General features: G+C 58.1%; 4 protein-coding genes and 1 pseudogene across 4 annotated transcripts; all 5 read right to left on the reverse strand.

The window, feature by feature from the left end:
- Nucleotides 1-987: 987 nt before the first annotated feature.
- Nucleotides 988-6951, reverse strand: LOC148053651 (SUN domain-containing protein 5-like). Its single transcript, XM_087772926.1, has 11 exons — nt 6669-6951; nt 6334-6418; nt 5499-5566; nt 4828-4889; nt 4586-4626; nt 4239-4332; nt 3580-3655; nt 2879-2991; nt 2101-2268; nt 1651-1740; nt 988-1119 (listed from the first exon to the last, which is right to left on the reverse strand). The coding sequence occupies exons 1-11, from the start codon at nt 6949-6951 to the stop codon at nt 988-990; spliced, it is 1212 nt and encodes a 403-aa protein (XP_087629052.1).
- Nucleotides 6952-11355: 4404 nt separating this feature from the next.
- LOC148053652 (SUN domain-containing protein 5-like) lies at nt 11356-17315 on the reverse strand. The gene is made up of 11 exons (XM_087773125.1): nt 17033-17315; nt 16698-16782; nt 15863-15930; nt 15192-15253; nt 14950-14990; nt 14603-14696; nt 13944-14019; nt 13243-13355; nt 12469-12636; nt 12019-12108; nt 11356-11487 (listed from the first exon to the last, which is right to left on the reverse strand). Exons 1-11 carry the CDS (start codon nt 17313-17315, stop codon nt 11356-11358), a joined length of 1212 nt encoding a protein of 403 aa, XP_087629251.1.
- A 4403-nt stretch (nt 17316-21718) lies between these two features.
- Nucleotides 21719-27677, reverse strand: LOC148053653 (SUN domain-containing protein 5-like). The gene is made up of 11 exons (XM_087773123.1): nt 27395-27677; nt 27060-27144; nt 26225-26292; nt 25554-25615; nt 25312-25352; nt 24965-25058; nt 24306-24381; nt 23605-23717; nt 22832-22999; nt 22382-22471; nt 21719-21850 (listed from the first exon to the last, which is right to left on the reverse strand). Exons 1-11 carry the CDS (start codon nt 27675-27677, stop codon nt 21719-21721), a joined length of 1212 nt encoding a protein of 403 aa, XP_087629249.1.
- A 4402-nt stretch (nt 27678-32079) lies between these two features.
- On the reverse strand, nt 32080-38039 carry LOC148053654 (SUN domain-containing protein 5-like). The gene is made up of 11 exons (XM_087773126.1): nt 37757-38039; nt 37422-37506; nt 36587-36654; nt 35916-35977; nt 35674-35714; nt 35327-35420; nt 34668-34743; nt 33967-34079; nt 33193-33360; nt 32743-32832; nt 32080-32211 (listed from the first exon to the last, which is right to left on the reverse strand). Exons 1-11 carry the CDS (start codon nt 38037-38039, stop codon nt 32080-32082), a joined length of 1212 nt encoding a protein of 403 aa, XP_087629252.1.
- A 1983-nt stretch (nt 38040-40022) lies between these two features.
- Nucleotides 40023-48168, reverse strand: LOC148053655 (uncharacterized; annotated as a pseudogene).
- Nucleotides 48169-66729: the final 18561 nt, after the last annotated feature.

A 66729-nucleotide genomic window follows, 5' to 3' on the forward strand; every position in this document is an offset into this window, starting at 1 on the left:
ATGACGGGAACAGCGCAAGGGCTGCAGAACCGCACAGCCTTTCTGGGAAGCCCAGAGACGGTGGTCCGTCAAGAGGAAAGACGGGTCGGGGTCGTCCCAATGCCAAGGGGAGAATAACCAGGGGCCAAACGCTGGAAAATTCCCCGTCGACACTAATCAATGGGACACAAAAGGAGCCCCGACAGAGAGCAGCGAGCTCTAGAGCGGGGACGTTGATGGGCCGAGGAACGGGGGGGTTTCCCACAGGCCACTCAGACAGGCTCCCCACACCCCTTTCACAGAAACCGGGGGGTAACCGACAAACCGACAGCCGGGATGCTGGGAAGGTGCGAGGCCAAACGGTTCCGTCTGCTCCTGCGGCCCCGCCGTTGGGAAAGTAAGGGAGGAGCTCCCAGCCCCCGGCCCTGGCAGCCCCGAAGAGCTGTCCCAAGGCTCCTTGCTGGGCCCGCAGGCCGTGCCTGCAGTCAGCCCTGTTGCCATGGCAGCGGGGCAGAGGGGGCGGGGCCAGAAAAGGGCGCTGCACTGGCTGGTGGCGGGCCCTGCCTGTCACTGCCTGTCGGGTGCCATTGGCTGAGAGGCCAGGAAGAGGGTGGGCGGGCTCCGGGGAGAGCTCCTGCAGAGCCCGCTCGGGGGCGGGTGGCCGGCTCCCTGTGGTAAACTGCAGCCGGGCCCCTCTGCCTGCCCTGGGCTGGTGCCACTTGCGGAGCCTCCCGGGGTGGCGGGAGAAGGAGCGGTGCCAGGCTGGGCCTCTCCTCTCTGGAGTAAACCTTAGGAGTGCTTACTGCCTTCCTCAGGTTGAAGAAAAAATTCAGGAGAAGTCCTAACGCTTCCCACACGCTCCCGCCCTCCCCCCAAAGGGCCTTCTTGCGCACCCCGCTTTGGAGACAGATCTGCTGCACCAATCTGAAGTGCCACATCTTTTTTATTTTTTTCTTCCTTCCCCTTCTGCTGCTCTCTTCTCTATGCCCTTCTCTTTTTCCTCTGGTTTCAGGCGAGGCTTTCGGGTTTTGCCATCTTCCCGTGAACCTGCACTCGATAAATGCAGGTGTACGCTGGGTTTCCCCAGTTGCTCTTCACCAGAAGTTTGACACGGGCAAAGGCTCTGGGAAGCGGCGCGTTCTGGCAAGAAAAGCGGGAAAAGGAAGCGGGGGTGTTTGTTAGGAGCGACAATGCAATGAAGGTGTCTCCCCCTGCCAGCCCTGCTCCTGCTCAGGAACGAGCTCCTGAAAGTGGGTGGGAGCGGCTGCGGAAAGCCGAGGCTCGCTGCTGGTACCGGGGCTGCTGGGGAGGCTGGGGAGACGGGAAGGGGGAAGGCAGCTGGCAGCCTCTGCATGCCGGCCCTGCTGGGGCTCAGCCTCCCTGCCCTCTGCCCGTTCCCTCTGCTGCTTGCTCTGTGCTGGCAGAGAGGCCGGGGAGGTGCTCCTGCGCGTGGGGCGGCTGCTGTGCAACCCCACCAAGCTCCCGCTGTCTGCTCTGCCTGCTTTCCTCCTGGCAGGCGTGAGAGCACGGGGAGAGAAGGGGCACGCTGTGCTGGGAGGAGAGGACACTGTCCCTCGGCCCAGGGAGAAAGCCTTCACGCTCTTCCTGCCATGGACTTGCAGGCAAACCTGGTTTGCTCCCCGGCACCTTGCCCCTGCGCGTGGACCGTACCTTCAGAGGGAAGGTCTGCATGGGCTCCTTTGCCACGTTGTACGTGAACGTCCCAAGGAGAGTTTCCTCTTCTCCGTCCGCATCCACTCCCTCAGGGGCAAAGCAGAAGGAGAGCAGCTCAGACTCGTCCCCACAAAGAGGGGACGGAGGTGCGGGATCAGCCCTGCTATCTCCCCACCCTCTCCTGGGGCTCTAGCAGTAGGCTAGCACTCGCTATGGTGGAGCTCAGTCTCGGCCTTGACTTCTGCTCAGGAACCCTGAGGTGCTTGTCCCGAACAAGTCCCAAGAGGGATGAAACCCCTAGAGCCCTTGAAGTGTCCCGCTAGGGCCGTGCAGTGCTCAGGAGAGAGCAGGATGCAAAGCTCAGAGGACACACAAAAGCAAGCAAGACCCTGCCATGGCTTTCCCCCAGGGCCAGATCCCCGCCAGAAGCGCCCAGCAGAGACTCACAAAGACAGCGACGTCTCTGGGGGCGCTGGTGACGGTCCCAGATGGAGAGACTTCTTTGGGGATGTGCTGCACAGTGACGGCAGTCAGATGGACGCGTGCTGGCAACCTGATGACCACCTGGCCCTGATCCCCTTGTAGAGGCCAGCAGTTTCCTGGGGAAACATCCGGCTGCAAGCAGAACGCGAGAGCAAGGAAGAGTGAGAGAGTGTTGGGGCCAACACAACGGCGCGCGTAGCTTGAAGCGTAGGCGCCGTTGTGTCCGTGGGGTCTATTTTGGCTTGCAAAGGGGGCGCGTGGGAGGAAATGGACAGAAGCAGGAGGCCTTCGTCCCTGCCTGACTGAAAGGCGGCCCTCAGGATTATGGATGGGGCAGAGGAGAACAGCGGTTCTGAAAGCGTCCCAGTCAGGGCCTAGCAGAAACACCTCTCTGCCCAGTGGCTCTGCAGGGCACCCCCCACCTCCCGCCTGCCAGCCCCAAAAAGGCGCTCTTAGGGATGGGCGTGGAAACGGGGTCACCAGGGAGAAAGTCTTTCACCCAGCTGGGGCAGAGCACTGTGGGCGAGATGCAGCAGTTTGGCTCCGTTCAGCTCCATTCCCCTCCTGAGGGGAAGCGCTGATTGCTAGCAAGCCCAGCCCTGTGTTCGAGCTTTGCTTTCGGGAACCTGAGCAACACTGTGGGCTTGAGCAGTGCCACTGGAGCGAGGGGAGAGCCCCTGCGGTCGGTCCTCAACTTCAGAGGGAGGCAGGAAACCTTCCCTGAGGAGTTCTGCTAGGATACCTGCAAAATAGTGTCGGGAGGGTTGGCAGCGCACAAGAGCCACAAAAGCCTGCAGCCCCAGTTCTCTTTGCAGATGTAGGTCTCGGAAGTTCTCTGCATGTCGATGGTGGCACCTGGAAGGGAGGGAGAGCAGGTGACTACTGGAAGAGGCCACATTCTAGGAGCACTCGGTGCTCAGACAGTATTTCTGATGCTGCCGGCCAGCTCCACGTCTGTCAGTCCTCTCCTCCTCCCCACGCTGCTGGGGGTGCCCAGCTGCACAGGGGAATGACGGCAGCCACGTGCCTGGTGGTGACTGCGTCTCTCACAGCGCCACGAGGAGAAGGTCTGCGGGTTCTGGGAGACGGCGGGCGCCCACGTGAATGACAGCAGACCAAAACTGAGGGCTTGCGGCATGGGCAGCAAAGGATGGCCCAGCCATTCCCTCTTCGAATGCAGTGGAGAGGAAGAGAGCCCTTCCACGAGCACGGGAACACGTGCGGGGGCAGCGGCGGAGGCACCCGTGCGGAGGCCCCTGTGCGGAGGCCGAGGGCAGGACTGGGAGGGAGTCTGAGAGAGCCACTGTGCCACAGCCTTGCTCTTGGAGCCCAGGAAGCACTGAAGCTCCCCCACTTTGGAGAGCAGCGCCCGGAGCACAGGCTTCTTTGGGGCGTGCTACAGGCAAGCGCAGGGCAAGGAGACTGGGCTGCTTGTGTCCGTACCAGAGCTTTTCAGGGCCCAGTCAGACATCTCGACGGAGACTTCCGAAGCCATCTGGGACGCTGCCTGGTTCACTTCCTGGGAACGCCATAAACGAACACAGAAAAGGACCACATCAGCGGGCAGTTCAGCGTGGCTGCTAGCGCCGGCAGAGGCAAAGGGTCAGTGTCAGAAAGGCAAGGCAAGCCTTGTCCACAGAGCTGCAAGACTCTCTGCTGCTGACGTGAGCCACGAGGAGTGAGGAAGAGAATCTGTGTCCGCGGCCACGGCCATGGCCGCCAGGTGGGTTGACGAGGGTCCCCACGCCCTCGTCCCCACCCTCCACGCTCTGCCGGTCAGCGGGGAGATGGGCTCGGGCCCTGCAAGCGACGGCTGGCCCCGTGAGCGTGCCTGGGTCTCATCCCTGCCTCAGGAGCCCAGCCAGAGGAGCCAGAGTGCCGGCGTGCCAAGGGAAGGCTGTCGGGAGTCCTCTGCTGCCTGAAGCAGCCTGCTGAAAGTGGGCCTGGAGAAGGGCCTGTGCAGCGCAGCAGCTCACCCAGCAAGCCCCTGGGGCAAAGGCTGGGTTGCTGCAGTCAGCAGTCCGACCCCACCAACAAGCCCAAGGAGTGCTTTCTCGGGGGTTCTGCCCAGCCAAGCCTCTTTCCCCAAAACGCAGCATCACCTTTGCCCTGCTGATCTCTGCCCTCAGTTGAGCCACCTCCTCCGTCAGAAGCTGCATCTTCTGGCTATGCTCCGCCAAGGAAACGCGAAAGTTCCTGCATGACAGGAAAGCAGATCTTGTCAGAGAGCGGCCCGTCCCCTCTGGGGAGCGTCTCAGCTCGGCAAGAAGGAGAGACACGTGTGCTTTCCCTGCTTTGCGCGTGCTTCCCTTCCACACCAGTTTGAGCAGAAGGCAAAGGCAGGTAGGAGGTATGGGAGCCCTGGCTGTTAGCAAAAGGAGTGCAGGTAGCACGAGGGCGGCTGACGCTTCTGCACAGAACCAATTCCAGCTCAGGAAACGTCTCTTACCGCAGGGTCTTCAGGTCTTCTGCAGACACAAGTGCCAGCTCCTGAAAGGGAAAAACGCTCGGTTCGAGCATCCGCTACCAGAGCCGCCGGGGCTTCCCAGGAGAGGCTTCCCTAGGAAGACTCGGCACAAGCTGCTGCTTCTTTGGGTCACCCTGCGTGGCAGCAGGAGAGCCCGTGATTTCTCCAGCCGCTCTGAGCAATGCTCTGTTGCAGGAGGTGCCTGTGGCACAGGAGTCACCGACCTCTAGCAGTGCCTTTGTCCGCATTGTCCACCCTGGCAGTGAGGTCCCGCAGTAAACACCAGCTGCAATTCACATCATCAAGAGAGAGTTATTTGACTGGGGTCGCTAGCGATGCCTGCAGTGGCGTTGTCTCCTGCCTGTTGCCTTAGGGGTGGGGCAGCAGGTGAGCTGAGGAGGTGGGGAACGTGGGGTGCGGAGAGAGGACGCGCCTCTGGCCGGAAGCCATCGGCCCAGGCTTGAGGGGACTGCGCAGCCGTGAGCCTCAGGTGTGCTCAGTGCCCCAGAGCTATTCCCCGCTTCCCCTCGCTGCTTCGGGGAGCCCCGAGACCAGGCTGCATGGGCTAGGAGAGGTACCTCCCCATGGGTCCCCCTGCACGGCCCCTCCCCTCTGGGAATCCCCAGGTCAGGCTTGGAAGTAGCTACGCCCTTCTCTCGCGGACTTGCAGACTAAGCAAGCCATGTGGTCCAGTGGCCAGAGCAGCAGCATGGCTGGGAGGCTCCCAGTCTTACTGGCAGTCCAAAAGGCAGTCCCAGTGCAGGCCGTAGTCGGGAAGCGCTTGGGCCATGGGCGTTTCCGCCCAGAGCGGCCCAAAAGGAAAGCTGGCCAGCTGAAAGCTGGCATGCAGCACAGCCTGGCTGTCGCTCTCAGGTGTCTGCTCATGCAAACTCACCAAGAGCCACGGGGAGCCACAAGAAGACGACTTGGAAGATCCTCTTCTTCTGCAGGGCCATCTTTTGCCTGAAAAAGAGGAGGGAGTCCTGTGGCTGCCAATGCTCCAAGTCTTGGGCAAAGCCCTCCCCGGGTGGAGTTCCCTTTTCAGGCCGGAAAGCCAGCCTTTTGGAAGCCTCCTGCTGCCAGGGAGCTGCCAGAGCAGCGCCCAGGAGGAAGACGATTTCTGTCCACACCGTTCAACACTGCCGGCAGATCTCCCCCAGGGGAAGGGCTCCAGAAGCACTATCCCAAAGGGACTGAAAATTATGCAGGGAAGTAAAGAGGCCGAGCAAATGAAGACTGCTTTTCAGCAGTCTTTCTGGTGGGGACCTTGCTCTCTCTTGGGCTGAGAAAGCAGGCCTGTTCTCACTTGCGATCACACAGCTCTCTCTTAGGGGTGTTTTTCCGCAGAGCTGGGAAGCGCAGGAGCCTTGTCTGCCTTTCCTGCCAGAGCCCTCCCAGACCTGCGCGGTCACTTGCCAGAGCTGGGGAAAAGCCTTCCCCTGCGGAGGCTTGGCTCTGCACCCGAGCGTCTGGCTACGCGGCAGTTTGCCCTACCGCAGCCAAAGTGTGGGGCTCTGGCAAATGCGTGGGAGTGAGACTGCCGAGGGGCTTTGCTCTTGCCTCTCCCTGAGAACGGCCACAGCACGAGCAGCGCCCCAGCTTGGGCGCCCGACTGGGAGCCCTGGGCTGCTGCCTGGGGAACACCCTCTGCTCTCCCCTTGGCTTGCACCGGCCCTCAGACATCCCCTTTCTCTCCCCCGTCCACAGCAGAAACGTGATGTAATACGTACGTGGCGGAGATGCACATCCTCAGCAGACGTCTCCGCGGGGAGACAAGGGCGCCTGCCGGATGGCAAGTAAGGCTGAAGGCTGTCCCTGCGCAAGGAAAGCAGAGAAAAGTTAGGCCTGTCTCTTGAGGTCTCTTCTCTAGGATGCCCAGCCCCGCGTGTCGCAGCGGCCTGCGGGGAGGCGGGCACCGTGTCCTCCACACTCCCTCCCTGGGGCAAAGAGCAGGGCAGCCTGCACTTCTCCTGCCGCCTGTGACGTTTGGCCAGAGCTCCAGCGCAGCGCAGCCCTCCAAGTTCAGCCCCGAGGAGGTCACGGCAAGCAGCAGTGCTAAGCTTACTTGCAATTTCTGTGGCCTTGTCGCGCCACTTGGCAGGCCCTTGAGTGGCTGAGCCGGGAGCTGACGTGGAAGAGAGTATCCCCAGCTCCACCTCCGTGCGGAGGTTCCTGTCGGAGGAAAAAGACAAGTGCCCGTTGCCCACCGTCCCCACGCCGCGGGAGCCGAGGCGGGCAGGAGTAGCCTGAGCGGCGGCCCTTGCCAGAGGACGGGCCGTCCCAGCAGCAGCGAGAGAGGCCAGCACAGCTGGGCTGCTCCCAGCGGGCCCCCCCTCTCCTTTCCCCATCCTTTGCTTTACAGGCCTGCAGTGGGAGCAAGCTGGCAGCAGCAGACCCGCGCCTCGGGAAGCCCACCCGGCAGCACAGCGCGATTCTCAGCCCGTCCCTCCCTGCTCCCTGGCCCCTGGCCCCAACCTGCCCCGCGGCAGACACCTCCCAGTGGCCGTTCGCGTAGGGGGCACGGGCTGCTGTCCCACGCCACGGCCCCCCCCACCTCTTCCCTGGGCACTCCCAGGTCTCCCGACCCCTCTCTGCCCCGCACAGCTGCTCCCATCAGCCAGGCAGGATCGCGCCTCAACGTCCCGAGGGGGCCAGTCTCAGGCCCCAGGGGCTTGGCCTCCCCGTGCACCAAAAGCGCCCCGTGCAGCAGGGCTGGGCTCCGACCCTGCAGCACGAGGCTACCGCCTCCCCAAAAGCCCCTGCTGCACACTGCCTTTTGGCTGGGAGAGTGAGCCAGGCTTTCCGCCGAGACCCGTCCCCACAGAAGGGGGGCTTCGCAAGCCACGGGGCTCTTCTTCAGAAAACTTCTGTCGGCTTCCCCAGGCTGCTCCGCACCCCGCTGACCGTGCTAGGCCACGTCCCTGCTACCAGCCCAACCTGATGCCCCGGGCAGATGCCAGGCTTCGTACCTACTCGTCTGGCAGCGGCTCAGCCCCGCTGCCTCCCCTGCCGGCTGTTGGCCAGCCTCGTTCCCCAAGGAGCCTTGGGAGGGCCCCTGGCGTCTTCTCTCGGGGGCCTTTCTCCTCGCCATCTCTGGGCAAAGGCAGGCTCCCCGCTCTGCTCTTCCGCCTCAGCCCCAGCAGTGTGGCCTGCCCAGGCAAAAACAGCTCCGGCAGCAGCCCCACGCTGCCCCACAGCAGGAGCGCGCCTGCCCAGGGCAAGAGCCACACGGCAGCTGTGGGCTCCTTGCCCGCGCGCCACAGGGCTGTGCAGGCGGCCAGCTCTGACCTCACAGTGGTGGCTCTGACGTCACACTGGGGCTCCCCAGGGCGCAGCAGGGCGGGGAGACCCGGTGGGCTCCCCTGGGGCAGCACGGCTCTCCTGGGTGGTGGGAGCCCATGCCTGTGGGCCCCCCGAACCCTGCCACGCTCCCGTGCCGGGCGGCTGCCTGGCCTGTGCTGCCGGGCAGGCTTCCAGCTCTCCTGGGCATCCCCGGGAAACCAGAAAGGCTGCTGGAACGGGGGCTTTGCTCTCAACCCACGGGGCAGCTGCTTCTGCCAGCGTTTCTCCTTTCGGAACCGTTTTGTACGCCAAGAAGAAAAACCCAGGAAGAGGCAAGACGGGCTTGTACGAAAGGAGCTGATTTTCCCCTTCCCCTGCTTCTTCCCGGTAACCCCTTCCTGTGCCTCCCGTTTCTCTGTCGGTTCCTCCAGGAGGCCCTGTTAAAGCAGCAATCCATCTCCCCTCTCTTAGGTGTTCCCTTCGAACCTGTTGTGCCTCTTTTTCCTTCTCTCTATTATGAAAAGCCATCCACACTACCTCTAACATCTTTCCCTAATCCCTTGGGTCTGCCCCTTTGAAGTTTTGGAGTTTCTTTCTTATAGCTGGGGCCTATTGTCTCATAAAGACAGAAGCCAACTGAACAGCCTCTTCTGGTTTTTCAGCGTCTAGATTCGTGTATTTCCTGGCAGTGACTTTTAACCGCACCAGGAAGGCAGACGGGGATTCCTTTGGTTCTTGCTTAACCTCATAGCATTTGCACCAATTGATCGCTTTTGCCATAGCGTGCCTTATGCCAAATAGTACCCGAAAGCCCCTGGGGTCCCGGCTGCTTAGGATCCCCCCCTGTGTCTGCGGCAGGAAAATTTGGATCTGTCGTTCCATGCAGGTCCCCATTACCCTATGCCGCTTCGACCTCTTTCCGAACAGTGTTTCATACCACCTTCTTCTCAGTACCGTCTAACAATGTCTCTAATATTACCTGTACATCGTTCCAATCAGGGGCTTGGGTCCTGATTATAGTTTCCAAAACTTTAGCCTCCCTTTCTGGCTCTTCCCTATCAATACCCGCCGTTTCCTTCCAGGACCTCAAATCCGTTCTTGGGAATGGCACTTTAACGCTTACTGGCCTGTTATATCCGTCCGCTTGTCGGAGAGAAGCTTGTAAAACCTCTCCTGCTTCCCCTTGTCGTCCCCTCGTTCTTCCTGCCATCACATTAAATCCTTCTGCTCCACCAAATCGCCCATAGCCAGGTCCATAGCCACTTCCTCCCGCGCTACCAGCCTCACCAGCTCGCCTATGGCTGCTTTCTCTTACCCTGCTCACATGACTAATAGCATCATCGGCGTCAGGATTCTCTCCCAACCTCTGCCGGGGAGCAGCCACTAACTCTAGGTCATCTTCTTCCTCCCGTCAGCATTTCCAACATCTCTTCCCCATACTACAAGCAGAACACCATCGTTTTAAATTCCTACCCCTCCCCTCCTTTTCTAGAGCCAAGATCAGAGGATCCTGTGGGATTATTCCGCATTCCTTCTGCCATTCCGGGTGGTTTCTTAGTGTGAAAAATAAATGCACGTATGGTACTTCATCCCATTTACCCTCCCGCCTGCAAAGTACCATCAGTTGTACTACAGTAGTATATCTTAGAGTTCCATTCTTTGGCCATTTTTCCTGATCTTCGAGACTATTCATTGGCCACCAATTGTCACCATATTCTAGAAGCTGTTTTCGAGTGAGAGGCTCCCCTCCCAATTTCCTCCAATGTTTCAAGATACGTCCTAGGGGAGATCTTTTCCGAATGCCCCCTTCCGCAGAGGGCTTAGTACCCGCCATCAAAGATACGGCAACACCAAACAGAGAAACCATCACTTTGCACAAACTAGTCAGAGGCATTGCGCAGAAGGGGACTCGAGCCCCTAGATTACCGTCAGTGGGACTCCAACCCACCCCTTTGGCCAAAGGTTTCCAGACACAGCTGTCCTAGGGACTTTGGCCCGATAGGATCCAATCCTTCCCTTAGGTACCTTTACAGGCCAACCCTGCGAGGCCTTCGCCGCGCCTGACGGGCAGGCAACCGCCCTTTCAATCCGAAAAGGAATGCCTTTACCTTGCCGGGGTCCTGCTCAGAGCTCTTCGGTCCGCGCTTCGGAGGTTCTTCCCGAGAATCCCTCGGTGCCGGCTGGGGGTGCTGCGATGCCGCGGATCCGTTGAGATTCAGAAGCAGAGTCCCATCTGGGTCGCCCAAGCTGTCACCGAAATGGGGAATCAACCTCTTCACACCAATGTAGCATCGAGAAGCAGGCATTCTCTTTATTACAGCGCTGGATGCACGGGGGATGGTCCCACCTAAGGTGCCTACCGTCATGCAAAGCTAATGGGAAAATTGCCGTTTCTGCAATCTTAGCTTTAGAAACCATTTCCAGCAGCAGGAGAACCCCAAAAGCAACCGGGGATGCCCACTCCCCAGCCCCATCTCTCAGGAACCCCTTGGGAGCCTCCAGCACCCCCAGGGAATGCTCCTGCCACCCTGACCCCCTCCCAATACTCCCTGCTGTTAGACAGCTGCCAGGAAGACGGGCTTCTAACCCTCCCCATCCCTGGAATCCTTTGGAGGAGCTTTCCGAGTGGCTGCCCGCGATGTCCTTAGCGGAGAAGGCGTTGTAGCCCAGGACACGATGCCCATGATAGCAACAGCGGGAGGGAACAGCCAAGTGTTGCAAAATGCAGCACTGGGGGACCGAGGGGCCTCGAGTGTTAGATGGTGGAGCCCATGATGGGAACAGCCCAAGGGCTGCAGAACCGCACAGCCTTTCTGGGAAGCCCAGAGACGGTGGTCCGTCAAGAGGAAAGACGGGTCGGGGTCGTCCCAATGCCAAGGGGAGAATAACCAGGGGCCAAACGCTGGAAAATTCCCCGTCGACACTAATCAATGGGACACAAAAGGACCCCCGACAGAGAGCAGCGAGCTCTAGAGCGGGGACGTTGATGGGCCGAGGAACGGGGGGGTTTCCCACAGGCCACTCAGACAGGCTCCCCACACCCCTTTCACAGAAACCGGGGGGTAACCGACAAACCGACAGCCGGGATGCTGGGAAGGTGCTAGGCCAAACGGTTCCGTCTGCTCCTGCGGCAGTTGTAAACTGCAGCCGGGCCCCTCTGCCTGCCCTGGGCTGGTGCCACTTGCGGAGCCTCCCGGGGTGGCGGGAGAAGGAGCGGTGCCAGGCTGGGCCTCTCCTCTCTGGAGTAAACCTTAGGCGTGCTTACTGCCTTCCGCAGGTTGAAGAAAAAATTCAGGAGAAGTCCTAACGCTTCCCACGCGCTCCCGCCCTCCCCCCAAAGGGCCTTCTTGCGCACCCCACTTTGGAGACAGATCTTCTGCACCAATCTGAAGTGCCACATCTTTTTTATTTTTTTCTTCCTTCCCCTTCTGCTGCTCTTTTCTTTATGCCCTTCTCTTTTTCCTCTGGTTTCAGTCGAGGCTTTCGGGTTTTGCCATCTTCCCGTGAACCTGCACTCGATAAATGCAGGTGTACGCTGGGTTTCCCCAGTTGCTCTTCACCAGAAGTTTGACACGGGCAAAGGCTCTGGGAAGCGGCGCGTTCTGGCAAGAAAAGCGGGAAAAGGAAGCGGGGGTGTTTGTTAGGAGCGACAATGCAATGAAGGTGTCTCCCCCTGCCAGCCCTGCTCCTGCTCAGGAACGAGCTCCTGAAAGTGGGTGGGAGCGGCTGTGGAAAGCTGAGGCTCGCTGCTGGTACCGGGGCTGCTGGGGAGGCTGGGGAGACGGGAAGGGGGAAGGCAGCTGGCAGCCTCTGCATGCCGGCCCTGCTGGGGCTCAGCCTCCCTGCCCTCTGCCCCTTCCCTCTGCTGCTTGCTCTGTGCTGGCAGAGAGGCCGGGGAGGTGCTCGGGTGCGGGGGGCGGCTGCTGTGCAACCCCACCAAGCTCCCGCTGTCTGCTCTGCCTGCTTTCCTCCTGGCAGGCGTGAGAGCACGGGGAGAGAAGGGGCACGCTGTGCTGGGAGGAGAGGACACTGTCCCTCGGCCCAGGGAGAAAGCCTTCACGCTCTTCCTGCCATGGACTTGCAGGCAAACCTGGTTTGCTCCCCGGCACCTTGCCCCTGCGCGTGGACCGTACCTTCAGAGGGAAGGTCTGAATGGGCTCCTTTGCCACGTTGTACGTGAACGTCCCAAGGAGAGTTTCCTCTTCTCCGTCCGCATCCACTCCCTCAGGGGCAAAGCACAAGGAGAGCAGCTCAGACTCGTCCCCACAAAGAGGGGACGGACGTGCGGGATCAGCCCTGCTATCTCCCCACCCTCTCCTGGGGCTCTAGCAGTAGGCTAGCACTCGCTATGGTGGAGCTCAGTCTCGGCCTTGACTTCTGCTCAGGAACCCTGAGGTGCTTGTCCCGAACAAGTCCCAAGAGGGATGAAACCCCTAGAGCCCTTGAAGTGTCCCGCTAGGGCCGTGCAGTGCTCAGGGGAGAGCAGGATGCAAAGCTCAGAGGACACACAAAAGCAAGCAAGACCCTGCCATGGCTTTCCCCCAGGGCCAGATCCCCGCCAGAAGCGCCCAGCAGAGACTCACAAAGACAGCGACGTCTCTGGGGGCGCTGGTGACGGTCCCAGATGGAGAGACTTCTTTGGGGATGTGCTGCACAGTGACGGCAGTCAGATGGACGCGTGCTGGCAACCTGATGACCACCTGGCCCTGATCCCCTTGTAGAGGCCAGCAGTTTCCTGGGGAAACATCCGGCTGCAAGCAGAACGCGAGAGCAAGGAAGAGTGAGAGAGTGTTGGGGCCAACACAACGGCGCGCGTAGCTTGAAGCGTAGGCGCCGTTGTGTCCGTGGGGTCTATTTTGGCTTGCAAAGGGGGCGCGTGGGAGGAAATGGACAGAAGCAGGAGGCCTTCGTCCCTGCCTGACTGAAAGGCGGCCCTCAGGATTATGGGGCAGAGGAGAAGAGCGGTTCTGAAAGCGTCCCAGTCAGGGCCTAGCAGAAACACCTCTCTGCCCAGTGGCTCTGCAGGGCACCCCCCACCTCCCGCCTGCCAGCCCCAAAAAGGCGCTCTTAGGGATGGGCGTGGAAACGGGGTCACCAGGGAGAAAGTCTTTCACCCAGCTGGGGCAGAGCACTGTGGGCGAGATGCAGCAGTTTGGCTCCGTTCAGCTCCATTCCCCTCCTGAGGGGAAGCGCTGATTGCTAGCAAGCCCAGCCCTGTGTTCGAGCTTTGCTTTCGGGAACCTGAGCAACACTGTGGGCTTGAGCAGTGCCACTGGAGCGAGGGGAGAGCCCCTGCGGTCGGTCCTCAACTTCAGAGGGAGGCAGGAAACCTTCCCTGAGGAGTTCTGCTAGGATACCTGCAAAATAGTGTCGGGAGGGTTGGCAGCGCACAAGAGCCACAAAAGCCTGCAGCCCCAGTTCTCTTTGCAGATGTAGGTCTCGGAAGTTCTCTGCATGTCGATGGTGGCACCTGGAAGGGAGGGAGAGCAGGTGACTACTGGAAGAGGCCACATTCTAGGAGCACTCGGTGCTCAGACAGTATTTCTGATGCTGCCGGCCAGCTCCACGTCTGTCAGTCCTCTCCTCCTCCCCACGCTGCTGGGGGTGCCCAGCTGCACAGGGGAATGACGGCAGCCACGTGCCTGGTGGTGACTGCGTCTCTCACAGCGCCACGAGGAGAAGGTCTGCGGGTTCTGGGAGACGGCGGGCGCCCACGTGAATGACAGCAGACCAAAACTGAGGGCTTGCGGCATGGGCAGCAAAGGATGGCCCAGCCATTCCCTCTTCGAATGCAGTGGAGAGGAAGAGAGCCCTTCCACGAGCACGGGAACACGTGCGGGGGCAGCGGCGGAGGCACCCGTGCGGAGGCCCCTGTGCGGAGGCCGAGGGCAGGACTGGGAGGGAGTCTGAGAGAGCCACTGTGCCACAGCCTTGCTCTTGGAGCCCAGGAAGCACTGAAGCTCCCCCACTTTGGAGAGCAGCGCCCGGAGCACAGGCTTCTTTGGGGCGTGCTACAGGCAAGCGCAGGGCAAGGAGACTGGGCTGCTTGTGTCCGTACCAGAGCTTTTCAGGGCCCAGTCAGACATCTCGACGGAGACTTCCGAAGCCATCTGGGACGCTGCCTGGTTCACTTCCTGGGAACGCCATAAACGAACACAGAAAAGGACCACATCAGCGGGCAGTTCAGCGTGGCTGCTAGCGCCGGCAGAGGCAAAGGGTCAGTGTCAGAAAGGCAAGGCAAGCCTTGTCCACAGAGCTGCAAGACTCTCTGCTGCTGACGTGAGCCACGAGGAGTGAGGAAGAGAATCTGTGTCCGCGGCCACGGCCATGGCCGCCAGGTGGGTTGACGAGGGTCCCCACGCCCTCGTCCCCACCCTCCACGCTCTGCCGGTCAGCGGGGAGATGGGCTCGGGCCCTGCAAGCGACGGCTGGCCCCGTGAGCGTGCCTGGGTCTCATCCCTGCCTCAGGAGCCCAGCCAGAGGAGCCAGAGTGCCGGCGTGCCAAGGGAAGGCTGTCGGGAGTCCTCTGCTGCCTGAAGCAGCCTGCTGAAAGTGGGCCTGGAGAAGGGCCTGTGCAGCGCAGCAGCTCACCCAGCAAGCCCCTGGGGCAAAGGCTGGGTTGCTGCAGTCAGCAGTCCGACCCCACCAACAAGCCCAAGGAGTGCTTTCTCGGGGGTTCTGCCCAGCCAAGCCTCTTTCCCCAAAACGCAGCATCACCTTTGCCCTGCTGATCTCTGCCCTCAGTTGAGCCACCTCCTCCGTCAGAAGCTGCACCTTCTGGCTATGCTCCGCCAAGGAAACGCGAAAGTTCCTGCATGACAGGAAAGCAGATCTTGTCAGAGAGCGGCCCGTCCCCTCTGGGGAGCGTCTCAGCTCGGCAAGAAGGAGAGACACGTGTGCTTTCCCTGCTTTGCGCGTGCTTCCCTTCCACACCAGTTTGAGCAGAAGGCAAAGGCAGGTAGGAGGTATGGGAGCCCTGGCTGTTAGCAAAAGGAGTGCAGGTAGCACGAGGGCGGCTGACGCTTCTGCACAGAACCAATTCCAGCTCAGGAAACGTCTCTTACCGCAGGGTCTTCAGGTCTTCTGCAGACACAAGTGCCAGCTCCTGAAAGGGAAAAACGCTCGGTTCGAGCATCCGCTACCAGAGCCGCCGGGGCTTCCCAGGAGAGGCTTCCCTAGGAAGACTCGGCACAAGCTGCTGCTTCTTTGGGTCACCCTGCGTGGCAGCAGGAGAGCCCGTGATTTCTCCAGCCGCTCTGAGCAATGCTCTGTTGCAGGAGGTGCCTGTGGCACAGGAGTCACCGACCTCTAGCAGTGCCTTTGTCCGCATTGTCCACCCTGGCAGTGAGGTCCCGCAGTAAACACCAGCTGCAATTCACATCATCAAGAGAGAGTTATTTGACTGGGGTCGCTAGCGATGCCTGCAGTGGCGTTGTCTCCTGCCTGTTGCCTTAGGGGTGGGGCAGCAGGTGAGCTGAGGAGGTGGGGAACGTGGGGTGCGGAGAGAGGACGCGCCTCTGGCCGGAAGCCATCGGCCCAGGCTTGAGGGGACTGCGCAGCCGTGAGCCTCAGGTGTGCTCAGTGCCCCAGAGCTATTCCCCGCTTCCCCTCGCTGCTTCGGGGAGCCCCGAGACCAGGCTGCATGGGCTAGGAGAGGTACCTCCCCATGGGTCCCCCTGCACGGCCCCTCCCCTCTGGGAATCCCCAGGTCAGGCTTGGAAGTAGCTACGCCCTTCTCTCGCGGACTTGCAGACTAAGCAAGCCATGTGGTCCAGTGGCCAGAGCAGCAGCATGGCTGGGAGGCTCCCAGTCTTACTGGCAGTCCAAAAGGCAGTCCCAGTGCAGGCCGTGGTCGGGAAGCGCTTGGGCCATGGGCGTTTCCGCCCAGAGCGGCCCAAAAGGAAAGCTGGCCAGCTGAAAGCTGGCATGCAGCACAGCCTGGCTGTCGCTCTCAGGTGTCTGCTCATGCAAACTCACCAAGAGCCACGGGGAGCCACAAGAAGACGACTTGGAAGATCCTCTTCTTCTGCAGGGCCATCTTTTGCCTGAAAAAGAGGAGGGAGTCCTGTGGCTGCCAATGCTCCAAGTCTTGGGCAAAGCCCTCCCCGGGTGGAGTTCCCTTTTCAGGCCGGAAAGCCAGCCTTTTGGAAGCCTCCTGCTGCCAGGGAGCTGCCAGAGCAGCGCCCAGGAGGAAGACGATTTCTGTCCACACCGTTCAACACTGCCGGCAGATCTCCCCCAGGGGAAGGGCTCCAGAAGCACTATCCCAAAGGGACTGAAAATTATGCAGGGAAGTAAAGAGGCCGAGCAAATGAAGACTGCTTTTCAGCAGTCTTTCTGGTGGGGACCTTGCTCTCTCTTGGGCTGAGAAAGCAGGCCTGTTCTCACTTGCGATCACACAGCTCTCTCTTAGGGGTGTTTTTCCGCAGAGCTGGGAAGCGCAGGAGCCTTGTCTGCCTTTCCTGCCAGAGCCCTCCCAGACCTGCGCGGTCACTTGCCAGAGCTGGGGAAAAGCCTTCCCCTGCGGAGGCTTGGCTCTGCACCCGAGCGTCTGGCTACGCGGCAGTTTGCCCTACCGCAGCCAAAGTGTGGGGCTCTGGCAAATGCGTGGGAGTGAGACTGCCGAGGGGCTTTGCTCTTGCCTCTCCCTGAGAACGGCCACAGCACGAGCAGCGCCCCAGCTTGGGCGCCCGACTGGGAGCCCTGGGCTGCTGCCTGGGGAACACCCTCTGCTCTCCCCTTGGCTTGCACCGGCCCTCAGACATCCCCTTTCTCTCCCCCGTCCACAGCAGAAACGTGATGTAATACGTACGTGGCGGAGATGCACATCCTCAGCAGACGTCTCCGCGGGGAGACAAGGGCGCCTGCCGGATGGCAAGTAAGGCTGAAGGCTGTCCCTGCGCAAGGAAAGCAGAGAAAAGTTAGGCCTGTCTCTTGAGGTCTCTTCTCTAGGATGCCCAGCCCCGCGTGTCGCAGCGGCCTGCGGGGAGGCGGGCACCGTGTCCTCCACACTCCCTCCCTGGGGCAAAGAGCAGGGCAGCCTGCACTTCTCCTGCCGCCTGTGACGTTTGGCCAGAGCTCCAGCGCAGCGCAGCCCTCCAAGTTCAGCCCCGAGGAGGTCACGGCAAGCAGCAGTGCTAAGCTTACTTGCAATTTCTGTGGCCTTGTCGCGCCACTTGGCAGGCCCTTGAGTGGCTGAGCCGGGAGCTGACGTGGAAGAGAGTATCCCCAGCTCCACCTCCGTGCGGAGGTTCCTGTCGGAGGAAAAAGACAAGTGCCCGTTGCCCACCGTCCCCACGCCGCGGGAGCCGAGGCGGGCAGGAGTAGCCTGAGCGGCGGCCCTTGCCAGAGGACGGGCCGTCCCAGCAGCAGCGAGAGAGGCCAGCACAGCTGGGCTGCTCCCAGCGGGCCCCCCCTCTCCTTTCCCCATCCTTTGCTTTACAGGCCTGCAGTGGGAGCAAGCTGGCAGCAGCAGACCCGCGCCTCGGGAAGCCCACCCGGCAGCACAGCGCGATTCTCAGCCCGTCCCTCCCTGCTCCCTGGCCCCTGGCCCCAACCTGCCCCGCGGCAGACACCTCCCAGTGGCCGTTCGCGTAGGGGGCACGGGCTGCTGTCCCACGCCACGGCCCCCCCCACCTCTTCCCTGGGCACTCCCAGGTCTCCCGACCCCTCTCTGCCCCGCACAGCTGCTCCCATCAGCCAGGCAGGATCGCGCCTCAACGTCCCGAGGGGGCCAGTCTCAGGCCCCAGGGGCTTGGCCTCCCCGTGCACCAAAAGCGCCCCGTGCAGCAGGGCTGGGCTCCGACCCTGCAGCACGAGGCTACCGCCTCCCCAAAAGCCCCTGCTGCACACTGCCTTTTGGCTGGGAGAGTGAGCCAGGCTTTCCGCCGAGACCCGTCCCCACAGAAGGGGGGCTTCGCAAGCCACGGGGCTCTTCTTCAGAAAACTTCTGTCGGCTTCCCCAGGCTGCTCCGCACCCCGCTGACCGTGCTAGGCCACGTCCCTGCTACCAGCCCAACCTGATGCCCCGGGCAGATGCCAGGCTTCGTACCTACTCGTCTGGCAGCGGCTCAGCCCCGCTGCCTCCCCTGCCGGCTGTTGGCCAGCCTCGTTCCCCAAGGAGCCTTGGGAGGGCCCCTGGCGTCTTCTCTCGGGGGCCTTTCTCCTCGCCATCTCTGGGCAAAGGCAGGCTCCCCGCTCTGCTCTTCCGCCTCAGCCCCAGCAGTGTGGCCTGCCCAGGCAAAAACAGCTCCGGCAGCAGCCCCACGCTGCCCCACAGCAGGAGCGCGCCTGCCCAGGGCAAGAGCCACACGGCAGCTGTGGGCTCCTTGCCCACGTGCCACAGGGCTGTGCAGGCGGCCAGCTCTGACCTCACAGTGGTGGCTCTGACGTCACACTGGGGCTCCCCAGGGCGCAGCAGGGCGGGGAGACCCGGTGGGCTCCCCTGGGGCAGCACGGCTCTCCTGGGTGGTGGGAGCCCATGCCTGTGGGCCCCCCGAACCCTGCCACGCTCCCGTGCCGGGCGGCTGCCTGGCCTGTGCTGCCGGGCAGGCTTCCAGCTCTCCTGGGCATCCCCGGGAAACCAGAAAGGCTGCTGGAACGGGGGCTTTGCTCTCAACCCACGGGGCAGCTGCTTCTGCCAGCGTTTCTCCTTTCGGAACCGTTTTGTACGCCAAGAAGAAAAACCCAGGAAGAGGCAAGACGGGCTTGTACGAAAGGAGCTGATTTTCCCCTTCCCCTGCTTCTTCCCGGTAACCCCTTCCTGTGCCTCCCGTTTCTCTGTCGGTTCCTCCAGGAGGCCCTGTTAAAGCAGCAATCCATCTCCCCTCTCTTAGGTGTTCCCTTCGAACCTGTTGTGCCTCTTTTTCCTTCTCTCTATTATGAAAAGCCATCCACACTACCTCTAACATCTTTCCCTAATCCCTTGGGTCTGCCCCTTTGAAGTTTTGGAGTTTCTTTCTTATAGCTGGGGCCTATTGTCTCATAAAGACAGAAGCCAACTGAACAGCCTCTTCTGGTTTTTCAGCGTCTAGATTCGTGTATTTCCTGGCAGTGACTTTTAACCGCACCAGGAAGGCAGACGGGGATTCCTTTGGTTCTTGCTTAACCTCATAGCATTTGCACCAATTGATCGCTTTTGCCATAGCGTGCCTTATGCCAAATAGTACCCGAAAGCCCCTGGGGTCCCGGCTGCTTAGGATGCCCCTGTGTCTGCGGCAGGAAAATTTGGATCTGTCGTTCCATGCAGGTCCCCATTACCCTATGCCGCTTCGACCTCTTTCCGAACAGTGTTTCATACCACCTTCTTCTCAGTACCGTCTAACAATGTCTCTAATATTACCTGTACATCGTTCCAATCAGGGGCTTGGGTCCTGATTATAGTTTCCAAAACTTTAGCCTCCCTTTCTGGCTCTTCCCTATCAATACCCGCCGTTTCCTTCCAGGACCTCAAATCCGTTCTTGGGAATGGCACTTTAACGCTTACTGGCCTGTTATATCCGTCCGCTTGTCGGAGAGAAGCTTGTAAAACCTCTCCTGCTTCCCCTTGTCGTCCCCTCGTTCTTCCTGCCATCACATTAAATCCTTCTGCTCCACCAAATCGCCCATAGCCAGGTCCATAGCCACTTCCTCCCGCGCTACCAGCCTCACCAGCTCGCCTATGGCTGCTTTCTCTTACCCTGCTCACATGACTAATAGCATCATCGGCGTCAGGATTCTCTCCCAACCTCTGCCGGGGAGCAGCCACTAACTCTAGGTCATCTTCTTCCTCCCGTCAGCATTTCCAACATCTCTTCCCCATACTACAAGCAGAACACCATCGTTTTAAATTCCTACCCCTCCCCTCCTTTTCTAGAGCCAAGATCAGAGGATCCTGTGGGATTATTCCGCATTCCTTCTGCCATTCCGGGTGGTTTCTTAGTGTGAAAAATAAATGCACGTATGGTACTTCATCCCATTTACCCTCCCGCCTGCAAAGTACCATCAGTTGTACTACAGTAGTATATCTTAGAGTTCCATTCTTTGGCCATTTTTCCTGATCTTCGAGACTATTCATTGGCCACCAATTGTCACCATATTCTAGAAGCTGTTTTCGAGTGAGAGGCTCCCCTCCCAATTTCCTCCAATGTTTCAAGATACGTCCTAGGGGAGATCTTTTCCGAATGCCCCCTTCCGCAGAGGGCTTAGTACCCGCCATCAAAGATACGGCAACACCAAACAGAGAAACCATCACTTTGCACAAACTAGTCAGAGGCATTGCGCAGAAGGGGACTCGAGCCCCTAGACTACCGTCAGTGGGACTCCAACCCACCCCTTTGGCCAAAGGTTTCCAGACACAGCTGTCCTAGGGACTTTGGCCCGATAGGATCCAATCCTTCCCTTAGGTACCTTTACAGGCCAACCCTGCGAGGCCTTCGCCGCGCCTGACGGGCAGGCAACCGCCCTTTCAATCCGAAAAGGAATGCCTTTACCTTGCCGGGGTCCTGCTCAGAGCTCTTCGGTCCGTGCTTCGGAGGTTCTTCCTGAGAATCCCTCGGTGCCGGCTGGGGGTGCTGCGATGCCGCGGATCCGTTGAGATTCAGAAGCAGAGTCCCATCTGGGTCGCCCAAGCTGTCACCGAAATGGGGAATCAACCTCTTCACACCAATGTAGCATCGAGAAGCAGGCATTCTCTTTATTACAGCGCTGGATGCACGGGGGATGGTCCCACCTAAGGTGCCTACCGTCATGCAAAGCTAATGGGAAAATTGCCGTTTCTGCAATCTTAGCTTTAGAAACCATTTCCAGCAGCAGGAGAACCCCAAAAGCAACCGGGGATGCCCACTCCCCAGCCCCATCTCTCAGGAACCCCTTGGGAGCCTCCAGCACCCCCCAGGGAATGCTCCTGCCACCCTGACCCCCTCCCAATACTCCCTGCTGTTAGACAGCTGCCAGGAAGACGGGCTTCTAACCCTCCCCATCCCTGGAATCCTTTGGAGGAGCTTTCCGAGTGGCTGCCCGCGATGTCCTTAGCGGAGAAGGCGTTGTAGCCCAGGACACGATGCCCATGATAGCAACAGCGGGAGGGAACAGCCAAGTGTTGCAAAATGCAGCACTGGGGGACCGAGGGGCCTCGAGTGTTAGATGGTGGAGCCCATGATGGGAACAGCCCAAGGGCTGCAGAACCGCACAGCCTTTCTGGGAAGCCCAGAGACGGTGGTCCGTCAAGAGGAAAGACGGGTCGGGGTCGTCCCAATGCCAAGGGGAGAATAACCAGGGGCCAAACGCTGGAAAATTCCCCGTCGACACTAATCAATGGGACACAAAAGGACCCCCGACAGAGAGCAGCGAGCTCTAGAGCGGGGACGTTGATGGGCCGAGGAACGGGGGGGTTTCCCACAGGCCACTCAGACAGGCTCCCCACACCCCTTTCACAGAAACCGGGGGGTAACCGACAAACCGACAGCCGGGATGCTGGGAAGGTGCTAGGCCAAACGGTTCCGTCTGCTCCTGCGGCAGTTGTAAACTGCAGCCGGGCCCCTCTGCCTGCCCTGGGCTGGTGCCACTTGCGGAGCCTCCCGGGGTGGCGGGAGAAGGAGCAGTGCCAGGCTGGGCCTCTCCTCTCTGGAGTAAACCTTAGGCGTGCTTACTGCCTTCCGCAGGTTGAAGAAAAAATTCAGGAGAAGTCCTAACGCTTCCCACGCGCTCCCGCCCTCCCCCCAAAGGGCCTTCTTGCGCACCCCACTTTGGAGACAGATCTTCTGCACCAATCTGAAGTGCCACATCTTTTTTATTTTTTTCTTCCTTCCCCTTCTGCTGCTCTTTTCTTTATGCCCTTCTCTTTTTCCTCTGGTTTCAGTCGAGGCTTTCGGGTTTTGCCATCTTCCCGTGAACCTGCACTCGATAAATGCAGGTGTACGCTGGGTTTCCCCAGTTGCTCTTCACCAGAAGTTTGACACGGGCAAAGGCTCTGGGAAGCGGCGCGTTCTGGCAAGAAAAGCGGGAAAAGGAAGCGGGGGTGTTTGTTAGGAGCGACAATGCAATGAAGGTGTCTCCCCCTGCCAGCCCTGCTCCTGCTCAGGAACGAGCTCCTGAAAGTGGGTGGGAGCGGCTGTGGAAAGCTGAGGCTCGCTGCTGGTACCGGGGCTGCTGGGGAGGCTGGGGAGACGGGAAGGGGGAAGGCAGCTGGCAGCCTCTGCATGCCGGCCCTGCTGGGGCTCAGCCTCCCTGCCCTCTGCCCCTTCCCTCTGCTGCTTGCTCTGTGCTGGCAGAGAGGCCGGGGAGGTGCTCGGGTGCGGGGGGCGGCTGCTGTGCAACCCCACCAAGCTCCCGCTGTCTGCTCTGCCTGCTTTCCTCCTGGCAGGCGTGAGAGCACGGGGAGAGAAGGGGCACGCTGTGCTGGGAGGAGAGGACACTGTCCCTCGGCCCAGGGAGAAAGCCTTCACGCTCTTCCTGCCATGGACTTGCAGGCAAACCTGGTTTGCTCCCCGGCACCTTGCCCCTGCGCGTGGACCGTACCTTCAGAGGGAAGGTCTGAATGGGCTCCTTTGCCACGGTGTACGTGAACGTCCCAAGGAGAGTTTCCTCTTCTCCGTCCGCATCCACTCCCTCAGGGGCAAAGCACAAGGAGAGCAGCTCAGACTCGTCCCCACAAAGAGGGGACGGACGTGCGGGATCAGCCCTGCTATCTCCCCACCCTCTCCTGGGGCTCTAGCAGTAGGCTAGCACTCGCTATGGTGGAGCTCAGTCTCGGCCTTGACTTCTGCTCAGGAACCCTGAGGTGCTTGTCCCGAACAAGTCCCAAGAGGGATGAAACCCCTAGAGCCCTTGAAGTGTCCCGCTAGGGCCGTGCAGTGCTCAGGGGAGAGCAGGATGCAAAGCTCAGAGGACACACAAAAGCAAGCAAGACCCTGCCATGGCTTTCCCCCAGGGCCAGATCCCCGCCAGAAGCGCCCAGCAGAGACTCACAAAGACAGCGACGTCTCTGGGGGCGCTGGTGACGGTCCCAGATGGAGAGACTTCTTTGGGGATGTGCTGCACAGTGACGGCAGTCAGATGGACGCGTGCTGGCAACCTGATGACCACCTGGCCCTGATCCCCTTGTAGAGGCCAGCAGTTTCCTGGGGAAACATCCGGCTGCAAGCAGAACGCGAGAGCAAGGAAGAGTGAGAGAGTGTTGGGGCCAACACAACGGCGCGCGTAGCTTGAAGCGTAGGCGCCGTTGTGTCCGTGGGGTCTATTTTGGCTTGCAAAGGGGGCGCGTGGGAGGAAATGGACAGAAGCAGGAGGCCTTCGTCCCTGCCTGACTGAAAGGCGGCCCTCAGGATTATGGGGCAGAGGAGAAGAGCGGTTCTGAAAGCGTCCCAGTCAGGGCCTAGCAGAAACACCTCTCTGCCCAGTGGCTCTGCAGGGCACCCCCCACCTCCCGCCTGCCAGCCCCAAAAGGCGCTCTTAGGGATGGGCGTGGAAACGGGGTCACCAGGGAGAAAGTCTTTCACCCAGCTGGGGCAGAGCACTGTGGGCGAGATGCAGCAGTTTGGCTCCGTTCAGCTCCATTCCCCTCCTGAGGGGAAGCGCTGATTGCTAGCAAGCCCAGCCCTGTGTTCGAGCTTTGCTTTCGGGAACCTGAGCAACACTGTGGGCTTGAGCAGTGCCACTGGAGCGAGGGGAGAGCCCCTGCGGTCGGTCCTCAACTTCAGAGGGAGGCAGGAAACCTTCCCTGAGGAGTTCTGCTAGGATACCTGCAAAATAGTGTCGGGAGGGTTGGCAGCGCACAAGAGCCACAAAAGCCTGCAGCCCCAGTTCTCTTTGCAGATGTAGGTCTCGGAAGTTCTCTGCATGTCGATGGTGGCACCTGGAAGGGAGGGAGAGCAGGTGACTACTGGAAGAGGCCACATTCTAGGAGCACTCGGTGCTCAGACAGTATTTCTGATGCTGCCGGCCAGCTCCACGTCTGTCAGTCCTCTCCTCCTCCCCACGCTGCTGGGGGTGCCCAGCTGCACAGGGGAATGACGGCAGCCACGTGCCTGGTGGTGACTGCGTCTCTCACAGCGCCACGAGGAGAAGGTCTGCGGGTTCTGGGAGACGGCGGGCGCCCACGTGAATGACAGCAGACCAAAACTGAGGGCTTGCGGCATGGGCAGCAAAGGATGGCCCAGCCATTCCCTCTTCGAATGCAGTGGAGAGGAAGAGAGCCCTTCCACGAGCACGGGAACACGTGCGGGGGCAGCGGCGGAGGCACCCGTGCGGAGGCCCCTGTGCGGAGGCCGAGGGCAGGACTGGGAGGGAGTCTGAGAGAGCCACTGTGCCACAGCCTTGCTCTTGGAGCCCAGGAAGCACTGAAGCTCCCCCACTTTGGAGAGCAGCGCCCGGAGCACAGGCTTCTTTGGGGCGTGCTACAGGCAAGCGCAGGGCAAGGAGACTGGGCTGCTTGTGTCCGTACCAGAGCTTTTCAGGGCCCAGTCAGACATCTCGACGGAGACTTCCGAAGCCATCTGGGACGCTGCCTGGTTCACTTCCTGGGAACGCCATAAACGAACACAGAAAAGGACCACATCAGCGGGCAGTTCAGCGTGGCTGCTAGCGCCGGCAGAGGCAAAGGGTCAGTGTCAGAAAGGCAAGGCAAGCCTTGTCCACAGAGCTGCAAGACTCTCTGCTGCTGACGTGAGCCACGAGGAGTGAGGAAGAGAATCTGTGTCCGCGGCCACGGCCATGGCCGCCAGGTGGGTTGACGAGGGTCCCCACGCCCTCGTCCCCACCCTCCACGCTCTGCCGGTCAGCGGGGAGATGGGCTCGGGCCCTGCAAGCGACGGCTGGCCCCGTGAGCGTGCCTGGGTCTCATCCCTGCCTCAGGAGCCCAGCCAGAGGAGCCAGAGTGCCGGCGTGCCAAGGGAAGGCTGTCGGGAGTCCTCTGCTGCCTGAAGCAGCCTGCTGAAAGTGGGCCTGGAGAAGGGCCTGTGCAGCGCAGCAGCTCACCCAGCAAGCCCCTGGGGCAAAGGCTGGGTTGCTGCAGTCAGCAGTCCGACCCCACCAACAAGCCCAAGGAGTGCTTTCTCGGGGGTTCTGCCCAGCCAAGCCTCCTTCCCCAAAACGCAGCATCACCTTTGCCCTGCTGATCTCTGCCCTCAGTTGAGCCACCTCCTCCGTCAGAAGCTGCACCTTCTGGCTATGCTCCGCCAAGGAAACGCGAAAGTTCCTGCATGACAGGAAAGCAGATCTTGTCAGAGAGCGGCCCGTCCCCTCTGGGGAGCGTCTCAGCTCGGCAAGAAGGAGAGACACGTGTGCTTTCCCTGCTCTGCGCGTGCTTCCCTTCCACACCAGTTTGAGCAGAAGGCAAAGGCAGGTAGGAGGTATGGGAGCCCTGGCTGTTAGCAAAAGGAGTGCAGGTAGCACGAGGGCGGCTGACGCTTCTGCACAGAACCAATTCCAGCTCAGGAAACGTCTCTTACCGCAGGGTCTTCAGGTCTTCTGCAGACACAAGTGCCAGCTCCTGAAAGGGAAAAACGCTCGGTTCGAGCATCCGCTACCAGAGCCGCCGGGGCTTCCCAGGAGAGGCTTCCCTAGGAAGACTCGGCACAAGCTGCTGCTTCTTTGGGTCACCCTGCGTGGCAGCAGGAGAGCCCGTGATTTCTCCAGCCGCTCTGAGCAATGCTCTGTTGCAGGAGGTGCCTGTGGCACAGGAGTCACCGACCTCTAGCAGTGCCTTTGTCCGCATTGTCCACCCTGGCAGTGAGGTCCCGCAGTAAACACCAGCTGCAATTCACATCATCAAGAGAGAGTTATTTGACTGGGGTCGCTAGCGATGCCTGCAGTGGCGTTGTCTCCTGCCTGTTGCCTTAGGGGTGGGGCAGCAGGTGAGCTGAGGAGGTGGGGAACGTGGGGTGCGGAGAGAGGACGCGCCTCTGGCCGGAAGCCATCGGCCCAGGCTTGAGGGGACTGCGCAGCCGTGAGCCTCAGGTGTGCTCAGTGCCCCAGAGCTATTCCCCGCTTCCCCTCGCTGCTTCGGGGAGCCCCGAGACCAGGCTGCATGGGCTAGGAGAGGTACCTCCCCATGGGTCCCCCTGCACGGCCCCTCCCCTCTGGGAATCCCCAGGTCAGGCTTGGAAGTAGCTACGCCCTTCTCTCGCGGACTTGCAGACTAAGCAAGCCATGTGGTCCAGTGGCCAGAGCAGCAGCATGGCTGGGAGGCTCCCAGTCTTACTGGCAGTCCAAAAGGCAGTCCCAGTGCAGGCCGTGGTCGGGAAGCGCTTGGGCCATGGGCGTTTCCGCCCAGAGCGGCCCAAAAGGAAAGCTGGCCAGCTGAAAGCTGGCATGCAGCACAGCCTGGCTGTCGCTCTCAGGTGTCTGCTCATGCAAACTCACCAAGAGCCACGGGGAGCCACAAGAAGACGACTTGGAAGATCCTCTTCTTCTGCAGGGCCATCTTTTGCCTGAAAAAGAGGAGGGAGTCCTGTGGCTGCCAATGCTCCAAGTCTTGGGCAAAGCCCTCCCCGGGTGGAGTTCCCTTTTCAGGCCGGAAAGCCAGCCTTTTGGAAGCCTCCTGCTGCCAGGGAGCTGCCAGAGCAGCGCCCAGGAGGAAGACGATTTCTGTCCACACCGTTCAACACTGCCGGCAGATCTCCCCCAGGGGAAGGGCTCCAGAAGCACTATCCCAAAGGGACTGAAAATTATCCAGGGAAGTAAAGAGGCCGAGCAAATGAAGACTGCTTTTCAGCAGTCTTTCTGGTGGGGACCTTGCTCTCTCTTGGGCTGAGAAAGCAGGCCTGTTCTCACTTGCGATCACACAGCTCTCTCTTAGGGGTGTTTTTCCGCAGAGCTGGGAAGCGCAGGAGCCTTGTCTGCCTTTCCTGCCAGAGCCCTCCCAGACCTGCGCGGTCACTTGCCAGAGCTGGGGAAAAGCCTTCCCCTGCGGAGGCTTGGCTCTGCACCCGAGCGTCTGGCTACGCGGCAGTTTGCCCTACCGCAGCCAAAGTGTGGGGCTCTGGCAAATGCGTGGGAGTGAGACTGCCGAGGGGCTTTGCTCTTGCCTCTCCCTGAGAACGGCCACAGCACGAGCAGCGCCCCAGCTTGGGCGCCCGACTGGGAGCCCTGGGCTGCTGCCTGGGGAACACCCTCTGCTCTCCCCTTGGCTTGCACCGGCCCTCAGACATCCCCTTTCTCTCCCCCGTCCACAGCAGAAACGTGATGTAATACGTACGTGGCGGAGATGCACATCCTCAGCAGACGTCTCCGCGGGGAGACAAGGGCGCCTGCCGGATGGCAAGTAAGGCTGAAGGCTGTCCCTGCGCAAGGAAAGCAGAGAAAAGTTAGGCCTGTCTCTTGAGGTCTCTTCTCTAGGATGCCCAGCCCCGCGTGTCGCAGCGGCCTGCGGGGAGGCGGGCACCGTGTCCTCCACACTCCCTCCCTGGGGCAAAGAGCAGGGCAGCCTGCACTTCTCCTGCCGCCTGTGACGTTTGGCCAGAGCTCCAGCGCAGCGCAGCCCTCCAAGTTCAGCCCCGAGGAGGTCACGGCAAGCAGCAGTGCTAAGCTTACTTGCAATTTCTGTGGCCTTGTCGCGCCACTTGGCAGGCCCTTGAGTGGCTGAGCCGGGAGCTGACGTGGAAGAGAGTATCCCCAGCTCCACCTCCGTGCGGAGGTTCCTGTCGGAGGAAAAAGACAAGTGCCCGTTGCCCACCGTCCCCACGCCGCGGGAGCCGAGGCGGGCAGGAGTAGCCTGAGCGGCGGCCCTTGCCAGAGGACGGGCCGTCCCAGCAGCAGCGAGAGAGGCCAGCACAGCTGGGCTGCTCCCAGCGGGCCCCCCCTCTCCTTTCCCCATCCTTTGCTTTACAGGCCTGCAGTGGGAGCAAGCTGGCAGCAGCAGACCCGCGCCTCGGGAAGCCCACCCGGCAGCACAGCGCGATTCTCAGCCCGTCCCTCCCTGCTCCCTGGCCCCTGGCCCCAACCTGCCCCGCGGCAGACACCTCCCAGTGGCCGTTCGCGTAGGGGGCACGGGCTGCTGTCCCACGCCACGGCCCCCCCCACCTCTTCCCTGGGCACTCCCAGGTCTCCCGACCCCTCTCTGCCCCGCACAGCTGCTCCCATCAGCCAGGCAGGATCGCGCCTCAACGTCCTGAGGGGGCCAGTCTCAGGCCCCAGGGGCTTGGCCTCCCCGTGCACCAAAAGCGCCCCGTGCAGCAGGGCTGGGCTCCGACCCTGCAGCACGAGGCTACCGCCTCCCCAAAAGCCCCTGCTGCACACTGCCTTTTGGCTGGGAGAGTGAGCCAGGCTTTCCGCCGAGACCCGTCCCCACAGAAGGGGGGCTTCGCAAGCCACGGGGCTCTTCTTCAGAAAACTTCTGTCGGCTTCCCCAGGCTGCTCCGCACCCCGCTGACCGTGCTAGGCCACGTCCCTGCTACCAGCCCAACCTGATGCCCCGGGCAGATGCCAGGCTTCGTACCTACTCGTCTGGCAGCGGCTCAGCCCCGCTGCCTCCCCTGCCGGCTGTTGGCCAGCCTCGTTCCCCAAGGAGCCTTGGGAGGGCCCCTGGCGTCTTCTCTCGGGGGCCTTTCTCCTCGCCATCTCTGGGCAAAGGCAGGCTCCCCGCTCCGCTCTTCCGCCTCAGCCCCAGCAGTGTGGCCTGCCCAGGCAAAAACAGCTCCGGCAGCAGCCCCACGCTGCCCCACAGCAGGAGCGCGCCTGCCCAGGGCAAGAGCCACACGGCAGCTGTGGGCTCCTTGCCCACGTGCCACAGGGCTGTGCAGGCGGCCAGCTCTGACCTCACAGTGGTGGCTCTGACGTCACACTGGGGCTCCCCAGGGCGCAGCAGGGCGGGGAGACCCGGTGGGCTCCCCTGGGGCAGCACGGCTCTCCTGGGTGGTGGGAGCCCATGCCTGTGGGCCCCCCGAACCCTGCCACGCTCCCGTGCCGGGCAGCTGTCTGGCCTGTGCTGCCGGGCAGGCTTCCAGCTCTCCTGGGCATCCCCGGGAAACCAGAAAGGCTGCTGGAACGGGGGCTTTGCTCTCAACCCACGGGGCAGCTGCTTCTGCCAGCGTTTCTCCTTTCGGAACCGTTTTGTACGCCAAGAAGAAAAACCCAGGAAGAGGCAAGACGGGCTTGTACGAAAGGAGCTGATTTTCCCCTTCCCCTGCTTCTTCCCGGTAACCCCTTCCTGTGCCTCCCGTTTCTCTGTCGGTTCCTCCAGGAGGCCCTGTTAAAGCAGCAATCCATCTCCCCTCTCTTAGGTGTTCCCTTCGAACCTGTTGTGCCTCTTTTTCCTTCTCTCTATTATGAAAAGCCATCCACACTACCTCTAACATCTTTCCCTAATCCCTTGGGTCTGCCCCTTTGAAGTTTTGGAGTTTCTTTCTTATAGCTGGGGCCTATTGTCTCATAAAGACAGAAGCCAACTGAACAGCCTCTTCTGGTTTTTCAGCGTCTAGATTCGTGTATTTCCTGGCAGTGACTTTTAACCGCACCAGGAAGGCAGACGGGGATTCCTTTGGTTCTTGCTTAACCTCATAGCATTTGCACCAATTGATCGCTTTTGCCATAGCGTGCCTTATGCCAAATAGTACCCGAAAGCCCCTGGGGTCCCGGCTGCTTAGGATCCCCCTGTGTCTGCGGCAGGAAAATTTGGATCTGTCGTTCCATGCAGGTCCCCATTACCCTATGCCGCTTCGACCTCTTTCCGAACAGTGTTTCATACCACCTTCTTCTCAGTACCGTCTAACAATGTCTCTAATATTACCTGTACATCGTTCCAATCAGGGGCTTGGGTCCTGATTATAGTTTCCAAAACTTTAGCCTCCCTTTCTGGCTCTTCCCTATCAATACCCGCCGTTTCCTTCCAGGACCTCAAATCCGTTCTTGGGAATGGCACTTTAACGCTTACTGGCCTGTTATATCCGTCCGCTTGTCGGAGAGAAGCTTGTAAAACCTCTCCTGCTTCCCCTTGTCGTCCCCTCGTTCTTCCTGCCATCACATTAAATCCTTCTGCTCCACCAAATCGCCCATAGCCAGGTCCATAGCCACTTCCTCCCGCGCTACCAGCCTCACCAGCTCGCCTATGGCTGCTTTCTCTTACCCTGCTCACATGACTAATAGCATCATCGGCGTCAGGATTCTCTCCCAACCTCTGCCGGGGAGCAGCCACTAACTCTAGGTCATCTTCTTCCTCCCGTCAGCATTTCCAACATCTCTTCCCCATACTACAAGCAGAACACCATCGTTTTAAATTCCTACCCCTCCCCTCCTTTTCTAGAGCCAAGATCAGAGGATCCTGTGGGATTATTCCGCATTCCTTCTGCCATTCCGGGTGGTTTCTTAGTGTGAAAAATAAATGCACGTATGGTACTTCATCCCATTTACCCTCCCGCCTGCAAAGTACCATCAGTTGTACTACAGTAGTATATCTTAGAGTTCCATTCTTTGGCCATTTTTCCTGATCTTCGAGACTATTCATTGGCCACCAATTGTCACCATATTCTAGAAGCTGTTTTCGAGTGAGAGGCTCCCCTCCCAATTTCCTCCAATGTTTCAAGATACGTCCTAGGGGAGATCTTTTCCGAATGCCCCCTTCCGCAGAGGGCTTAGTACCCGCCATCAAAGATACGGCAACACCAAACAGAGAAACCATCACTTTGCACAAACTAGTCAGAGGCATTGCGCAGAAGGGGACTCGAGCCCCTAGATTACCGTCAGTGGGACTCCAACCCACCCCTTTGGCCAAAGGTTTCCAGACACAGCTGTCCTAGGGACTTTGGCCCGATAGGATCCAATCCTTCCCTTAGGTACCTTTACAGGCCAACCCTGCGAGGCCTTCGCCGCGCCTGACGGGCAGGCAACCGCCCTTTCAATCCGAAAAGGAATGCCTTTACCTTGCCGGGGTCCTGCTCAGAGCTCTTCGGTCCGCGCTTCGGAGGTTCTTCCCGAGAATCCCTCGGTGCCGGCTGGGGGTGCTGCGATGCCGCGGATCCGTTGAGATTCAGAAGCAGAGTCCCATCTGGGTCGCCCAAGCTGTCACCGAAATGGGGAATCAACCTCTTCACACCAATGTAGCATCGAGAAGCAGGCATTCTCTTTATTACAGCGCTGGATGCACGGGGGATGGTCCCACCTAAGGTGCCTACCGTCATGCAAAGCTAATGGGAAAATTGCCGTTTCTGCAATCTTAGCTTTAGAAACCATTTCCAGCAGCAGGAGAACCCCAAAAGCAACCGGGGATGCCCACTCCCCAGCCCCATCTCTCAGGAACCCCTTGGGAGCCTCCAGCACCCCCAGGGAATGCTCCTGCCACCCTGACCCCCTCCCAATACTCCCTGCTGTTAGACAGCTGCCAGGAAGACGGGCTTCTAACCCTCCCCATCCCTGGAATCCTTTGGAGGAGCTTTCCGAGTGGCTGCCCGCGATGTCCTTAGCGGAGAAGGCGTTGTAGCCCAGGACACGATGCCCATGATAGCAACAGCGGGAGGGAACAGCCAAGTGTTGCAAAATGCAGCACTGGGGGACCGAGGGGCCTCGAGTGTTAGATGGTGGAGCCCATGATGGGAACAGCCCAAGGGCTGCAGAACCGCACAGCCTTTCTGGGAAGCCCAGAGACGGTGGTCCGTCAAGAGGAAAGACGGGTCGGGGTCGTCCCAATGCCAAGGGGAGAATAACCAGGGGCCAAACGCTGGAAAATTCCCCGTTGACACTAATCAATGGGACACAAAAGGACCCCCGACAGAGAGCAGCGAGCTCTAGAGCGGGGACGTTGATGGGCCGAGGAACGGGGGGGTTTCCCACAGGCCACTCAGACAGGCTCCCCACACCCCTTTCACAGAAACCGGGGGGTAACCGACAAACCGACAGCCGGGATGCTGGGAAGGTGCTAGGCCAAACGGTTCCGTCTGCTCCTGCGGCAGTTGTAAACTGCAGCCGGGCCCCTCTGCCTGCCCTGGGCTGGTGCCACTTGCGGAGCCTCCCGGGGTGGCGGGAGAAGGAGCGGTGCCAGGCTGGGCCTCTCCTCTCTGGAGTAAACCTTAGGCGTGCTTACTGCCTTCCGCAGGTTGAAGAAAAAATTCAGGAGAAGTCCTAACGCTTCCCACGCGCTCCCGCCCTCCCCCCAAAGGGCCTTCTTGCGCACCCCACTTAGGAGACAGATCTTCTGCACCAATCTGAAGTGCCACATCTTTTTTATTTTTTTCTTCCTTCCCCTTCTGCTGCTCTTTTCTTTATGCCCTTCTCTTTTTCCTCTGGTTTCAGTCGAGGCTTTCGGGTTTTGCCATCTTCCCGTGAACCTGCACTCGATAAATGCAGGTGTACGCTGGGTTTCCCCAGTTGCTCTTCACCAGAAGTTTGACACGGGCAAAGGCTCTGGGAAGCGGCGCGTTCTGGCAAGAAAAGCGGGAAAAGGAAGCGGGGGTGTTTGTTAGGAGCGACAATGCAATGAAGGTGTCTCCCCCTGCCAGCCCTGCTCCTGCTCAGGAACGAGCTCCTGAAAGTGGGTGGGAGCGGCTGTGGAAAGCTGAGGCTCGCTGCTGGTACCGGGGCTGCTGGGGAGGCTGGGGAGACGGGAAGGGGGAAGGCAGCTGGCAGCCTCTGCATGCCGGCCCTGCTGGGGCTCAGCCTCCCTGCCCTCTGCCCCTTCCCTCTGCTGCTTGCTCTGTGCTGGCAGAGAGGCCGGGGAGGTGCTCGGGTGCGGGGGGCGGCTGCTGTGCAACCCCACCAAGCTCCCGCTGTCTGCTCTGCCTGCTTTCCTCCTGGCAGGCGTGAGAGCACGGGGAGAGAAGGGGCACGCTGTGCTGGGAGGAGAGGACACTGTCCCTCGGCCCAGGGAGAAAGCCTTCACGCTCTTCCTGCCATGGACTTGCAGGCAAACCTGGTTTGCTCCCCGGCACCTTGCCCCTGCGCGTGGACCGTACCTTCAGAGGGAAGGTCTGAATGGGCTCCTTTGCCACGTTGTACGTGAACGTCCCAAGGAGAGTTTCCTCTTCTCCGTCCGCATCCACTCCCTCAGGGGCAAAGCACAAGGAGAGCAGCTCAGACTCGTCCCCACAAAGAGGGGACGGACGTGCGGGATCAGCCCTGCTATCTCCCCACCCTCTCCTGGGGCTCTAGCAGTAGGCTAGCACTCGCTATGGTGGAGCTCAGTCTCGGCCTTGACTTCTGCTCAGGAACCCTGAGGTGCTTGTCCCGAACAAGTCCCAAGAGGGATGAAACCCCTAGAGCCCTTGAAGTGTCCCGCTAGGGCCGTGCAGTGCTCAGGGGAGAGCAGGATGCAAAGCTCAGAGGACACACAAAAGCAAGCAAGACCCTGCCATGGCTTTCCCCCAGGGCCAGATCCCCGCCAGAAGCGCCCAGCAGAGACTCACAAAGACAGCGACGTCTCTGGGGGCGCTGGTGACGGTCCCAGATGGAGAGACTTCTTTGGGGATGTGCTGCACAGTGACGGCAGTCAGATGGACGCGTGCTGGCAACCTGATGACCACCTGGCCCTGATCCCCTTGTAGAGGCCAGCAGTTTCCTGGGGAAACATCCGGCTGCAAGCAGAACGCGAGAGCAAGGAAGAGTGAGAGAGTGTTGGGGCCAACACAACGGCGCGCGTAGCTTGAAGCGTAGGCGCCGTTGTGTCCGTGGGGTCTATTTTGGCTTGCAAAGGGGGCGCGTGGGAGGAAATGGACAGAAGCAGGAGGCCTTCGTCCCTGCCTGACTGAAAGGCGGCCCTCAGGATTATGGGGCAGAGGAGAAGAGCGGTTCTGAAAGCGTCCCAGTCAGGGCCTAGCAGAAACACCTCTCTGCCCAGTGGCTCTGCAGGGCACCCCCCACCTCCCGCCTGCCAGCCCCAAAAAGGCGCTCTTAGGGATGGGCGTGGAAACGGGGTCACCAGGGAGAAAGTCTTTCACCCAGCTGGGGCAGAGCACTGTGGGCGAGATGCAGCAGTTTGGCTCCGTTCAGCTCCATTCCCCTCCTGAGGGGAAGCGCTGATTGCTAGCAAGCCCAGCCCTGTGTTCGAGCTTTGCTTTCGGGAACCTGAGCAACACTGTGGGCTTGAGCAGTGCCACTGGAGCGAGGGGAGAGCCCCTGCGGTCGGTCCTCAACTTCAGAGGGAGGCAGGAAACCTTCCCTGAGGAGTTCTGCTAGGATACCTGCAAAATAGTGTCGGGAGGGTTGGCAGCGCACAAGAGCCACAAAAGCCTGCAGCCCCAGTTCTCTTTGCAGATGTAGGTCTCGGAAGTTCTCTGCATGTCGATGGTGGCACCTGGAAGGGAGGGAGAGCAGGTGACTACTGGAAGAGGCCACATTCTAGGAGCACTCGGTGCTCAGACAGTATTTCTGATGCTGCCGGCCAGCTCCACGTCTGTCAGTCCTCTCCTCCTCCCCACGCTGCTGGGGGTGCCCAGCTGCACAGGGGAATGACGGCAGCCACGTGCCTGGTGGTGACTGCGTCTCTCACAGCGCCACGAGGAGAAGGTCTGCGGGTTCTGGGAGACGGCGGGCGCCCACGTGAATGACAGCAGACCAAAACTGAGGGCTTGCGGCATGGGCAGCAAAGGATGGCCCAGCCATTCCCTCTTCGAATGCAGTGGAGAGGAAGAGAGCCCTTCCACGAGCACGGGAACACGTGCGGGGGCAGCGGCGGAGGCACCCGTGCGGAGGCCCCTGTGCGGAGGCCGAGGGCAGGACTGGGAGGGAGTCTGAGAGAGCCACTGTGCCACAGCCTTGCTCTTGGAGCCCAGGAAGCACTGAAGCTCCCCCACTTTGGAGAGCAGCGCCCGGAGCACAGGCTTCTTTGGGGCGTGCTACAGGCAAGCGCAGGGCAAGGAGACTGGGCTGCTTGTGTCCGTACCAGAGCTTTTCAGGGCCCAGTCAGACATCTCGACGGAGACTTCCGAAGCCATCTGGGACGCTGCCTGGTTCACTTCCTGGGAACGCCATAAACGAACACAGAAAAGGACCACATCAGCGGGCAGTTCAGCGTGGCTGCTAGCGCCGGCAGAGGCAAAGGGTCAGTGTCAGAAAGGCAAGGCAAGCCTTGTCCACAGAGCTGCAAGACTCTCTGCTGCTGACGTGAGCCACGAGGAGTGAGGAAGAGAATCTGTGTCCGCGGCCACGGCCATGGCCGCCAGGTGGGTTGACGAGGGTCCCCACGCCCTCGTCCCCACCCTCCACGCTCTGCCGGTCAGCGGGGAGATGGGCTCGGGCCCTGCAAGCGACGGCTGGCCCCGTGAGCGTGCCTGGGTCTCATCCCTGCCTCAGGAGCCCAGCCAGAGGAGCCAGAGTGCCGGCGTGCCAAGGGAAGGCTGTCGGGAGTCCTCTGCTGCCTGAAGCAGCCTGCTGAAAGTGGGCCTGGAGAAGGGCCTGTGCAGCGCAGCAGCTCACCCAGCAAGCCCCTGGGGCAAAGGCTGGGTTGCTGCAGTCAGCAGTCCGACCCCACCAACAAGCCCAAGGAGTGCTTTCTCGGGGGTTCTGCCCAGCCAAGCCTCCTTCCCCAAAACGCAGCATCACCTTTGCCCTGCTGATCTCTGCCCTCAGTTGAGCCACCTCCTCCGTCAGAAGCTGCACCTTCTGGCTATGCTCCGCCAAGGAAACGCGAAAGTTCCTGCATGACAGGAAAGCAGATCTTGTCAGAGAGCGGCCCGTCCCCTCTGGGGAGCGTCTCAGCTCGGCAAGAAGGAGAGACACGTGTGCTTTCCCTGCTTTGCGCGTGCTTCCCTTCCACACCAGTTTGAGCAGAAGGCAAAGGCAGGTAGGAGGTATGGGAGCCCTGGCTGTTAGCAAAAGGAGTGCAGGTAGCACGAGGGCGGCTGACGCTTCTGCACAGAACCAATTCCAGCTCAGGAAACGTCTCTTACCGCAGGGTCTTCAGGTCTTCTGCAGACACAAGTGCCAGCTCCTGAAAGGGAAAAACGCTCGGTTCGAGCATCTGCTACCAGAGCCGCCGGGGCTTCCCAGGAGAGGCTTCCCTAGGAAGACTCGGCACAAGCTGCTGCTTCTTTGGGTCACCCTGCGTGGCAGCAGGAGAGCCCGTGATTTCTCCAGCCGCTCTGAGCAATGCTCTGTTGCAGGAGGTGCCTGTGGCACAGGAGTCACCGACCTCTAGCAGTGCCTTTGTCCGCATTGTCCACCCTGGCAGTGAGGTCCCGCAGTAAACACCAGCTGCAATTCACATCATCAAGAGAGAGTTATTTGACTGGGGTCGCTAGCGATGCCTGCAGTGGCGTTGTCTCCTGCCTGTTGCCTTAGGGGTGGGGCAGCAGGTGAGCTGAGGAGGTGGGGAACGTGGGGTGCGGAGAGAGGACGCGCCTCTGGCCGGAAGCCATCGGCCCAGGCTTGAGGGGACTGCGCAGCCGTGAGCCTCAGGTGTGCTCAGTGCCCCAGAGCTATTCCCCGCTTCCCCTCGCTGCTTCGGGGAGCCCCGAGACCAGGCTGCATGGGCTAGGAGAGGTACCTCCCCATGGGTCCCCCTGCACGGCCCCTCCCCTCTGGGAATCCCCAGGTCAGGCTTGGAAGTAGCTACGCCCTTCTCTCGCGGACTTGCAGACTAAGCAAGCCATGTGGTCCAGTGGCCAGAGCAGCAGCATGGCTGGGAGGCTCCCAGTCTTACTGGCAGTCCAAAAGGCAGTCCCAGTGCAGGCCGTGGTCGGGAAGCGCTTGGGCCATGGGCGTTTCCGCCCAGAGCGGCCCAAAAGGAAAGCTGGCCAGCTGAAAGCTGGCATGCAGCACAGCCTGGCTGTCGCTCTCAGGTGTCTGCTCATGCAAACTCACCAAGAGCCACGGGGAGCCACAAGAAGACGACTTGGAAGATCCTCTTCTTCTGCAGGGCCATCTTTTGCCTGAAAAAGAAGAGGGAGTCCTGTGGCTGCCAATGCTCCAAGTCTTGGGCAAAGCCCTCCCCGGGTGGAGTTCCCTTTTCAGGCCAGAAAGCCAGCCTTTTGGAAGCCTCCTGCTGCCAGAGAGCTGCCAGAGCAGCGCCCAGGAGGAAGACGATTTCTGTCCACACCGTTCAACACTGCCGGCAGATCTCCCCCAGGGCAAGGGCTCCAGAAGCACTATCCCAAAGGGACTGAAAATTATGCAGGGAAGTAAAGAGGCCGAGCAAATGAAGACTGCTTTTCAGCAGTCTTTCTGGTGGGGACCTTGCTCTCTCTTGGGCTGAGAAAGCAGGCCTGTTCTCACTTGCGATCACACAGCTCTCTCTTAGGGGTGTTTTTCCGCAGAGCTGGGAAGCGCAGGAGCCTTGTCTGCCTTTCCTGCCAGAGCCCTCCCAGACCTGCGCGGTCACTTGCCAGAGCTGGGGAAAAGCCTTCCCCTGCGGAGGCTTGGCTCTGCACCCGAGCATCTGGCTACGCGGCAGTTTGCCCTACCGCAGCCAAAGTGTGGGGCTCTGGCAAATGCGTGGGAGTGAGACTGCCGAGGGGCTTTGCTCTTGCCTCTCCCTGAGAACGGCCACAGCACGAGCAGCGCCCCAGCTTGGGCGCCCGACTGGGAGCCCTGGGCTGCTGCCTGGGGAACACCCTCTGCTCTCCCCTTGGCTTGCACCGGCCCTCAGACATCCCCTTTCTCTCCCCCGTCCACAGCAGAAACGTGATGTAATACGTACGTGGCGGAGATGCACATCCTCAGCAGACGTCTCCGCGGGGAGACAAGGGCGCCTGCCGGATGGCAAGTAAGGCTGAAGGCTGTCCCTGCGCAAGGAAAGCAGAGAAAAGTTAGGCCTGTCTCTTGAGGTCTCTTCTCTAGGATGCCCAGCCCCGCGTGTCGCAGCGGCCTGCGGGGAGGCGGGCACCGTGTCCTCCACACTCCCTCCCTGGGGCAAAGAGCAGGGCAGCCTGCACTTCTCCTGCCGCCTGTGACGTTTGGCCAGAGCTCCAGCGCAGCGCAGCCCTCCAAGTTCAGCCCCGAGGAGGTCACGGCAAGCAGCAGTGCTGAGCTTACTTGCAATTTCTGTGGCCTTGTCGCGCCACTTGGCAGGCCCTTGAGTGGCTGAGCCGGGAGCTGACGTGGAAGAGAGTATCCCCAGCTCCACCTCCGTGCGGAGGTTCCTGTCGGAGGAAAAAGACAAGTGCCCGTTGCCCACCGTCCCCACGCCGCGGGAGCCGAGGCGGGCAGGAGTAGCCTGAGCGGCGGCCCTTGCCAGAGGACGGGCCGTCCCAGCAGCAGCGAGAGAGGCCAGCACAGCTGGGCTGCTCCCAGCGGGCCCCCCCTCTCCTTTCCCCATCCTTTGCTTTACAGGCCTGCAGTGGGAGCAAGCTGGCAGCAGCAGACCCGCGCCTCGGGAAGCCCACCCGGCAGCACAGCGCGATTCTCAGCCCGTCCCTCCCTGCTCCCTGGCCCCTGGCCCCAACCTGCCCCGCGGCAGACACCTCCCAGTGGCCGTTCGCGTAGGGGGCACGGGCTGCCGTCCCCCGCCACGGCCGCCCCCACCTCTTCCCTGGGCACTCCCAGGTCTCCCGACCCCTCTCTGCCCCGCACAGCTGCTCCCATCAGCCAGGCAGGATCGCGCCTCAACGTCCCGAGGGGGCCAGTCTCAGGCCCCAGGGGCTTGGCCTCCCCGTGCACCAAAAGCGCCCCGTGCAGCAGGGCTGGGCTCCGACCCTGCAGCACGAGGCTACTGCCTCCCCAAAAGCCCCTGCTGCACACCGCCTTTTGGCTGGGAGAGTGAGCCAGGCTTTCCGCCGAGACCCGTCCCCACAGAAGAGGGGCTTCGCAAGCCACGGGGCTCTTCTTCAGAAAACTTCTGTCGGCTTCCCCAGGCTGCTCCGCACCCCGCTGACCGTGCTAGGCCACATCCCTGCTACCAGCCCAACCTGATGCCCGGGCAGATGCCAGGCTTCGTACCTACTCATCTGGCAGCGGCTCAGCCCCGCTGCCTCCCCTGCCGGCTGTTGGCCAGCCTCATTCCCCAAGGAGCCTTGGGAGGGCCCCTGGCGTCTTCTCTCGGGGGCCTTTCTCCTCACCATCTCTGGGCAAAGGCAGGCTCCCCGCTCCGCTCTTCCGCCTCAGCCCCAGCAGTGTGGCCTGCCCAGGCAAAAACAGCTCCGGCAGCAGCCCCACGCTGCCCCACAGCAGGAGCGCGCCTGCCCAGGGCAAGAGCCACACGGCAGCTGTGGGCTCCTTGCCCGCGCGCCACAGGGCTGTGCGGGCGGCCAGCTCTGACCTCACAGTGGTGGCTCTGACGTCACACTGGGGCTCCCCAGGGCGCAGCAGGGCGGGGAGACCCGGTGGGCTCCCCTGGGGCAGCACGGCTCTCCTGGGCGGTGGGAGCCCATGCCTGTGGGCCCCCCGAACCCTGCCACGCTCCCGTGCCGGGCGGCTGCCTGGCCTGTGCTGCCGGGCAGGCTTCCAGCTCTCCTGGGCATCCCCGGGAAACCAGAAAGGCTGCTGGAACGGGGGCTTTGCTCTCAACCCACGGGGCAGCTGCTTCTGCCAGCGTTTCTCCTTTCAGAACCGTTTTGTACGCCAAGAAGAAAAACCCAGGAAGAGGCAAGACGGGCTTGTACGAAAGGAGCTGACTTTCTACAAGCAGAACACCATCGTTTTAAATTCCTACCCCTCCCCTCCTTTTCTAGAGCCAAGATCAGAGGATCCTGTGGGATTATTCCGCATTCCTTCTGCCATTCCGGGTGGTTTCTTAGTGTGAAAAATAAATGCACGTATGGTACTTCATCCCATTTACCCTCCCGCCTGCAAAGTACCATCAGTTGTACTACAGTAGTATATCTTAGAGTTCCATTCTTTGGCCATTTTTCCTGATCTTCGAGACTATTCATTGGCCACCAATTGTCACCATATTCTAGAAGCTGTTTTCGAGTGAGAGGCTCCCCTCCCAATTTCCTCCAATGTTTCAAGATACGTCCTAGGGGAGATCTTTTCCGAATGCCCCCTTCCGCAGAGGGCTTAGTACCCGCCATCAAAGATACGGCAACACCAAACAGAGAAACCATCACTTTGCACAAACTAGTCAGAGGCATTGCGCAGAAGGGGACTCGAGCCCCTAGATTACCGTCAGTGGGACTCCAACCCACCCCTTTGGCCAAAGGTTTCCAGACACAGCTGTCCTAGGGACTTTGGCCCGATAGGATCCAATCCTTCCCTTAGGTACCTTTACAGGCCAACCCTGCGAGGCCTTCGCCGCGCCTGACGGGCAGGCAACCGCCCTTTCAATCCGAAAAGGAATGCCTTTACCTTGCCGGGGTCCTGCTCAGAGCTCTTCGGTCCGCGCTTCGGAGGTTCTTCCCGAGAATCCCTCGGTGCCGGCTGGGGGTGCTGCGATGCCGCGGATCCGTTGAGATTCAGAAGCAGAGTCCCATCTGGGTCGCCCAAGCTGTCACCGAAATGGGGAATCAACCTCTTCACACCAATGTAGCATCGAGAAGCAGGCATTCTCTTTATTACAGCGCTGGATGCACGGGGGATGGTCCCACCTAAGGTGCCTACCGTCATGCAAAGCTAATGGGAAAATTGCCGTTTCTGCAATCTTAGCTTTAGAAACCATTTCCAGCAGCAGGAGAACCCCAAAAGCAACCGGGGATGCCCACTCCCCAGCCCCATCTCTCAGGAACCCCTTGGGAGCCTCCAGCACCCCCCAGGGAATGCTCCTGCCACCCTGACCCCCTCCCAATACTCCCTGCTGTTAGACAGCTGCCAGGAAGACGGGCTTCTAACCCTCCCCATCCCTGGAATCCTTTGGAGGAGCTTTCCGAGTGGCTGCCCGCGATGTCCTTAGCGGAGAAGGCGTTGTAGCCCAGGACACGATGCCCATGATAGCAACAGCGGGAGGGAACAGCCAAGTGTTGCAAAATGCAGCACTGGGGGACCGAGGGGCCTCGAGTGTTAGATGGTGGAGCCCATGATGGGAACAGCCCAAGGGCTGCAGAACCGCACAGCCTTTCTGGGAAGCCCAGAGACGGTGGTCCGTCAAGAGGAAAGACGGGTCGGGGTCGTCCCAATGCCAAGGGGAGAATAACCAGGGGCCAAACGCTGGAAAATTCCCCGTCGACACTAATCAATGGGACACAAAAGGACCCCCGACAGAGAGCAGCGAGCTCTAGAGCGGGGACGTTGATGGGCCGAGGAACGGGGGGGTTTCCCGCAGGCCACTCAGACAGGCTCCCCACACCCCTTTCACAGAAACCGGGGGGTAACCGACAAACTGACAGCCGGGATGCTGGGAAGGTGCTAGGCCAAACGGTTCCGTCTGTTCCTGCGGCAGTTGTAAACTAGGGGCACGGGCACTGTGTGTTGGCCCTGCAGAGAACCAGGGCTCGCTGGTGGCCAGGAGGGCTGGAGCTGCTGCTGGGACACTGGAGTGCCCCCCTCGGATAGGCCCTGCTCGGGGACAGCAGGAAGCCTCTCAGCAGGGACACTGAGGCCATGCCAAGCCCACTGATTCTGGGTCCCTTTGCTCACACAAGCCTCCTGCCAATGCCACGGACAAGAGTCCTAGCAAGGGGGGAGCTTATTACCGTGGTCAGGTCACTGCTGTTGTGTGAAGAAAGCAGCCGGGCGCTCTCAGAATCCCTCTCTGGTCGGAGCTCCGGATGCTCTGCATTATCCTCTGGCAGTGTCTCGCCTGCATGGAGGGGAAACACAAAAGAGGCAGTAGGACACAGCATCTTTGCCAACAAGCTTGCCAAATGGTGAAAAGAGCTTTAAGCTCAGCACGGCTGAGGAGGGAGGCTGTGCCGGAGCCGGCTCCCAGCCCCAAGCAGCCCTGCCATTCAGGCACCGCCGTGGCCCCTGCCCACAGGACCCCTGCTGCCGGTGTGCCGAGGAAACAGGATGCCGGCGTCCAGCCGGTCGCACTCGCTGGCCCCGACCCTGCCAGTCCCGGGGCCCTTCGCTCACCGGTCTGCAGCGGCTGCAGCATGGACACCTCATAGGGCTCTGGCCGAGAGCTGCTCTCCTGGGGAGCCCCCACCTCCTCCCAGGCCACCCTGGGGCGGCTGGGGGGTCTCTCCGCCATCCTGCAAAGTGGAGGAAAGTCGGGGGAGAAGGGGGCAGCTTAAGGGAACCTCAGCGCCACGGGGCTGCTGGGGCACAGGGAAAGATGTCGGGGTCTCCTCGCCAGCTCCACGCTCCTGCCCTGTCCTGTCGCTGTCTTCTCCAACACTGCAGGGCTGCGGCCACGCTGGCTATAGACGGTGCCGTGGGGTGTCACAGAGCGGGGTCACAAAGGGCCCCACTGTGACCCGCCGCCTGGGCTGGGAGGGGCAGGGCGTCCACTGCGAGGGGTAGGGAGCCAGCTCGCCATTGGCCCCTGGCTCCTCTCAGGGTGCCCCCAGGCCCAATATGCGGCCCTCTGGGTCAGAGACCATGGGGCTCGGCGATCGCCCCAATACCCCTCTGCTTCCTTTTCCGATAGCATGATCCCGTCCCCCCCCGACAGGGATACCCTCCACACATATTCGGTTTCGGACTCCCTTGCCGTCCTAGCAAAATCCTTCCGTAGTTTGGCCAATTCGGTGGCGGTAAAGGGGATTTCTTTGGTGACAACTCGGGGACAGTTGTCGCTATTTTCTTCATATATGTATTCTGTTTTTACCAGTGGGCACGTATGGGGGGGGTTATCCACAGCCTCCTTTAGTCCTTTTAGGTCCCTCTGAGGGTAAATTTGGCGCAACGCCTTCTCTTCTAGCATCCCCTTCATCTCAGCGAGGGTGTCTGCCTCCCTCAGGAGCTGAACTCTTAACTCTTTCAATATTAAATTTTGGTACTTCTCTTCCTCTAGCGCCTGCTTGGTTTCCAATCATCGTTCTCGCAGCGGCGTTACTGCTGCTTGCAACGAGGCGGCCACAGCCTCTGCCTGGCAGGGCGCCCGCCTCCTTTGCTCTACCGCACCTGCTAAGCACGCTCCTAGCACAGCGCAAACAACAGCTTTCCCTTTCCCCTTCTTAACTCTAGCTTCTTTACGCCAGACCGCTATTCGGTCCATAACACTTTGCAGTTGGAACCAGTGGTCCCGTGCCCAATCTCGTCCCGGGGGTGAGGGGCGAGAGCGGTATGTTTCTAAAAACTGATATCATTTCTCCGTTTCTTCACAAGAATCGCCTGCCCTTTGGGCGGCCATGTCCTACAAAGGGGAGTTCGTCCTGGGAGGGTCAAACCTTAGAAAAACCAAGTTTCCCCTGTGCACTCCCAGGAGGTCAGACCATAATCTACTATGAGACAGAGGAGGGCCTAGAAAGGGGATATCGTCCTGAGGGGGTCACACCGTAAAATTCAAGTTTCCCCTATGCTCCCTCAGAAGGCCAGACCAGAAACTACTGTGTAAGTTTTAATATCAGGACCTCAACATTCACTCCTTCCTTGCGCTTCGTTCGTCTCCGGCTGCTTCCCTCGCGGGAGAGCAGAACCGCGGATCAGAACTCCGCGCTCGCTTTGTGCTTATTTGCACACCTCATTCACACATAATCGCTCAGCACACCGTAAGGTTGTACGACACTCTCGTCTCAAGGGATCCTGTCCGTGACGCCAATTCAATGTCCCGATCCGGTATTGGGAAGGTTTCACTACGATCCCAAGGACGAGATTAAGACGCTGAAACCGGTCAGATGTCGTACAACCTTTTACTTTTATTTGTTGGAAAGCGGAGGGAAGGCAAGGAGGGAAGGGGAGGGGGACAGGAGAGAGAGAGAGAGAAGAAGGAGTCTATCACCACCACTTTGAGTCCGGGGATCCTCTACTGGCTCTGTCCCAGGGCTTCAATCGTCACATGCTTCGTCGAGGCTGGGGTCCGGGAAGGCACGTGGCAGGGAGGAGGTAGGGGCGGAGAACAAGTTGTCTTCTCGTCTTCTTCCGTCCAGGAGCGCGTGCTCCTTATGTAGGGGCTCCCGCGCATGCGCAGATCGCAAACGTGTACGTGCGGTTTGTCACGGCCGTGCTGTCCCTGCCTCTGCTCTTTTCGCGCCTTCAGTCCCTGCGCCGGCGCACGAGGTTGTTTTTCTCAAACCTGTGGAGAAGAGGGTTTTCTCGAAGCGTGACGCTGGATGGCGCCACAGCGGCAATGTCGAGACAAAACCGTATTTGGTACCGGTTCTCTACACCACCCCGTGGCTCCACATTGCAGCTTGGTGCCATAAGGGAGAGAGAGAGAGAAAAAACAAGGGAGAACAAAAGAAAGAAAAGGCGGGGTTGAGAGAGTTGGGAAAATTGTGGGAAGGGAAAAAAAAGGGAACAGCGTGGGTTCGGGTAGGAAAGTGCTTTAACGGGAATTGAACTAAGGTATTACTCAATGCAAACTTATGTTCGAACAATTTTAACAACTTTTAACTTTACAGAGTAAACATGGGGGGTGAGTCAACAGGGTGGGTAATTGTTATAATAAATACAAACCAGCTGGCAGGTACGCTAGGGGTATCAATATGCAAGTTCTTCCTCCGGGGGAAATTGGGAATAGGTTTAAATGATAGGTACCGAGGTAGGTACTGAGGTTGGTTGTGGCCGATGGAGGGCACGGATTTTCTTTGATGCCATCAGATGAGGTGGTAGGAACACATTGCACGTTTGACACGACATGTCGGATTAATTGAACAAAGCGAGGGATTATACAGGGTAGGAACATTAGGGCGGCAGTAACACATGGCAAATACAATATTAACTGTTTGACCCGTGGTGCCCCTGGTAACCAGGACCACAAATCGCCACTCCAGCCACTCCAGGTTTGGACGGGGACACAAGCTATTTTTCTGATATCTTTGGTTAACTGAAGAACCACTTCCCCCACGTCGTCTATTTCGAGACAGCAGTTAGAGACATTCAGTTTTCCACACACCCCTCCCTCCTCGGCCAACAAATAATCTAAAACCACGCGGTGCTGAAGAACTGCCGTGCGCATTTGTTGTGACTGTCGAGTTAACAGATCTATTGCATTGAATTATTTGTTCAGGGGGCCACTCATCATTTCCCCATTTTTGTGTCCCACCTAGATTTACCTTGGTAGACCGCGTCTTACGGGCAATACTCTGTCCCCGAGGTTATCAGACACCTTTACACCTAGTCGGGGTCCGCCCGTTTCTGGTAAAAGGAAAAATAGGGGCCTTATGATCCCTATATAGCAAACTCCCGACCACCCCGCGGGTAAGCATTTATATGCTGTGTGCCCACAAATCCAATAATGTCCCTTTTTAGCCCTATTGCCTTGAGCAAATGGCCCATCTTTCCCTGGTGGAAACTGAAAGTAAGTTGTGTCTCTGTCGCCCAGAGGGCTGAAAAAGGCGGTTGCCCCATCCCTTATTCGGCCGGTCCAATACCAAGCCCCATAAGTACCCCTCCATTCACAAGTTGGCTTGTAATGCCGGAGAACTTCATTCTTGCTTGACCAGTATCCCTTAAACCCCTGATTACGCCCGGTTTCATTGAGCCACACCCACAGGTCCTTTTCCTTGTCGAGGGGCTTACGCGTGAGAGTCCATTGACATTTGCTTTCTCCTACTTCGATCCCTCCCTTCTGGGTGCGATTCAAACAATATTGCCCCTTAGTTGGAAACTGAACTGGCCAGGTCCCACTGTCATCCCACGGATCGTCTGCGGTTTCGCTATATTTGCTTACGATTTGGTCTGGGGTGAGGGGTGCGGATGGCCACGGCCAGCGTGACAGCCCTAGGGGTCCGCCGCAAACCCAACAGTGGCTCAGGTTGAAAGTTTGGCTCACGGCTTTCGCCAGCAACACGAACTCGTTGTTCTCGAAGGGATTGTATGGAGGAGGGGAAGGTAGAGGGAGTGCTCGTTCGTCACTTTCATGGAGGTGTCCCTGAGTTAAAACGATCCAAAGCAGCAGGGGCATCGTGCTCACATCGCCGCCCTTAAAAACAGAAACAGGACGAAAACTCGCTCCTTGGGTTAAAAGGAGGCAATAATCCATTTGGTGTGGATTTTGTGGTTTCTCCCACTGGTATCTTTCGCTTTCCATGTATATTTGTTTAGGGGGGTATCTAATACGAGAGGCACAGCTCCCACGGTGGGAAGCTCCACCAGAACCGGCTGGCCGGGAGAGCAAAATGATGCACCGGGGGAACTGGGGTTTCGAGAGACAGGTACCATGGCTGGGGCTTGTGGACAAAACGCTGCAATTTTCGGGCACCCGTTTGTACCCCAGCGATTATTGCCATTGGCCACTGCCTCCCCCACCCGCTCGGCCCATCCCGGTTGGTGGGGTTTTAGAAAGCGCTTAAGCAGCCCGTTGGTCCGTTCCACAATCCCGTTTGCCTGTGGATAATACGGGGTGTGGAACACCCACAAAATCCCTTCCTGAGCCGCCCACTCTTGAGCTATTTTGGCGGTGAAGTGCGTGCCGTTGTCTGACTGGATGGCCTGCGGTTTAGGGAAGGTCCCGAACCATTCTTTAGGGGCCCTTACGGTATCTTCCCCAGTCACTTTCGCACAAGCCCGGGCTTGTACAAGTCCGGAGACTATTTCAACCCCCACCAACACCTAACGTTTCCCTGCGGCCTTTTGGAAGGGCCCGATATAGTCGACCTGCCAGGCCTCCCACAAACCTTCCCTCCCTGTCCAATGCCGGCGCAGAAGGCAGGTTTGGTTTGGGAGGGGGTCCTTGCCCGGACCACCTCCGCACCAGGAGCTCTAACTTTTTGGTGGGGAGCCCATCCATCAAGTCTCGGGGCACACCCTTTTGCAGTCCCATTTGCCACAATCCTTGTCGGAGCGGGGCTTTTTCCCTTTTTGTTAGGTCGGGGCTTCCCCCCGAAAACGCCAGCCATTTATTTGCCAGCTCCGCTGCCCGCACGGCCCTAGTTTCTACCTTTTGGTAAGTCCTGCCCACTGGCCCATATTTCCTCCCGTAGCTTATTAGTTCCTGAGCTATCTCCCCCCAGGTCCACACCTTCCTCCCCCACTGCCGCTGTTCGGGGGTTACCGTTCCCTCCAGGGCAGCTGCGATTCGCTCCTCGCGAGGCACATTTTGAATTCTCCCCTGGAATTGGATCCCGAGAGGTTTTAGCGAGTCGGGGAGTCCTCTTATTAGCTGCGTCAGTCGCTCGGGGTCTACCGGTAGTAACATCGGAGAGCTCAGATCTGGTTTAAGTTCCCGGTCATACATCATTTGCAGGCATGCCGCCTTCTGTGCGTTTTCTAATAGCTGATCGACAGAACCAGTTATAGCTAGGGGATCCCCCCTCTCTAATGGGTTCAGCCCCCCCGCCCAGTATGCAGCCCTCTGGGTCAGAGACCATGGGGCACGGCGATCGCCCGTTGTGAGGAAGACACCGGGGCCCCAATACCTCTCTGCTTCCTTTTCCGATAGCATGATCCCGTCCCCCCCCGACAGGGATACCCTCCACACATATTCGGTTTCGGACTCCCTTGCCATCCTAGCAAAATCCTTCCGTAATTTGGCCAATTCGGTGGCGGTAAAGGGGATTTCTTTGGTGACAACTCGGGGACGGTTGTCGCTGTTGTCTTCATATATGTATTCTGTTTTTACCAGTGGGCACGTATTGGGGGGGGTTATCCACAGCCTCCTTTAGTCCTTTTAGGTCCCTCTGAGGGTAAATTTGGCGCAACGCCTTCTCTTCTAGCATCCCCTTCATCTCAGCGAGGGTGTCTGCCTCCCTCAGGAGCTGAACTCTTAACTCTTTCAATATTAAATTTTGGTACTTCTCTTCCTCTAGCGCCTGCTTGGTTTCCAATCATCGTTCTCGCAGCGGCGTTACTGCTGCTTGCAACGAGGCGGCCACAGCCTCTGCCTGGCAGGGCGCCCGCCTCCTTTGCTCTACCGCAGCTGCTAAGCACGCTCCTAGCACAGCGCAAACAACAGCTTTCCCTTTCCCCTTCTTAACTCTAGCTTCTTTACGCCAGACCGCTATTCGGTCCATAACACTTTGCAGTTGGAACCAGTGGTCCCGTGCCCAGTCTCGTCCCGGGGGTGAGGGGCGAGAGCGGTATGTTTCTAAAAACTGATATCATTTCTCCGTTTCTTCACAAGAATCGCCTGCCCTTTGGGCGGCCATGTCCTACAAAGGGGAGTTCGTCCTGGGAGGGTCAAACCTTAGAAAAACCAAGTTTCCCCTGTGCACTCCCAGGAGGTCAGACCGTAATCTACTATGAGACAGAGGAGGGCCTAGAAAGGGGATATCGTCCTGAGGGGGTCACACCGTAAAATTCAAGTTTCCCCTATACTCCCTCAGGAGGCCAGACCAGAAACTACTGTGTAAGTTTTAATATCAGGACCTCAACATTCACTCCTTCCTTGCGCTTCGTTCGTCTCCGGCTGCTTCCCTCGCGGGAGAGCAGAACCGCGGATCAGAACTCCGCACTCGCTTCGTGCTTATTTGCACGTCTCATTCACACACAATCGCTCAGCACACCGTAAGGTTGTACGACACTCTCATCTCAAGGGATCCTGTCCGTGACGCCAATTAAATGTCCCGATCCGGTATCGGGAAGGTTTCACTACGATCCCAAGGACGAGATTAAGACGCTGAAACCGGTCAGATGTCGTACAACCTTTTACTTTTATTTGTTGGAAAGCGGAGGGAAGGCAAGGAGGGAAGGGGAGGGGGACAGGAGAGAGAGAGAGGGAGAGAAGAAGGAGTCTATCACCACCACTTTGAGTCCGGGGATCCTCTACTGGCTCTGTCCCAGGGCTTCAATCGTCACACGCTTCGTCGAGGCTGGGGTCCGGGAAGGCACGTGGCAGGGAGGAGGTAGGGGCGGAGAACAAGTCGTCTTCTTCCGTCCAGGAGCGCGTGCTCCTTATGTAGGGGCTCCCGCGCATGCGCAGATCGCAAACGTGTACGTGCGGTTTGTCACGGCCGTGCTGTCCCTGCCTCTGCTCTTTGCGCGCCTTCAGTCCCTGCGCCGGCGCACGAGGTTGTTTTTCTCAAACCTGTGGAGAAGAGGGTTTTCTCGAAGCGTGACGCTGGATGGCGCCACAGCGGCCATGTCGAGACAAAACCGTATTTGGCACCGGTTCTCTACAGGGCCGCCTTTGATCTCTCCCTGCTGGCAGCGTGGCTGCATGGCGGTGATCTCCCCTTGAGCTGGGACATCTCGCAAGGCTGCTCCTCGAGGCAGAGAGACCTTTTGGAATCATAGAATCATAGAATTGTTAAGGTTGGAAAAGACCCTTAAGATCATCGAGTCCAACCGTTAACCTACCACTGCCAAGTCCACCACTAAACCATGTCCTCAAGCACCACATCCACCCGTCTTTTAAATACCTCCAGGGGTGGGGACTCAACCACTTTTACCAACGACAGATCTTTGGTAAGCGACCGACTTTGATTTTGTCTTGGTAACTTTAATTGCAGGCTGAATTGATGCTAATGAAACATTACATAAACTTTGCATGTACAATCCTTTAGACGTAAACTGTTGACCAAGTCTGAGACTAGGTTTGGACCCAGCTGCACCTAGTCTCCTCTCTGAGGAAGGAGTTTAGAAAGCCAGGGGGTCCACTCTGAACCTCGTGACTCTACAGGAGGGTCCTCCTTACCCTTTTGTGTCCCCGGTCTCTCTGTGAATCAGTCTCACTCGAGTGTAACTCAGTTTTCCTTTCTAGGATTCTTCCATGCAGTAATTAATAGAGTGAACCTCGCCATCGAACTTTGTCAAGTCAAAGTTTTACAACATCAGATTAAAACCACTTTTGCTCTTACCTTTGATGGCGATTCCTTAAGCGATCTAAATCACTCTTTTGTGACAAACTGGCGTAGTTGGCAGGATCCTAAATCAGGATTCGCGAGACGGTCCCAGCCACCCAAATCTGCCTACCCATCCTCCCCACTGCCCAGGGGCCCTCTCCCCTCCAGCGACTGCCAGGGTGCTGGCCCTCTCACGGCTCATGAGCAATGAGCTCCTCCGCAAGTCCCTCACGCGCTCCAGGAGCACCACCACCACTCACAATCGTCCTACCACCACTATCAGTCTGCAGCCTGAACGTCAATCACAAGCAGAATCAGCAGCTGCACCTGACTTCCAACATTAGGAAAGGGCAGCTGAGATCTCTTGGGACATCATTCCTGCCTTGAACACAAATTCAGCACACGCCGGTTCCTGACATCTGGATATCAGCGTCTGCACAAAGCAGCTCTGACCAGTAATGGTACAACTGGGGCAGCAGCTGCCCCTGGGACTCATCCTGAACCACAGCTGGTAGCAGATGCTGTGCTGGACCATCTCTGTGCCTCACCACCCCACGCAAGGTGTGAAATCGAGCGTCACTGCAGTGAGGCTCTGATTGATCCCTTCCTGCTGTGGAGCCTACAGCACGTCCATACACGCATCTAAAACCTCAGCTGCCCAAGTCATAAGGTCAGAGGGAAATACACCAACCAGGTGCTGCTTGCTCCAAGTCTTTCAGGATTTCCTTTGGACCTTCAGATATCTTTTGGGAATACTTCCCTAGTTGAGCTTTAGGCTTTCCTCTTTCAGGACATTAACAGAAAGTATGAAGGTCAATTTCACATTAATAAGATACTGAAAATGAGCGCTTATTCGGTAAAATCAATAAAGACTGACTACTCACCCTTGGGATGCCAGCTGGGATCCAGCCCTGGATCCCTCCGAGGAGCTGGAAAAGCCCATCCTGTGGCCACATCTGCAACCACTCACGAGAAGTTACCATCACATGCTCTGATCTGTATCATCATAACTGAATAGCAGGACATACAAGGGGATCACGTAATGACACGGCACACACGCGCAGCTCTGTATTCTCACGCCTGCAGAGGCGCCTGGCTGACTTTGGACTTTGGGCTGGCAGCTCTCAAAGGCAGTAAAAAGCCACGACGTACCCACGCGACCTGCCTGCGGGTCAGCCCTGGCACCCAGCCGGGAAGCTGGATAACCACTGCCTGCAGCCACGTCTGGAAACCAGCACAGGACAGAGCAGCGCCTCTGCAATATTTCAATATAGTCCTTCAGACCTGAATGACGGTGAATGCAATTCAAACACAGGGCTACTCGAGAGCAATCCTCTCTCCCTTCCACTCAGGAGCATCTTGCAAGCATTTCCCGGGTGCCTGCAGTGGCCACTAACCAGGCATGGAGCTGTCGGGAGAAAGGACTCCCTGGAGCTCACGCCAGCTCTCAACTCAACCCCAAGGTGCCTGCTGGCTTTGCAGCGGGCACTGGAACCAGTGCAGGGGCGGAGCAGCTGGCAAAGACAGCTTTGCAAGGCAGAGCGCCCCGGGGTACATCACTGAGCCGCACCCATTCCCTCTCTGCTCTTCTGTGTGCCCAAGCAGCAGGCAAGAAAGCAGTAAGCTAATTTGCACATGAACAGAAAACTAAAATGTAAACACTCATTCCTTCAAGGGCCTCACCTGTGGGACAGGCTCAAGTTGGGAATTCAAGTAGCTGCTGCCTACAGGCACAGCTGTAATCAAGCTGATCATTCACACTTCGTGCAGAGAAGAGCCTGCTGGCCACTGGGAGGCTGAACTATCACAACAAGATATTAACAAATAACAAACCAACCATTAACAAACACAAAATGCCAATAACAAAGGCAGACTGAATCCTTACCTCTGGGATTCCCCCCAGGCCCAGGAACAGGATTCCACCGAGTGTCCTGATCAACATGGACTGCAGGAACCAAACAGGTAATCAAACACAGGTGAGGAGAGTTTCCATTGCATGTTGTGATCTACTGCTTCCTTAGTCACCTGCAGGGACTGGATGGGGCTGAGGTAATGACACAGGACACAGACAGAGGTGTAGGTTCCACAGCTGAAAAGGAACATGGGTGACTTGTTTGCCGAGACCTAGCAGCTCTTCAGGGAAATAAATATTCAGGACTCATCTGTGCAACGCCCCCGAGGCACAAACAGCTCCTGGAAGGCCTCAAGAGGATCTCAGGTAAAACTGCCCATGAATAACCTACTCAAACAGAAGTGTTCCCCCAAGCAGGCAGACATTGACAACTTACCTCTGCGACGCCCCCAAGGCTCATCCCCAGGACCCAGCTGAGAAGCTCGATGAGCACTGCCAATGCCATCCCCTGGAATCAAGCACAGATCAGAGGAGTTTCCACGCACACAGAGGAAGGAGGAAACTGGAGGACAAAGCGATTGTCTGTGCTGCTTGTGGACAAGAGCCTGGGAAAGGCTGCACCAGCGCTGCCCCTGCGTGTTCCTGCGGGCTGGGGACCTGCGGTTCATTCAAGGGAAACAGAGCGAGAGCAGAAACACTCCTGTTTTCCCGAGCGGACATCTCCTGAGCATGCCCCTCCGGGACCTCCCTGAGGCTGGAAGCCAGGATCCAGCTGGGCAGCAGCTGAGCCATGGCCCTGGGCACGGCTGCAACCAGCCTGGGGAGAAATGCTGCCATGGGCTGCTGCCTGGCTCCTGCGGCGCTGCTCGCTCACCACCCCCGGCCCAACGCGCACACTGGGGGCAGGCTGCTCCGGGGCAGGGCATTGTGGCACGGGGCCGGGCAGCAGGGAGAGCCCCACGGGGACCCAGCGCCGGGCTTCTTACCCCGTGTCGCCGCTCTGAGCTCCCCTGCTCACCCAGAAAATGCCCCCAAAGCAGCTGTAGCCCCTCTACGCCTCCCCGCAGGGCGTCTGCCCCCCTGCCCGCACCATGGTGCCTGCCTGGCTCGCCCAGCCCAGCCCAGCCCAGCCCAGCTGCTCTCCTGCAGCCAGCCCCAGCCCTGGCCCCGCTGCCGCCCCGCTGAGGTGCGGTGGATGCCATGACACACTGCTCGGGGCTGGGTGCTGCCCCCCACCTGCCTACCTGCTCCCTGCGCTCCTCTGTAAGCCGCCTGGGTGTCCTGGGCTTGCAGGGCCACCAGGAGGAGGAGGAGGCAGGTGAGAACCATGGCCCCCCACGCTCGCACCACGCTGCTGCTCTGTAACCTCACAGCCCCGTCGGGCCATGCCCTCCGCCACGCCTCCCCAGCGCACACCCGTTGCCAGGGAATTACTGAACCTGCACACTACTGCATTTCCCTCTTCTACACGAGTGTGGAAGGAGCAGGAGTGGAGAAGGGTGGACCCATTTTGGGAGGCAACCTGGCTTACAGGAGTGCACAGGCACTCAGGCCTTGCTTCCCAGAAACCAATCAAGATCAAAAGCTCCGTACGAAGACTGCATAAAAAAGCCAATTTCAAGTGCCTTGACTTGCTACTATTTTTGTCAGGCTGCATTCTAGCGAGAAACTAGCTTTTCCCACTAGTTTTGCTACAGCTTCGTTACCTTTAAAGACTCCACTTCTTCCCTCTGCTGCTCCAATACAGCCTCATAGCCCAGCAAAATCACACTGCAGGTAGGAAACCTTCACTGCACAAAGATGGGCACGCTATGGGAATACGTTACTCTCAAAAAACAGACTTTCAGCCACTCTGGCTTACCAAAGTTCAGGCAGTGTTAGAAAACAGCAACAAAAAAGCAGGGTTCTTATTCACATTTTATGGAATTATATCAGCTGTTCAACATTAAGTCCAACTCCAGTCTGAACCCCAGAATAAGAAATGCCTTCTTAAAATCTCCAGGAAAAGGAAGGGCTTGGAAGTGGCAAGAGCAGAAAACATTCCTGAAAGCCCCATCAGTCAAGTACATATCCCTTATCACAGACCACCGCCCCCTTACCCAAGTAAGGGATGTTCTCAGCTAATCCGCAGCCACAGACGTCTGGAAGAGAGCACGTGGTCTCTTGGTCACTAGTGCTGAGCCCGTGGGTTGGAACTGGAGCTGGGAAGAAAACCCTGTGAAGTCAGTCTGCTCTCATCCGAGTGCATTAGGACAGGTTCAGTTCACATTTCCGAGGAACCACAGCAGGTCCCATCTGTCCCTCCAGACCCCAACACCGCTCCTGGGCAGCCTCCCGAGGAGCAATAAGCACAGAACAAGAAACCTGCCTTCAAAATGAGGCCCACAGCCTGCTCTTTCCACAAGATGCAGAGAGCAGCCGCTGAGAAGAACCCCTGCTGTAATGACACCCAGCTCTGCCGTCTCCGTAAGGAGACCAGCTCCTAAATGATCCCTAGCCCTAAACCCACCCATCTTCCCTAGGGCAATGCTAAAGGAAACAGCAGAGCACAGGGGCCCCTGGGCATTCAGTTTAAGCTGATGGGGAGAAGGAGAGAGGACTAGAACGAGACCAATCAAACAAGAGAGAAGACAGAGGAGCCGAGAGAGAAAGAAACTCCCAGGGAAAATGCTAGAGAGGTGGAGAAATGAAGACAAATCGGGATGAGGAGCCCTGGTGAGACATGGAGGAAGAAAAAGTAGCATTGAGGAGCAGGGCAGAGGGACGGGGGAGGGAGGAGAAGAAAGAAGGGGGGGTGGAGAAAGACAGGGAGCAGGATGTAGAGATGGAGAGAGAAGGAGGAGGACAGGGAACAGAAGAAAGAGACTGAGAAATAAAAAGAGGGTAAGATCTGGATGAAGAGATCGAGAACGGGAAAAAACCCAGCAATGAGCTAGAAGAAAAGAGAGCTGAGAATCAGGAAAGAGGAAGAGAGGACAAATGAAAGCGAGAGCCAGCTGGACAGGGGTGGCTAGCAAGAAACAGTGGGACAAGCAGCAGGACAGAGAACTAAAGAGAGAAAAAACGGGGATAGGAGGCAGGACAGAGGGACAGCGAGAGGAAAAAAGGGGCAGGGACAGAATTGGAGAAAGAAGCAGCAGGAACAAAGGGATAGAGAGAACAGAAAGATGGGAAGAAGGATGTGGGACAGAGAGGGAAAGACAAGGAAAGGGAGCAGGACATGGATTGTCAGAGAAACACAAGGACAGGGAGAAGGACAGGGCGATACAGAGAGAGAAAAAAGGGTGAGGGAGGCAGGACAAAGGGAAAGACAGGCAAAAATAAGACACAGAGAGCAGGGCACAGATGGAGGTAAAAAAGCCTGGGCTGGGCAGCAGGCCAGAGAGATGAAGACCAAAAAACCAGCATTGGACTGCAGGAGAAAGATGAGTGAGAAATCACAGCGACAGGGAGCAGGACAGAGTGACAGAGCAGAGAAAGTGAAGAGGGAGCAGGAAAGCAAAAGAGGGCGAGGGAGAGACAGGGAGAAGGGCAGAGAAACAGAGAGGGAATGAGAGGGGCAGGGAGCAGGACAGAGAGAGGGAACGAGGAGGGAAAAGAGATGGGCAGCAGAACAAAGGGAAGGAGAGACAAGGATGGGGGCCGGGATGAGGACAAAGGGATGGAAGAAGAACAAAATAGTGACGGGCTGCAGGACAGAAGAATTTCAAAAAAAGACACAGGGAGCAGGAGAGAGTGACGGAGGAAGAAAAGTGGAAGAGGGGGCAGGGCAGCATTGGAGGCAAAAACCAGCTGTGATGGGCAGCAGGACAGAGAGATGGAGAGAGAAAAAACAGAGCGCGAGAGAGAGGAGAGAAGGGGCAGCCAGCTGGACAGGGGGATACAGTGAGAAAGGATGGGACAGGGAACGGGACAGAGAGAGAAAGGCAGCAAGAGGAAAAGGACAGCAGGAGAGCAAGGGGGAAAAAGGGACAGGGATCTGGACAGAGATGGAGAAAGAAGCAGCAGGGAGAGAGGAAGGGAGGCAGAAAGAGGGAGAGGGAGCAGGAGAGAGAAAGAAAAAGAAGGGCTGGGGGCAGGAGAGAGATTGCAAAAAAAGCCTAGGGTGGGCAGCAAGACGGAGAGGAAGTAGAAAAGAACAGGGGCAGGGATAGGGGCAGGGAGCAGGCCAGAGGGATGTAGTGAGAAATGGCGGGACAGGGAGCAGGACACAGCAACAGACAAGAATAACGACAAAGAGAAAGAGAAAGCCAGGGCTGGTGAGCAGCACAGAGGGATGGAGAAAGAGAGAGAGGTATCAGGAGCCCTGCAGAGAGGTGGGGGTGGTGGTGGGAGATGGCCAGGGAGCAGCAGAGAGGGACAGAGAGAGGAGATGAACAGGTTCGTGGCCAGGGACAGTGGGATCCAGACTGCAAAACCAGAGTGACGGTGAACAGGAGAGAGCAAGAGAGAGAGAGAAGGAAAGAGAAGCAGAAGGAACGAGGGACAGGGGAAGACAAGGACAGGGAGCAGAAGCTACAGGCAGAAAGAGACGAAAGACAGGGAAGAGGCCAGAGAGATGATGGGGCAGAAGAGAGGGATGCAGATCAAGACAAAGAGATGAAGAAGGGAAAAACCGCGATGGCCTGCAGGACAGAGAGAGACAGAAACAAAGAGGCTCGGGGAGAAGGAAAGAGGGGCGACAAGGAAAGTAAAGGGAGGAGGAGGATGGCAGGGAAAGGCTCTCGACTTGAAGAGACCGGGGGACAGGGAGCAGAGCACAATACTAGAGATGAAGGGAGGCAGAGGGAAGCGGAAAAAATGACACCGAGGGAAAGGGGAGGGGGCAGGGAGGGACTGGGACGCAGAAGAGGGGTGACATGACCCCAGGGGCCCAGGACTGCCTGCAGTTCCTGCTCTCTGCACTGCCGGGCAAATTTGAGAGTTCAGGCACTTCTCTCTCCGTCTGTCTGTCCTTGCCTCCCTTCCTCTTCTCCAGCTCCAGGTACCTGACTGTCCTCCCGGGAAGAGAACACCTGGGTGTCTTACAGCTCTTACAACGTCAGGCTTCCCAGATACACAGCCATGCACACGCAGACGCAGACGCAGACGCACACACTGCATGGCCATGCTGCAATTTTCCTTACTTCCAGAGGCCCTGCGGTGCCCGTGGGCAATCTGGTCTGCTGAGGCCTGCTCAGAGGGGTCCCTCCTCAGGCGGAGAGGCTGGCTGTCTCTTGGCTGCAGCTGGAGGCAGCAGCTGGCTGCATCCCCTTCCTTTCCTCCTCCAGCTGCTTCCCCTTCTTCTGGTCTCTTCAGCTTCAGCTGCACCGGCTCCTCTCCCAGGCCAGTGAGCGTCCACCTGCCCCTTTTCGCCCACGTCGCCAGGAGAGCAAGGCCAGAGAGCCAGAGGCAGAGCCAGTGCGAGAGGGCCCGGCCCTCACCTCAGCTGGGCCGCAGCCGGAGCAGAGTCGGCGCCTCGCAAGACCGACATGGCCGCGGTGCAGCCCCGTGCCCAGGACTACAGCTCCCGGCATGCCCCGGGAACCAACATGGCCGCGGTGCAGCCCCGTGCCCAGCACTCCAGCTCCCGGCATGCCCCGGGAACCAACATGGCCGCGGTGCAGCCCCGTGCCCAGCACTCCAGCTCCCGGCATGCCGCGGGGCGCCCCCTCCTGCTGCCTGACCCTGCGCGGCCACCGTCCCCCGCCCCGGCTGGGCCTCATCCCCCCGCAGCCCCATGGCCGCCTCCCCGGGGCTGCGCTGGCCCAGGCCCAGGCCCCGGAGCCCCGGTGGAGGAGGGAGGAGGAGGAGGAGAGAGGGACAGAGCGGGAGAGAGCAGTGGGACAGGGCGGTGGGGCAGCAGGAGAGGGGCGGGGGACGGAGAGAGGGACGGGGGACGGAGAGAGGGACGAGAACGGGGCGGGGGGAGCTGGTCAGGGAGTGGAGGAAGGAAGAATCGTGGTGAGGAGCTGGCGCAGGGCTGGAGCGGGAAAGAGGTGGAGGGGAAGGGGAGAGTGGGGTGCAGGAAGAAAAGTGGCGCTAAGCAGCAGGAGAGCGGGCCAGAGAGAGAAGAAGAAGGTCAGGGAGGAGGAGAGAGGGCCAGAGAGGCAGAGGCAGGGTGAGGGAGCGGGAGAGGGGGAGACAACACTGACAGGGAGTCAGAGAAAGGAGAAAATGGTGATGGGCTAAAGACAGAGAGGGAGGAATTAAAAAAGGGGGCGAGGGAGGCAGAGAGAGAGCCATGGGGAGAGAGCAAAAATAGCAGTGATGGGCAGCTGCCCCATTTCTTGCGCACTCCCCAGGACCTGCGTTCCCGGGAGCCTCAAGACACGTGCTGCCTGCAACAGCCCGGACCTGGGCCCAATCCTGCGCCCTAATATTGGTGACGCTCATCACCTTGCAGAGTGTCCAGGGCTGGGGGAAAAAGGCCAGCTGGAAGGAAAAATGTCGCCCAGCTGTTTGTTTGTTTGTTTGCTTGTTGATTTTGCTTTGAAAAAAATCCTGTTGAAGCTCTAAATTCAACCTGCAAGAAAAAATGAGCCCGCTGTCCCAGGCTGGACACATTTAAAGCCTGAACTCATTCAGCAGCCGCACAAACCATGGCTCACTCCCGCTGCGCACACTCCGCTGCCTGCCTGCAGGTAGAGGGAGCCGCCCTGTTTCTTGAGCGCTCCCCAGGAACAGCACCACCAGGCAGCTCAAAAAACCATACTGCCTGCAAAACCTTGAGAGCAGCGTAATTCTGAGCATTTTTTCCTCTTTTTAGGCCTGCTGGTTAAAGACTCATCCATCGAGAGATGGCTCAGGACCACACTGGGGCCAGCAGCGCTGCTTTCTGGATCCCATGGTGGCGATGGGCAAAGGGAGAGGTTGCCAGATGCCAGGGCCGGGTCCACGCGTGGGCGTCAGGGTCACCCCTACCTGTTTTTTCCCAGCGAAGCCCCAGCTGGTGCTGGCCCCCGTGCTGCAGCCGCGGGGCCGAGGCTGAGGGAGCTGGGCATTTCTGTGGGTGCTGTACCCTGCCGGGCCCCACCACCAGCTGCCCTGGGCTTCCTGCCGTTGGCTCCAGCTCTGCTTTCTGGCAGCGCCGGGGGCTCCGCAGAATGTCTTGCCGGCTCCCCACCGCCTCCCTGACCCACGTCTGCAGCTCGGATGTGGTGTCCACGTCACGCAGGTGATTTGGAGGTGGCAGGTCTCTCTTGTGGCACCCTGGGAATGGGGACAAAGCAAACCCCATCCCTCCCTTCCCATCTTTGTCCACAGGGTGACCAAGCAGAGACGTACCGTGCACTGGAGAGCGTCCTCCTGCAGGGAGGTGACAGCCGACTGCAGAGCAACGCTGAGACCCACCTGACAGCAAAGGCGCCCGGTGGCCGCAGAGCAGCCCAGGTGAGCTGGTTCTCTTGCAGGCCAGCAGAGCAGCCTTCCTCCGCCCCTGGTTTTGGTGAAATATGGAGGAGCGCAGAGATGTTTCTCAGGCACCCAGGCCTGAGAAGGGCTTCCCAGTGCCCCCGTGAGAGATCCTGCTCCCAGGAAGCGCCTCCCCATAGAGCAAAGGCCGTCTCCAGCCACCCAGCTCTGGGTAGGGCTGCCCCGAGGGGTCTTGCAGGGAGGACGGGGTCATCTGCCTGCTGGCTCTGACACAGAAATGCTGAGCTGAAGCCCTGTGGTCATGGCTGGCCGGTTACCAGGCTCCGAGTGCCTCAGCCTTTCTCCCCGGGAGCGTTCGACCCAGGTGCTCTTTCAGGGTGTGAGGGATGATGTGAAGATGGCTGCTGGTGACGTCCCAGTGGCTCTGTCCCACTCCCACGTCAGAGTTGTGCTGTCTGAAACCCGGGGTCACGTGAAGGCCCTGGCAGAGATTTCCAGGGAGTTTGTGTTCAATGTTTTTGATATCCTAGGGCTACAATGCGCTGGGGCTATGGGATGCTTGGGTCACAGTTTGCTAGGGTTATGTGGTGGCAGGGTTATGGTATTGTCGTGGTTTAACCCCAGCCAGCAACTAAGCACCACACAGCCGCTCGCTCACTCCCCCGCGGTGGGATGGGGGAGAGAATCGGAAGAGTAAAAGTGAGTAAACTCATGGGTTGAGATAAAGACAGTTTAATGGGTAAAGCAAAAGCCGCGCGCGCAAGCAAAGCAAAGCAAGGAATTCATTCACTACTTCCCATCGGCAGGCAGGTGTTCAGCCATCCTCAGGAAAGCAGGGCTCCATCACGCGTAACGGTTACTTGGGAAGACAAACGCCATCACGTCGAACGTCCCCCCCTTCCTTCTTCTTCCCCCAGCTTATATACTGAGCATGACGTCATATGGTATGGAATAGCCCTTTGGCCGGTCTGGGTCAGCTGTCCTAGCTATGCTCCCTCCCAGCTTCTTGTGCACCTGGCAGAGCACAAGAAGCTGAAAAGTCCTTGACTAGTGTAAACTCTGCTCAGCAAGAACCAAAACATCAGTGCGTTATCAACATTATTCTCATCCTAAATCCAAAACACAGCGCTCTACCAGCTACTAAGAAGAAAACTAACTCTATCCCAGCTGAAACCAGGACAGGTATGCCGGAGTTTAAGTGAGTTCGGATTAAAGCGTGTTATTGTTATGGACAGAATGTGGGATTGTTGGCCCTGGGTTCCTGGGTTTAGGTTATTTTTACCTTATCTTGTGTTGTGCGTGGTCTTTTTTTGCAGAGGGTCCTTTTACAGCTTGTTTACCTTTTTAGGGTTTTGATAGGGGCCTTTGGTTTGTGTACGATGTTTCTTCTGGTTGATTTTTTGCTGTTCTGGTGGATTGGGTAGTGGTTTTGGATTAGAAACCATCATTTCTGGTCTAATATGTCTACAGCAGGTCGGGCAGTGTCGCTTCTGGTGCGGTACGACTCATTTCTGGTGAGTGGGTAGGTAGGTGGGTATGGAGGACTTGCGGTTCGTGCAGAATGACTGCCAGAGAACTAACAGGCACTTGTGTGGAGGGGTGAGAGGCCTTCTGGCGCAGAGGTAATGATTGCCAGAGGACTGAGTGTACTTCTGCATTTCTGTAGACTTCCAACTTCATGGTCATTTCTCCTGCCTTGAGGGAGAGCCATGGGGAGACACCAGCCACAGGGAAGGAGAAGGGTTTCCCCGAGGGTATGTGGTTCTTTGGTTTTTGCTTTTGAGTAAGAAACCTGCAGAGAGGCTGCTGTCGTTTAGTGACATTTCGTAAAGTCGTGGGTTGAGTATCGCGTGACTTGAACCATGGCTGAAAAAATGGTGGGTGTTTGCGTGCGTGTTCTGGAGGCATCGGGTTTGAACACCTGCTCGTGGCAGTGACTTCATGCAGTCCTTAGCTCCTGTCTGAAGGCACAACGTGTGCTTAGGACGGGGTTCATCATCCATGATGGTGGATGTAAATCTGTATTTCAAATAGATTTCTTGATCATTTTGGATTTGGGGGGAGGGCAATTTCTTGTCAGACCTGGGTCGATCATCCTTGCTTTTGCCTCTTCACGTGGCTGGTGAAGAGCTCGTAGGAGGAGCAGAAGGGTCAGCACTCCTGTTTCAGCGTTGGTGGCTTGCACTGGAGTTCTCAGGGTTATCTTCCATCCGCGGTTTCTTTGCGGGCATCTCTTTAAGCCACTTGTCTGTTTTGTGAGGGGCAGCAGGCTTAACGGGAGACCTTTTGTTCCTCTTTAGTGCCTCAGAGGTTTACCTGTCCTTGCTTGCTTGTTTGTTTGCTTTTTATTTGCCGTGCTTGATTTAAAAAGCTGCTCGTAACTCTTTGGATTTCTGTCCTTAAAGGAAGTCTCTCGTATTTCTACGCTGGAGTGAGGTGACCACAAAGGACTGTCCTTGTACACTGCTGCCAGCCTTCAGTGCAGAGAAATGTCTGGTAGCGGTGTATGCTCAATGGCAATGTCACTCAAATGCATCTGAAGTGGGGACCCTTTAGAGAAGAGAACGTGAGCAACACTTCAGTGCTGTGCATGTAGTGAGGATGAAAGTACCTGCTTTAACTTTTTGTGGTTGTTTTTGCATTCTTTGGCACTATCGACTTAAAAGTCCGCTTCAGCAGCAGCAGCAGCAGTCACTTCTGGTTTCTGTGTCTGACTAAAAGAACTAACCTGCTCATACAGAGAACTGATGTGAGGAGCGGGATCGGGTACCACCTGTGCCTGGTCGTGCTTTCCCTGGGCGTGGGGTCGTGGTTTGTGATGGCAGTGGTCTGTGCTGCTGGGTCCCCATCCGCGTTGGTTGCCAGATGCAAGGCAAAGGGCTTGTCCTCGTTAACAGTTACTTGTCTAATTTCAGAAATTGTCTACAGAGACTTAAAAATGAAACTCTTCCTAATCGCTGTGCACTAGGGGGAAAGAGCCTTTAGGAGATCCTGTCCCTTGACTCTCAGGTGGGGCAGTGAAGAGTTTGAGCAAGTCATGGGTGTTTTGGTGTTCACCAAAGGAGTTTTTTTGTCTTTTGGCTTATGTAGCTTATGCTTCTTCTGTAGGAAAGCTGTGAGGCTGGGAGGGAAGACTGTGGGTAGGAGGGAATGTGCTTAGTTACATATCAAAGGAAGATAAAACAAATCTCTAAGTAAGGGTGAGTGTAAGTATTGAGAGTTTTGGCTGTTTCAACGTTGGCCTGACCTTTTACTGAAATGGATTTGCTTGCACTTCTCTTCTAGTTCTTGCGTGGGTACAGGAAAGAAGGCAGCAGAGGTGCACTCTAGCGAAAACCCCTTTTTATTGCCGGCCATAAAGGTGCCTCTTGGCTGGGAGCCTGAGAAGGACCCTGTGTTACAATTCTTGATTCCTTATACGCAATCTTAAGGCTACTCACATGTGCTTTTTTACGGTCTCAAAAACCTGTTGGCTTGGCCGTGAGATCGCCTGTTCCCATTCAGTTTTGAGGATTTGTACACACAACCCCCCCGTGCAAGCTCGCTGAATGCCTATTTATTAGCTGAGTTTGCACTGTTTTGTTGCAACTTTGCTGCCTTCAGCTGGTTTCCGTCTGGTTTCTTCTACCAGTAGACTGACTGGTATAGGCGAGGTCAGTGCCGGTCAAGCTCTCTTGTGCATGTCTTTGAAGCCATCTTGACATAGGAGCTTTTTCTTATGCACCCCAATCTGCTGGTCAGCTTTTTTGCCAGGGCTAGTTCAAAGCCTGCGCAAGAGGATGCAGCTGCTGCCTGACAAGTGTTCTTGATATCCCCCAGGAGCTCGATGGTGATAAGGCCATTTCTAGCTTTCCGTGGGAGACAGGGAGGCCCAAAGCTCCTGTGTCACAGTGTGGCTTGGTCTGGGAAGGCAAACTGAAAAGCACGCGGTGGTCACAGGCACTTCTGTTCTGATCATGGGAGGGATTCGCGGAGGTGTCGGAGGGGCTGGGATGCTGGTGTGACCTGGGTAGTGCAGGGGCGTCCTTTCTTCTTCAGGGTGGGGGCTGTCCTTCTCCTCCTTGCAATGAGCTGGGTCCTTCAGTCCTGCTGACTGAACCATGTCTGTGCAGTATCCAATGTCAACTATGTATATCTTAAGAAAGTTCATGCAATCTCATACTCTAAAGACTACTTGGTGCAATAGTTAGGGAATGAGATTTTCCTAACAGTCCCTCCTTTTCTTTTGACCATCAGGGTCACACTCTACTTTTCATTATTTTAGTCATAAGTGCAACACTGTAAACACACATATAAATGACAAAGCAATACAAGATAGTGAATACAACCACCTAAATCCTTTTAGTTCAGTCTTCTACCTAAGTCTGAGAGACAAGAGGTTAACCACCGGCTACATGGGCTTCTTTGACTGAACTTCCCAGAAATGCACCCAACTACACTCAGACACCTTGAGATGTCCCCTCCCTTCGGTGGCCCTGCGGCGCGGGCAGCCGAGCGCCACCCGTCAAAGGCCGCTGCATCTCCCCCATGCTGTTTTGCCCTGGCTGCCTGGGGGGGACAGCAGGGACACCAGCGGCCACATGAGGCGCGGGGTGGTGGGCTCGGTGTGCCACTGTGTGTGCACGGTGACACGCTGACGGCGGCCCCTGTGGTTGTTGGCCAGGAAATCCCTCGGCGGAACGTTTGGCTAGGGGCGCCCGAGTCGCCATAGTGAGCGGTTGGACCGAGGTGCGCTGCGTGCGGAGAGGGAGCGGAGGCTGAGTCGGGGCTGTGGGGGCCTCTCCCCGTCGTCCACTCGCCCACTTGGACTGCGAGGAGGAGCGGGCGGGAGCCACCGCCTTGGCCCAGCTCGATCGCTGAGGGCTGTGGGCAGGGGCGTTGCAGGGGCGAGGGCCGGGGCCTTGCAGCACCACTCGGCCTCCACCAGCCGAGTCTGCCTGAGGCCGGGGGGGCCTGGCCGTGGTGGAGCGCTGTGGCCTCTGAGCGGCCTTGAGCTCAGCCCGTGCTGCTTGCCCCGGCCCCCTCGGGGGGCCCTTCCCCAAGCTGCCGCAGGCCCTCTCCTGGCGCGGAGGCTGCGACGCCGTCTGCTGCGGCAGACGCCGTCGCGGAGCAGGCATCGACCATGTCGTGCGTCCACTATAAGTTCTTTGCCAAGCTGAACTACGATACAGTCACCTTCAATGGGCTCCACATCTCCCTGAGCGACCTGAAGCGCCAGATCATGGGCCGCGAGAAGCTGAAGGCGGCCAACTGCGACCTGCAGATCTCCAACGCCCAGACCCAAGAAGGTGGGTGGGGGTGGTGGGCACGGGGTGGGATGCGATAACAGGATTCTTCTTTTCCACACCAAAGACATTGCCATTCAGACAGTATTGAACATCATTTCATCATTCATTTCTAACTGTTTTTTTCTCCTGCTATGATGTGTTATCAGGGCAGTAGTGAAGTTTTATGGCAGAACATTTATGGTGAACATATGGAAGAAATGTTCTCAGAGAAGTCATAAATTCTTTTCAATCTAATTAATGGTGCTCAGACATTAGAATGGTTCTCAGAGATTATCATGGTTTCGTATTACTTAGTATGATATTTCAGTTTGGTAATCTGCCATCTTGGTAAGTTTGAAGGTGATTAAAGACTTTGGGCTGTGATTTTTCAGAAATAAAAAGACTTGTAAAGCCTTTTCATTCCTAAAACATTAAATTTCTTCCCCCTCCCCAGGTAGTTCTATGACACTCTTACACCAGTCTTTTCTTTCAAATGTGAGCTAGTGGGTTTTTTCCTCTTCCTGTTTCAAGTATTAAACAGACTGATATGTGTGCCGCGGAAAGTGTAACTTCAGCCCTATCCTTTACAGTGGTTGGAGCTAAAGCTTGCTGTTTATCTACACCCGTTGTGCGTGTTCAAGTTGACCGCTGCAGGCTTGCAGAATTTGTGAATCAAAGCATTGGTTGCTGTCCTCAGATATAGAGTCTCTTTCTAGGAGAGGTGCTGCCGCTTGCAATCTTCTGCAGAACCCCCGCAATCCTCAGCTGGGCACAGGCGTAGCAAAGTCCTGCCTGTTTGTGGAGCCGCTGTTGCTTATCGCGTATCTCTGAAATTGAAATCCGGTGGCTTGTGATCTGGACCAGGAAGAATATTCTGCACGGCTCCGTTCAGCAGGTCAAAACCTTGAAGCTTGGGGCTTCGAGAAGTGCAGCTGGCATGATCTCCCCGTTCTTTGTCTGGGCCTCAGTACTGTCGGAGCTCCTGCTCCATCAAAAGGCCCCAGGGCAGGCCTTTCTTGACAGGGGGCTGTGCAGTGGTGAGATTTTCCTTTGGAGAAGAGCTCTAGGGGTTGGTTTCAGGCTACGGGACTTCTGGAAAAGCTTCTGGTTTGGTCATTGGTAGTCCTTTCTAGGACTAATACACTGAAACATGGAGCGTAAATTGGGAAATAGTCCTATTTTGTATGTGATCACTGAGCAAAACCACCCTGACAGAGCTTGACGGGGTATGCAGCACCTTTGGTTTTCAGACCATGGTTCTGATTCGGTCTGCAAAGGTAAGGGCTTTTGCTATTTAAAACCGTAGGCAGATTACAGGGAATGGCTGCTGATAGTGCTTTAACATATTTAGTCATGTCCAGCTTGTGGAAGTGCAATACAGAAAGCATTCTCATGGAGAGATCTTTGCATTTTAAGCTGACTCAGTCCCAGTGTCTCAGGCGGTTGGTTTTTTGTTGGGGCCTTGTGTAAAATGTCAGCAGGCTTTCCTCCTCTTCAGCAGACTCAGCTGGTGTGAGCCAAGGCAGAGCATGGGTAGTTTCAGGCACACGCTGTTTTCGAGAGGCTTTCCGAGGCTGCCTTCTTAAGGAATTTCCTTTGAGTCTCTGCTCTGCCAAAAGTGAATGGAAAGTATTCACGTTCCTTTGGTTCATTCAAACGCGAGGAGTAGCTGAAGAGGGGAGATACCGCGTTAGTTGGAGCCCATTCTGCCCTGCTTTGAAAGCAAGCTCAGAAACCACCCAACATTTCTGTGATCCACATTCTAGACCTGCCAGCCCCGTTTCCATTTCAGTGTAACGAGCAGCTGAGAAGTGTGGCTGTTGATGGATGAAGCTCCAAGAAATAGGCAGCGATGGCAGGCTCTCTTCTGTGTTCTGTCCGTCCGGAGCGCCAGCAGCGTAGGTGAAGCGTTTTTAGTTAATGGCTACTGAAGCAATGGCGCAGAGTTTCCATGCTTTAGCGCAGTGCCTGTTTTGTTGCAGGGCAAGCTGGTGAGGCTTTAGAATCTGGTTGATGCAGGTGAGACTTTGCTGCTGTTTGTTTTTCTCCAAAGATCTGCTGGGATTGGAGCCTAAGAGAAGCAAAAGCCACTTCAGCTAGGTCAGGAAAGAACCTCCTGCATTAGCAGGCTCTCCTTTAGTGCCCCTTGGGCCCATTTTGCTGTTGGCATTCAAACTATTTTAAAAAAAGGAACAAGCTTGTGCTGCTTGTGTTTGGTTATCAGACCTGAACATTTCTTGAACTGTACTGTGTGTTGAGATGATAAAAGCGCGATGTTACACAGGAGATTTTGCTTTGCTATCTGTGAGGGGATTCTCTGAAGTGCTGTGTAATTAGCTACTAATACACCTTCTTAGGAACTGACTCATGTTTTTGTCTGTATTTCTGTTGTTTGCAGAATACACCGATGATAATGCCCTGATTCGTAAGAACTCCTCGGTCATCGTGAGAAGAATCCCTGCTGCAGGAGTTAAAGCTGCCAGGCATTGTCTGTGTGTAAACTTAGAATTTGTTCCCATCTCCGAAGAGTCTGCTTCTCGGGGTTTGACTCTTCCTTGCATTTGGGGGGGAGGGAGGAGGGATACGGCAGCTCTTCCTACCCCCCAAATCTGGGGCTTTTGCATGCTAGCTCTAGAGGACAGACCAAGGGTTGCCAGCTGGCGAACCATGCAAACAAGAAGTTATGTTCAGAAGTGATTCCTAGTAGTTTCCTAAAGACAATGTCCGTTTCAGGCAAGAGAAAAACAACAATATCCTAAAGTATATTGCCTTTTGGGCGAGTCCGATGAAGGAATAGTTAATCCTTTCCAAACCTGAAACTCAGTAAGCAGTTTA

This window comes from Nipponia nippon, unplaced genomic scaffold (assembly GCF_047370975.1).
Source record: "Nipponia nippon isolate SJK-2023a ecotype South Korea unplaced genomic scaffold, ASM4737097v1 scaffold_38, whole genome shotgun sequence".
In the NCBI taxonomy this organism is placed as follows: domain Eukaryota; kingdom Metazoa; phylum Chordata; class Aves; order Pelecaniformes; family Threskiornithidae; genus Nipponia; species Nipponia nippon.

What these genes read in the sequence shown, in the direction of transcription:
- LOC148053651 (XM_087772926.1), bottom strand. Translation starts at nt 6,951, where the DNA reads ATGGGGAAAGGAGAGGGGGGGCCCGCTGGGAGCAGCCCAGCTGTGCTG. An exon ending in AGGATGTGCATCTCCGCCAC is followed by an intron (nt 5,567 to 6,333) that starts GTACGTATTACA and finishes CCTCTTTTTCAG; the next exon opens with GCAAAAGATGGCCCTGCAGA. An exon ending in CTCCCGACACTATTTTGCAG is followed by an intron (nt 2,269 to 2,878) that starts GTATCCTAGCAG and finishes TTCTGCTTGCAG; the next exon opens with CCGGATGTTTCCCCAGGAAA.
- LOC148053652 (XM_087773125.1), bottom strand. Translation starts at nt 17,315, where the DNA reads ATGGGGAAAGGAGAGGGGGGGCCCGCTGGGAGCAGCCCAGCTGTGCTG. An exon ending in GTGGCTCCCCGTGGCTCTTG is followed by an intron (nt 15,254 to 15,862) that starts GTGAGTTTGCAT and finishes TGTGAATTGCAG; the next exon opens with CTGGTGTTTACTGCGGGACC. An exon ending in CAGAGATCAGCAGGGCAAAG is followed by an intron (nt 14,020 to 14,602) that starts GTGATGCTGCGT and finishes TGGCGTTCCCAG; the next exon opens with GAAGTGAACCAGGCAGCGTC.
- LOC148053653 (XM_087773123.1), bottom strand. Translation starts at nt 27,677, where the DNA reads ATGGGGAAAGGAGAGGGGGGGCCCGCTGGGAGCAGCCCAGCTGTGCTG. An exon ending in GTGGCTCCCCGTGGCTCTTG is followed by an intron (nt 25,616 to 26,224) that starts GTGAGTTTGCAT and finishes TGTGAATTGCAG; the next exon opens with CTGGTGTTTACTGCGGGACC. An exon ending in GAAGACCTGAAGACCCTGCG is followed by an intron (nt 25,059 to 25,311) that starts GTAAGAGACGTT and finishes CCTGTCATGCAG; the next exon opens with GAACTTTCGCGTTTCCTTGG.
- LOC148053654 (XM_087773126.1), bottom strand. Translation starts at nt 38,039, where the DNA reads ATGGGGAAAGGAGAGGGGGGGCCCGCTGGGAGCAGCCCAGCTGTGCTG. An exon ending in GTGGCTCCCCGTGGCTCTTG is followed by an intron (nt 35,978 to 36,586) that starts GTGAGTTTGCAT and finishes TGTGAATTGCAG; the next exon opens with CTGGTGTTTACTGCGGGACC. An exon ending in CTGGGCCCTGAAAAGCTCTG is followed by an intron (nt 34,080 to 34,667) that starts GTACGGACACAA and finishes CCTCCCTTCCAG; the next exon opens with GTGCCACCATCGACATGCAG.